The sequence below is a fragment of the Onychostoma macrolepis genome, chromosome 20, assembly GCF_012432095.1.
Source record: "Onychostoma macrolepis isolate SWU-2019 chromosome 20, ASM1243209v1, whole genome shotgun sequence".
Taxonomy (NCBI): domain Eukaryota; kingdom Metazoa; phylum Chordata; class Actinopteri; order Cypriniformes; family Cyprinidae; genus Onychostoma; species Onychostoma macrolepis.
Genome location: NC_081174.1, coordinates 7979151 through 8051239, shown reverse-complemented (window position 1 = coordinate 8051239; position 72089 = coordinate 7979151). Strand labels below are relative to the sequence as shown.

Sequence of the window (72089 nt, the reverse complement as noted above, 5' to 3'; positions counted from 1 at the left end):
TAGAAGCCAAATTAACTCAAATGGTTTGGAACTTTGAGCGAACTTAAACTAGGCCAACCAGTCGATAAGTGTTGCCCATTAGCCAATGAAAAATCACTTGCTCTGCTAAATGAATGGGAAGAAGTGAATGTGTTCAATCACTTCAGCCTTTTTTTTTTTTTTTTTGGAAATGTTTAGTGAGACTACTAATTATTCAAGGCTTTCTGGAGGGGAAAAATCACTCATCAAATAAAGTGCTGTAGATTAATCATCCATTAAAGAGGAGCAAGATAGACTGAGAGAGAGAAGAGAGAAATACTTTTAAATAAAAAAGGGTAAGGCTGTTAAATTCATGTCTACAACATTCAAGATTAAATTAAGTGCAAAGAAACAAAAAGCATACAAAATTAATCCAAACCACTTTAGTATTTTTTCTTTTTTTTTTTCTTTTTATATTCTTCTGTAAATAATGAAAAAGTTTCAATTATCTTAAACTATAGCATTGTGTTTTCCTGGCATGCTTAACTGAGTCATACTACTGCTATAATTTTTACTACATTAGCCATTATGTGAACGTGCTTTAGTTCAGTAAATTAATTTTCTAAATTCAGCAGCTTGATGCAATTAGGCCAATTTATCTTTGTGTGTGCTTGGTGAGAGTCTTCTGAGATTTATTGCTCAATTAATGTTATAACAAAAGCTTGAAATCTTAGGGAAAATAATGGGTGTTCTACTTTATTTTTGGTTTCTTCCAACTGAGACAAATGCAAATGACAACTATTTATGTTTGTTTCAAATGTTTCAATAAATATTTTGATTAAATCCTGCCTATTAGTTCAGCTGTCACAATGCAGGAAAGCATTTCAGGCTAATATACCAGTTATGTCCTATTCACTTTCTGTTTGTACTGGAGGTGGAAATCCCTGTAGTTTGAAATCTGTTCCATTTTATGTCTGTAATAAGAACCCTAATCTAAATTTAAGACTCTTTTATGATTGTTTAAGATTGCGGAGCCAATACTATTAGCGGACCAAACAGGTTGTAATATATATAACAAATAAATAGCACTTTGTAAAAGTATGTTAAGGTGGTTTATATTGTCCGATATATATATATATATATACACAGTATATAGGAATGCACGATATTGGATTTTTGTTGATATCCGATATGCCGATATTTTTCAACTCATTTTGTCCGATACTGATACCGATACCGATATATATCCTTTTGTTTGGAAACAACACCAAGTCTCTCCTGTGCAGAAATTATAAGCAAAAAAAAAAAAAAAAAAATTATATGTATATATATATGTATATACAGTGGGTACGGAAAGTATTCAGACCCCCTTAAATTTTTCACTCTTTGTTATATTGCAGCCATTTGCTAAAATCATTTAAGTTATTTTTTTTTCCTCATTAATGTACACACAGCACCCCATATTGAGAGAAAAACACAGAATTGTTGACATTTTTGCAGATTTATTAAAAAAGAAAAACTGAAATATCACATGGTCCTAAGTATTCAGACCCTTTGCTGTGACACTCATATATTTAACTCAGGTGCTGTCCATTTCTTCTGATCATCCTTGAGATGGTTCTACACCTTCATTTGAGTCCAGCTGTGTTTGATTATACTGATTGGACTTGATTAGGAAAGCCACACACCTGTCTATATAAGACCTTACAGCTCACAGTGCATGTCAGAGCAAATGAGAATCATGAGGTCAAAGGAACTGTCTGAAGAGCTCAGAGACAGAATTGTGACAAGGCACAGATCTGGCCAATTTTACAAAAAAATTTCTGCTGCACTTAAGGTTCCTAAGAGCACAGTGGCCTCCATAATCCTTAAATGGAAGACGTTTGGGACGACCAGAACCCTTCCTAGAGCTGGCCGTCCGGCCAAACTGAGCTATCGGGGGAGAAGAGCCTTGGTGAGAGAGGTAAAGAAGAACCCAAAGATCACTGTGGCTGAGCTCCAGAGATGCAGTCGGGAGATGGGAGAAAGTTGTACGTTTACCATCCACCCTGACAGAACTGGAGAGGATCTGCAAGGAGGAATGGCAGAGGATCCCCAAATCCAGGTGTGAAAAACTTGTTGCATCTTTTCCAAAAAGACTCATGGCTGTATTAGATCAAAAGGGTGCTTCTACTAAATACTGAGCAAAGGGTCTGAATACTTAGGACCATGTGATATGTCAGTTTTTCTTTTTTAATAAATCTGCAAAAATGTCAACAATTCTGTGTTTTTCTGTCAATATGGGGTGCTGTGTGTACATTAATGAGGAAAAAAAATGAACTTAAATGATTTTAGCAAATGGCTGCAATATAACAAAGAGTGAAAAATTTAAGGGGGTCTGAATACTTTCCGTACGTAAGTGATTTCTTGATTCAACAGGTCTGACATTAATCAGGCCTGGGTTTGGCTAGTGAAATTTAACTCAGCTTTCTAAAATAATGTGGTTAATCACAGTTCTTTCATGATTTAATAGGAGGGGGCAAGCACTTTTTCACACAGGGCCATGTGGGTTTGGATTTTGTTTTCCCTTCATAATAAAAAACTTCATTTAAAAACTGCATGTTGTGTTTACTTGTGTTATCTTTTATTAATATTTACATTTGTTTGATGATCTGAAACATTAAAGTGTGACAAACATGCAAAAAATGTAAAAATCCGGAAGGGGACCAACACTTTTTCACACCACTGTATAAACTTGCAGGTAATAATGATGACTGTTTCCTTATATGGTCATCTTCGTGTTCATGTCTTCATTATTAGTTCATTATTTCTGTCTGATTCATCTCCTTGTTTAGTTCTGATTATTTAAGCCCTGTGACTTCCCTTGTCCTATGTCAGGGATTGAACTTGTGTCTGCATATATTCCTTGCCTTTTGAGTCATTAAAAACTATTATATTTGAAGCTGATCTCCTCGTTCCATGCTCCTGAGTAACGTGACAGAATCTCGGACCCATACAGAAAGATGAGATGGTGGAGGTCCTTTATTTAAATGGTTCCGACTTCAAAGTTGAAGAAGTCAAGGAAATTTCTTAATTTCCACGTCCAGCCCCCACTGTAACATGCCGTGTCTCGCCAGCTCGCCTCACGCCAGGAACCTCCACATACCTCACCAACTGCTCCGACCACCTGCCCAAACCGAGGCATCCCGAAGTTCTCCAAAGTTCCACAATCGTCGTCCTCCCAGAAATGCTGACCGCTGCTCACTCAAGCCTGCCGGCGGTTCGTCACTCAAGCCCGCCGGCCGTTTCCCGGTCAAGCCAGCTGCCCACCGCTCTCACAGGCCCGCCGGCCGCTGCTCACTCCAGTTTGCTGGCCACTCCGAAGTCAAGCCCGCCGGCCGCTCCTGAGTCAAGTTCGCTGGCCACTTCAAAGTCAAGTCTGCCGGCCGTGGTTCCCACAAGTCCACCGGCCGCTCCGAAGACAAACCCGCCGACCACGGCTCCCACAAGTCCTCCAGCCGCTGCAACGTCAAGCCCACTGGCTGCAGCACATGTGCCCCTAGGAATACTGGTGGAGTATGATGGGATGTCTTGGATTCCAGTGTCGGCTCGAGCCCCAGAGCTCACTCCAGTGTCGGCTCCAGCCTCAGAGCTCGCTCCAGTGTTGGCTCCAGCCCCAGAGCTAGCTCCTGTGCCCGGACTTGGACTTGTTTTTCCATGTTTTACCCCTGTCCTTTTCCTGAGTTTCCTTATATGGTCATCTTCCTGTTCCTGTCTTCATTATTAGTTCATTAGTCTCTGTCTGTGTTTGATTCATCTCCTGGTTTAGTTCTGATTATTTAAGCCCTTTGTCTTCCCTTGTCTTACGTCTGGGATTGAATGTCATCCTTGTGTGTCTGCATATGTTCCTTGCCTTTTGGGTCATTAAAGACCATTATATTTGAAGCTAATCTCCGTGTCTCCTTGTTCCGTGCTCCTGAGTAACGTGCCAAAGACTATAGCCGTGATTCTAAAATTACATATAGAGATTTGGGTAACACTTTAGAATACTGTTCCATCATTAATGAATAACTACATAAGAACACATGAGTAACGCAATATTAGCACTCTAGAAACTACTAGAGTACTAGAAACTCTGATTAATTAATTAGTAAGTAATAGTGTTTAGTCGAATGTGGTAGTTCACTATTAGCTAATCAGTAACTATTGTTTTTTTCATACCTCCCTAATAACTACTAATAACTACTATATACAGGTTCATAATTAATATGAATAATACATAATGTATAATTAATTTTAAAGTAAAGGTCATGGTAACCCACTAGTAAAGACTCAAGCATTACCAAATTCTTCAGAAGGAATAACTAATTATTTGGATCAGTATTCTAAAGTGAAGATCATGATAACTCCCTAGTAATGACTGAAATCATTGTAAGCTTTTGAGGGTTTAGTAAAGTATTGGATAGTAGTTATACAGGTGTTACTACACCCTTCTAAAGGAATTACAATTTTTTGGATCAGTATTCTAAAGTGAAGATTACGATAACTCCCTAGTAATTACTGAAGTCATTGTAACCTTTTGAGGTTTTTGTAAGGTTTTGTTTATTAATTCATTTTGCTAGATTTGGTAACACTTAAATCATTACTACTGGGTTACCGTGATCTTCACTTTAGAATACTGATCCAAATAATTAGCAGTTTCTTCAGAAGGATGTAGTAACACTTGAGTCATTACTATCCAAATCCTTATATATATCTCAAAAGCTTACAATGACATCAGTAAATATTAGGGAGTTATCATGCTTTTCACTTTAGAATACTGATCCAAGTAATTAGTAGTTCCTTTAGAAGGATTTGATTATACTTGAGTCATTACTAGTGGGTTACCATGATCTTAATTTTAGAATTAATTATTCATTATGCATAATTAACATTAATTATGAATCTGTATACAGTAGTTCCTAGGAATTCTCCAGGATATATGAAAAAAAAAATGTAGTTATTGATTAGCTAATAGTGAACTACCAGTTTCAACTGAGTGCTATTACTTACTAAATCATTAATCAAATTTTCTTGTTAGGTAATGGTAGTTACTACAATGTTAATAGTGCATTAGTCATTTGTTCCTGTGTAGTTATTCATTAACGATGAAATAGTATTCTAAAGTGTTACCAAGATTTGAAGTCCTACTTAAAAGAATAAAGAAAGCACTGTTAAATTTAGCTACAGTAATTGCATTTAATGTAGTTCTGTCATGACAATTCTCAGAGAGTTTAGCATGGCAATGTAGATGGCAATGTTTGGTCTTGGCAGCATTAATCTGCTACACTGCTGCGAGAGAGAATTGATACTGCTAATACATCCACAGACATGCTGCTGTGAGCATGTAGGAAATATTGCTGCTGCACATATACCATATATGAAATAACCACTATATATAATGTACATGAAATTACACTGCAGCATATCTACAGGTGGAGCTGGGGAAGGTTTCTGAAGCACAATGGAACTGCTACAGTGAAATATGTAACCGCTGGTGTGAAAAGAAACTAATTAGCTGCACCATGTGAATAATGATGCCATTATATCAGATTGAGTTAGAACCTATCAGCCTGTGCCATCTAGAGTTTCATGACATAACTTTGGATATGTAAACTATAATACACTTTCATTAGTGCAATTAACATGCAATTAAGTGTCCAAAAACATTAATTCTGGTCAAGTATAATGTTTTACAGTATATTGCAAAAGTATTCTAAAGTGTAAATCTTTTTTTTTTTTTTTACTAGAAGCGAGAAGAGAAACTGTATCAACAATGGACAAATTGTGTCAGATATTGCACAAAACAAAAGAAAGCTGTCAAATCCATGGCCAAACCTACATGAAACATTCCCTGATCAGCTCTGCTGAATGTGAACAATAAACATAAAGGAAAAGAGAATTATTCACACAGGGAAAATACTGGTGAAGAAAAATTATTTCCTCTTCATTCATGGGGTGGTAAGGGATTGGCAAGGCTAACAATGATAGAAATAGACCTTTCCAACTGATTTGGGGCCAGTCCAAAATCAAAAATATGGGCAGGAAAGTAACCTCTGCAAATCTGAATGTATTACCTGGTCTACAGCCACTGGTTAAGTCTTAAGAAAAGATGCCACAGGGCTTAGTTAACACTGTGCATTAGCCTGGAGACATATGTTTCCCCTGGTTCATACGAAATTTGGCATAGCGTTCAGTGTCTCTACAGCAATTTATCTCTTGGTTCATGTTAATGCCCATTTTTCTTTTCTCAAAAAAAGATGGCAGAGAAAACCAAAGTTTAGATGTTTTTTTTTTTTTTAGTAATTCAGAATGACTAGGCTTGAATAATTATCCATGTTTTTCCTTGATTGTTTTCAGCATGTTCTTTTCTCTCTGCTCAGAGAATGTCTTGGGATGAGAAAAGAGGATGAGAAAAAAAAAATTCAAAAGAGTCTGATGCATGCACTTTCTGTTGAGTGTTGCATAATTTGCATTGCACCTTCATGTGTAACTCTTTTGGACAGTTTGACAAAGGATTAAATAAATTAAATGTACAGTTCATCCAAAAATGTAAATTTACTCACCCTCAGGCCATTCAAAATGTAGATGTTTTTGTTCCTTTGTCAGAACAGATTTGGAGAAATTTAGCATTACATCACTATGAGAATGAGAGTCCAAACAGCTGATAAAAGCATCATAATGACCCACTAGTAATCCACATGACTCCAGTCCATTAATTCACTTCTTGTGAAGCAAAAAGCTGTGTATCTGTAATAAACAATTCACAATATCATATAATTAATACGTAAAATATGGTGATTATTGTTTTATATTATTATACTGAAGCTTTTTCAATGCATATCGAATCCTATACTTCATTTGAGTATCAGTGCTTGCCTCCACTTTACAATACGTAAAGAGAAAATAAGCACTGTTTTCCATTTCCTCTCATAGATTCTGACAGCAGTGTGTATAAATTGTCTTTCAGAGCACCATAGATAAGACATGCTATGTGAGTGCTACTGCTGTGCTGTAACAGGGTTTTATATAGATGTCATGTTGTTATTGAAGTGGCGATTAAAGATCTGCGGTCTTTCATTATGGATTGATTTTGTTGTTATCGATATTGAATACATCAGTTTTTCTTTTTATGTAGTGTATCTTCTAGAGTCTCGACTCTCAAGAGTCTTAAGTATAATCAGGAATATGTTCAGTTTACTAAGCTTGTTCTGTGCTCTTTAGTAGTGATACATAACAGCAGCCTTAGAGTGCATGTGTCATGCAAATGTCAAAAGGTCAGTGATTCATACACCTCATGTACTCCTCTTACTTGGTTCTACTGCACCCGCTCTGAGCAGGACTCCAACCATATTTTCTAGCATAAGATGTAGGTGCACTATCAAGTATGCTAAAGACCGCAGCCAGTTGCTAGTGTGCCTCTTGAGATCAGATGAGTGATGTTTACCTGCACAGCTCTTACTAGCTGGCTTCCATTATATAAGCACACAATCTTCACTCGTTTACATCACTCATTACTTCATACTACGTGATTACAATTAGTTCTAATTAACTTCTAATCTTTTCTCATTACTTATGGTTAAGGTTAGGTTTAGGTGTAGGGATATAAAACAAAATAACTAACTCTAACATCTAACTCAGCAAAATCAGGATGTGCTTGCCCTTTACTTTTCATTGTTTTTTGTTCATTTTCATTCCTCCTGTCAGACTGAATCTGATCATGGATGGGAAATGGACATCGAGTCTATCATTGCCTGAGTACACAGAGAGGATGAGGAAATCTGTTCACACAACATCTGGTCCAGATGAGACAGATGAGGGCAGATGGAGTGATGGAGGATCTCATCCATGACACAGGACCATTTCTAGGGTGCTGCTGTGGACTTCTCCATCCTCAGTGCTCACTCTAGTCTGTGGACATTTCAGATCCTGCAAAAATGCACAAATATAATACAAAACCAGTCATTTTAACAGCACAATATCATTTGATTTCTGTATTAGAAGTAACAAAATGATCTTACTTTATATTTTTGTTTCAGGTTTTCTTTTTTTTTTTCTTTTTTCACAAATGCCGCCGTCACCTGCTCCACCACAAAAGCTCTGCAGCAAATGTATAGAAATCAAGAATCAGAAAAGTGCTGTAATAACTCTGTTTAAAATTACAGTAATTAAAATAAACTACAACTTAACATTTAAAAGATGTTTTATTCATTTCTGTAGTGTACTCATTCAAAGCCTTTGATGGCAGCATTCCTTCATCAGTCACTCTTCACCAGATAAACACACATGTGTCTCATCTGTCCCTGTAACATCCAGACAAGATTCAGTCACCTCTGTGGTTTATCTGCTCAATACTACATTTACATGTTGAGGTAGTTGCTGATTGTGTTTAGTTACTTTATGTAGGTTTATTTACATTCCATTCATCTAATATAAACAGTGTTGACAACAGTGAATTCTATGATAATAACACACATACCTCACTCAGATCATGTCTTATTCATGTTGTGATGTGCTCATATGCAATTATTTTCGAATATTGTCCTGTCACATATTAAATAGACATTTAGTAATTGTCTTTAAGATGTATATGGTTCATGTAAATTCACTTTGCAGACATACGTGTGTTTTCTGGAGCTCCCCTGTTCGCTATACATAATAACACATTTTTACAGAAAAATCACAAATATACTATACTGTCTAGCGTCTTACACCCTCAACAAGTTAACAGTTTACTCTACAGTAGCTCAACAAACGCGATTTAAACACAAGGAACCGTGTTTTTGATTTATAATACTCACATTTGTAAACACCCTCGTCGTTGTTCTCCTTCACGTTCGATGATGACGTATTCTCTTGCGTGGGCTTCTGGGATAGAAAAGTATCCCTCGATCGGCACTTCGGAGTCTGGGCGGGACCAGAGCCATAAAGAGAGACAACTCCGTTGACTCCAATGGACCGTTTTTTACAGCAATGGCGGATCGTGGAGCCGCTCAATAGTTCCCGGAAGTTAGCGCTCATACTATCAGCGCCATAGAGATGCAGCAGAAGAGACCGCTGTGATGAACTTTAAAAAGGTAAGACATTTATAGAACAAAATGGTATATTATCATAACAGCTAATCAAATTACCTTGTGCATTAAAACAGATTATTATTAGATTATTCCTCACTTAATTAGTAGATTTACGGGATGTTATTCATTCTCTTCAGGCAGTTTCATTCCTTGTGTAATTAAGGCTTTTAAACATGATTTCTGCTGCTGGGAAGTTATTTAATAGATTTAGATTTATTGCAAAGGATGCTGATGGACCTGATCGAGAATAAAAAGTTTAAAATGGACGAGTAGTTTTCATTTCAGAATCATGCTAGGCTAAATTTCCAAAAATGTATTATATAGGCCTACCACTACTATTTTACAGAAATAATCACAATAAACCTGTACTGTATTTTATACTTAAATGTCTCAGCTACTGTAGAAGCACTGTGTTGAAGGAGCAGATGCCACAGGACTGAAATGTGATGGAGCATCACTTAACCATTTCTCCTGTGTTTTTCTCCTTCTCTATCTGGATCAGAACAAGAACCACCTGAAGACTCCCTGTAATGAGGTATCACCCTCACAATGAGTCCCTTCACTGGGTTTGGCAAGTCTTTCCCTGTTCTTTGTGAAAAAGTGCCAGTTCCTATATGATTACATCACATTTTGTTGGTGTAATCTATAGATTGCACCTGCTGACTATATCCAGCCTCTTATGAAGACTTCAGATGACCAGCACCTGTGAAGAGATGACGCCAGCCCTTGAGAGGATTTCAGATAAAGCTGACTCTGACTCTGAATAAACATACAAAACTGCTAAATTTTCCTTGCATTGTAATCAACATGATCAAATCACGTAACCATTGCTAATTTATTCATTGTTTCTGAACTCATGACATTACTTAACTGCATGATTTGTATAGCCTAATTTTAGAACATTTCTGCCATATGAGCATTACTTTGACACAGTTACACCTGTTAACAGAACTCTTATTTGTAATGTAGAAACATTCATTTTCTGTAAAGCTGCTTTGAAACAATGTTTGTAATAAAAAGTGCTATACAAATAAATGTGAATTGAACAAAACTTTTTTTTTTCTCCTCTCCATGTCAGTAGGGAAACCATTCATTCACACTCCTTTCTGTGAGTGACTGGAGCACTCCCATGCAGCACAGCAAACTATAGTGGAGACTGTTCAAGGACAGCATGCTTTATAGTACGTAAATAAGTGCATAACAAAAGTTAACATACATAAAATATTAATAAATGGGTAAAAATGTTTTAAGTTATTTTAAATTTGAATATAGTCTACTACAAATATATATTAATGACGGAGGGGTGCACAAGAATCAAAAACATTAAAAGAGATTAATTCCCACTTAATCTTAAAATATCTTCACTTATTTGGAATGAATTTTCAAAGACAACAAACTTAACATTTACCATGAGATTAATAAAACGACAATGAACATTAAGATGTGATTGCACTTGACTAACATACAAGTTGTTAGAAAACACAAACACACATAATTATATTTATACAGAGAGGCTGAAGTTACCTTTGTAAAAGACCACGATGTCGTTTATATAGCAAACATGGACTTTTACCATGATAACATCAACCTAAAATATGTTAACATGGCAGGTAAGGATAGCTGACCACATGAATCCTCAAATATTAGCGGATTTTATCTTTTAAAAGCAACACTGATACAGCTACATAGACTATGTATACATTATTTTATAAATAATGTAAATAAAGTATTTTATTGTCTGCTAATTACCAAAAATCGCAGTTCTGTCTCTGACTCAATGCATTCCAATTGCCCGCTATTAACTTCCTGGAACTATTGAGGTCTACGTGAATCACGTGACGATCGAGCGTTTTGAACTTCCGTTGTCGCAACTCTGTCTCTCTATGGCTCTGGGCGGGACGCAGTAGGCCATGGCCGCCTGAGAACCCTGATCCGCCCTGGAGGCCTTCCTAAGCTCCTCCCTGTTCCTGCCCTACACCGGTCTCTAGAGAGCCAGCCCCCCTTCCCCGATAGAACTGTTACAGCGCGGGACGCGCCTACCGGGAGGGGGGAGATCTGTCACGTGTGTCCTGTTCCCTAGTTGTTTCCTTATGTCCTTATTTGGTCTTCCTGTCCTCGTTCCATCTTATGTTCCAGGTGTGTCTCCTTTTCCCCTTGTTAGTTCTGTCTATTTATAGTGTGTTCTGCCCAATGTTTCCTGTCTGCTGTTATGTCTATATGTCTTTACCCCGTTTGATGTTTCCTGGCACTTGATGAATAAAGACTGTTCGATTGGAAGATTCCCTTGTCTCCTCGCTCCTTCGTCCCCGCGTACCCCTGAAAAATACATTGTATGGGTCAAAATTATAAATTTTTCTTTTATGCCAAAAATCATTAGGACATTAAAGATCATGTTCCATGAAGATAGTTTGTAAATTTCCTACTGTAAATATATCAACTTTATTTTTGATTAGTAATATGCATTGCATAGAACTTCATTTGGACGACTTTATAGGCGATTTTCTCAGTATTTTGATAATTTTTATTTATTTTATTTTATTTTTTTTGCACCCTCAGATTCCATATTTTCAAATAGTTGTATCTCTGCCAAATATTGTCCTATCATAACAAATGGAATGGGACCAATGGAAAGCTTATTTATTCAGCTTTCAGATGATGTATAAATCTCAAAATTGAAGAAAAATTGACCCTTATGACTGGTTTTGTGGTCCAGGGTCACATATGTACTCTGTACTCCTCTACATTTGGGATGAGTAATGCAATTACTAGTTACATTTTGCATGGTAAATATTTCAGCAGTGGTTTTGTACAAGTAATATTGCCATCTACAGGGCAGTGAAGGTAATATATCTTGTGTGTTTTGCCCTTGCATACACAAACTTGTCAGCAAGGCTACTTTATATGAATGTGAGTGCATTAGCAGGCAGTTGTTTTATATATGAGATGAGGACATGACTGAGATCTTCTTAAAGGATGGTTTAATTATGCTCTTTTAAATATTTGAGCTTAACTGAGACTTCAGTGTTTGTAGACGTTTAGAAGGCTGTTGTGTCAACCTTGATTTATTGCAATTTTAAGGTTTTCAGTTTTATTTTGATGTTAGAAAATAAACATATTTCTCCTCACAAATCAGCTAAAGTTTCTTATTTTTGACCTGCATTTTTTCTTAGATGTTGAGGACTAGTGCATCTTTAAACCTACATTTAGTACGAGTAAAATACTTTAGTACTGTTTAAATCAGTTGTATTGGAATTGGTTACATGTAACTTGTAATAAAGTCATTTTCACTGTAAGGTTCTTTTGCTCAAGTATGGTTTCAGGTACTCTTTAAACCTCTGTATAATTTCTTAGTGATACGCTAATGTAGCTGTTAGATAAACATACGTTTCATGAACGATGTATAGGCTTAATCAACATTTTTTGAGCTAACCTTCTGAATGTTATCAAAAACCAGATAATGTTAATGTTTGTTCATTACTGAGAGAATCTTGTCACAACGTTAGTCATTATCCTGAGAACGTTCTCTGCTAGCTGGGTATCCATTAGTATTCCCATTCTGTCAGGATTGGACCTGTTTAGTCATATGTTTCAGTTCCTGTTTTGCCTTATTTGGTCTTGTTCGTGTCCTTGTTTAGTTTGATTATTAGTTGATTCCCCGCACCTGTCTGTTCCTCATTAGCCTGCGTTTTTAAGCCCCTGTCTGTTCAGTTAGTGTTTGTCAGGTCTACTTGTTTTCTATGTGTGTTACTCAAGCTCCTGTTGTGATTATTCCATGTTTCCTTGATCAAAGACTGTTAAACATTTCCTCGACTCCTGTGTTCTCCCTGCAGCAGTGCTATGTGACAGAAGACCCGACCAACAACAGTTACCTCTGTGTGTTCCCTTCATTCATTGTTTCCGTTGTGTCCATGGATCCCCTCCTTTGTCCAGAATACCTCCTCCTCCTGCTGGAGCAGGGGGAGAGATCGCTCGAGGGCCACACCAGACTGTTCCTGGTGCTCGCCAACCTCTCCAGCTACCCGGACGATGCGCTCTATGCGTTCAATGAAGGCAGTTTAAACTCCGTGTACAGAGCGCTGTCGTCCAAGGAAGGCATTTGAGCGAATTTCGCCGCCTTTGTGGAGTGGACACTGGCATGACCGTTCACCGTCTGTCCCGAGGGGGATCTCACCAGTGCCACTCCAGACCCAGTGCCCAGCCCACCATCTCTCCGCTGTGTGGAGCGCATGCCAGAGCCCACCGCGATCGACGAGCCATCGCAGCACGGAGCGAAAGAGCATCGGATCGCCGCGGAGCCGGAGCTGCAAGTGACGTCAGTCAAGGTGCGAGAGCCGGCTACAACACCCGCCACAAGGGAGAAAGCCGCATTCTCCCTGCAGCAGCATTACGTGACACATTCATCTCAATAGCAATTTCTCAGTTGGTGCAAGACCCCAGTGGCCATTTTTGCTTTCAGTTCTGGGCAAAAACCTTATCTGTTTTCAATTTTTATTTTTTTTTTTTTTTATTTTTTTTTATTATTATTTTATTTTTTTCAGTTTGTGAATGATATTATCCTTACCACCTCAACAGAGACTTAGTATTTGACTGAAGTTTTTGGGACAAGTTGGGACATATTACTCTTGAGCAAATAGAAGCAAAGCATCTAACAAAACTAAAAACAGCTACATTTGTTGTGCAAATAATTGGACATATGATCCACCAGTACATTTTTTATTTTTATTTTTTTTCACAGAAACTCCTCAGAGCTCTGAAAGGAAGGATGCCAAGTAACAGAATGGACAGAGTAGATGGATCATACAAAGATGTCTTCAGTGAGAAACATTGATGCTAACAAGCCTTTTCGTTTGTGCGTTCAGATTTGGTGTGTTAAGGCTGGAATACACTGCATGACTTCACAGACTCAATTTTTAGCCTCAAACTATGAATCCATCCAGCCTGAGGATATCAAACATGTTTCATGTTCTGAGATGATTTTAGAACACATATTGTTTTCATTTGCCATGTGTTTCCTGGCAATGAGGCGTATGTTTCTGCATGAGTTTGTTGTGTTTGGAATAATGTGAAAGTCTGGAAGTGTGTGATCTTCAGATGTTTACTGTATGATGCCTAGTTTTTCTCTTTAACCATCTACATAGACTGCAATTCACAGTAATATTATTGGAATCACATGGGTAGATATCAGTTAAAATTATAGTTCAAAATTGCAACAACTGTGCTGAGTGGGCAAAGGTAGAAATTGAAGTGTTGGCCCACCAAGATTTGACTGACTGAACATACTAAATTCAATACTTCTGCATGAGTTGCATGGGCAATGCGTCCTTTAAGGTAACCTCAGCCTTAAAGCTTCCTTCAGGGTCAAAGTCTCCAAGTAGTGGATACACATACTAATGATTGTACATTTGTTCTGACTTCCACTAAGAAGCTGTACAATGAAAGCTACAGCTGACACTTTCAGCAATAAAGTGTTCCCCATTGCAGCTTATATAGCTAGATTTAGAGCAGATGACTCTTTTTATTGGAAAAGTAATGAAAGTGATAGGAGTCAGAAAACATTTTCACATCGCTTTTAGACCACAAGTTGTTTCGAGAAGAGAAATTGCATCAACTACCATAAGCACCTCACAGCAGGCTTGGTGGGAATAAATGTTCAAGTTTATATGTGTACATATGTATGTTTAATAAGATGACTGATTATTATTGCAGTGGCAGGCAAGAAGTTATTATTGCAGATGTCTGTGATACTATTTACTGAACTTCTTCTTCTTCTTCTTCTTCTTCTGTCCATCATCAGTTGAGACATGCCTAAACTCTTCTGAATTATTATTATTTTTTTTTCATTTACAATTGTTGCTTGTCAGATTGTATGATATGAGCCTGGTGAATTGTTGTGTGAACCAAGGATGTATGATCTCAACTGTCATTCCTGTCAGACTGTACGATAGCCTATATACTATTTTGATATACAGTATTGACTGAATGATCAATTGTGTGACAAAGCTTCTTCACTGGAACAGGAAAATGAAATGGTGACACACAAATCTAGCAAGCCATTTTGTTAATATTATTTGGACATTAAGCAATGTTGTGTATAGAGTGACTTATATACAGTATTTAAAGTCACTCTATAAATAACATGCTCAATGTCCAAATTAAACCAATGACACTGCATGTAAGGCTTTGGATTTACAGTACCAAGGACATCTTTCTCAAAGACAGCACTGACACTCTGAGAGTCCAATGTCAGTGACATTGTCTTTTTAAAAAGCTCCACAGTCTTTAAAGCCTTCACAGTTTCTATGTATTTTAAATTCCAATCCTGCTTTGAATTGCCTGTTTTCTAGATGAAAGCGAGTCAGGCATGTTTAAATGACCAGTGGACGTAAGGTAAGTGAAGATTGCCATCCATAGCCTTGGCTGGATCTCTCAACCCCTCTAAAGTGTTCCTATTTACCTGAAGATATTCATCTCACTCTTCCTCCTCCTTCTTCCTCCAGCTGCTTGTGAAAGAGGCTTCAGAGACATGGCAAAGATGGACTAAGCCAAGCGTTAAATTGGCTTTTTAAGGGAAATGAATAAATAACTTTGAGGAACTGATCCCTTGGCAGTGCACATCTGTCGTGCTTGCATTTTTACAGAGAGGGCTGCCAGCTTGAATGGCCTGTTCTGACATGCAAACATGCTATTTGTGCTGTATTTTACTATAATTAATTACCATTATATCTTCCTTTGTTTTGAATTTGTTCTGTCAGTCGGCATATGATAGGTCTATGCTATCCAGATACCCAAATATTTACAGCCACATACACACTGCAAACTTATGAGAAGGAAATAATAATAATAATAATCAGGAGTCTTTATTTAATAGAATAAACAAATAAATAAATAAATACACTATTTTTTATACTCATTTTACAAACGTAAGCATTTATGTATAACACAAAATATTTATTTATTTATGTATTTATTTGTTTGTATGTTTGACCCCATTATCTTTCATTGTATGGACATTTGTTCAATATATTTTTATTTTATTTTATTTTATTTTATTTTATTTTATTTTATTTTATTTTATTTTATTTTATTTTATTTTATTTTATTTTATTTTATTTTATTATTTTATTTTAGTTTAGTTTTGTTTTGTTTCCCGCAAAAAGAAAAAGTTAGACAAGTTTAGAATTATTTGAAGGTAAAATAATGAGTATGATGATAAATAATGAGAGTAAGTAAAATTTTAATTTTTGTGTGAACTATTCCTTAGTTCACCTCAACTCAAAGCTAAGGTTAGTTAAAAGCTATAAGCCATTATTTATTGTCTGTCTGTTGAAATGTATAAAACAAAACTATAATGTAATATACACAAATATAAACTTCCAAATCAATAATTATGATGATTATAATGGCAATGTGGGTATAAAACATTACTAAACGTTCAGTCTGTTGCTCATACAAAGTCATATGAATGACATTTATGAAAGTTTTTTTTTTTTAGCTTGAAATTCTCAGAAACTCTAGCAATTACTCCAAGTAATTACTCCACATTTTGTGATTCACAGAAGAACGTAATTCATATGGCTTTGAAATGATAAGCGAGTGAGTAAATAATGCTTGAAGTTTTATTTTAGGATGAACTATCCCTTTAAGCATTTTTTAAGCCGTATTTTTAAAGCACATTGAATTTAGAGGCTCTTTCAATGGAGGAAACCATCTGTCCATGAGTCAAAATCCCAGAGCCGGTCTGGCTCAATCTTTCCTTGATTACAGCCTCATGAAAATTGACTGAACAAGCTGTTATAAACTGCACTTCCATTACAGACTCCATCCTGCAACCACGGCTGCTCTCGGTGTGGGTTTGGTAAAAGTTGTTTCGCATGCATTTGATTTAAAAGAGTTTCTGACAGTAATTTCAGAGTGAATTCTGGGTCATTTGTTATTTTTTGATGCTTATGAAAGCCTGTTTGGAAACACTTTTGAAATGTTAATATTATTATTTTAAGATACAGTTTTCTTATTTAAAATATTAATAAATGGTATTTTAATATTATTATTATTATTATTTATTTTTATTTTTTTAATAAACTGTTTATACAAAGGCAACAGAAGATTTTGATCACGATGATCAATTAGAGGCCTTAGAACAGTATATTAAATATAATACAGTCTTTATATGGTTAAAGGGTTACTCCACCTCAAAATGACAATTTTGTCATTAATCACTTACTTCCATGTCGTTCCAAACCCGTAAAATCTTTGTTCCCCTTTAGGAACCCGAGCTGCGTCTGAAAACGCTATGGGAACATCTTCAGCGTGACCACGCTCTGAATCACATATGTAATCAGTCCAAAGGATGGGCAAGACGTCACTGGCGGGGTGACGTAATGACCAGCTGGTATAAAAGCACGTGTGGTGGAACCGGCGTCAGCTTTCTGTCATTCAGCAAGCGCTCTGTGTGTCTATCAGTTTGATCGTGTTTTGTCAGTCTTATTTGGTGTTGTTTGTCTCACAAGCACAAGATAAAGAAAATATGTCTAAAGCACTAGATAAGACCAAACATAAGGGCGATAGCAGATCACGTTTCAGACTGTGTGTTACTCCCTGCCCTCGCTACATTACGAGTGGGGATTCACACAGTTTGTGCGTGGTCTGCTTGGGAGCGAAGCATGCGGAGTCGGCTCTCAAGGGAGCCGACTGCCCACACTGTGAGCAGCTTTCGCTATGCACGCTTCACTCTCGGAAGGCTCTCTTCGAGGAGGGAGTCTTCATGAGCGTTCCTCACGGTGCTGGCCCGCCTCTGCCTAGGCAGAGCAGCAGCTGCACTCATGGGGTTCGCAGGCTGATCTGGGAATGGAGACGGGCGAGTCCCTATCTTCTTCCTGTCTTGCCAGATCTGGTGCCCTCTCCCTGGGATCGAAAGCCCGCTCCGCGGTCACTTCTCCCCGGGGCGAGGGCTCGACGCTTCGCCTCTTCGCCTCTCTTCCTCCGAGGAGGTTGATGTGGTGAGCATGGACGAGGATTCGCCCCCTCAATCGCCCCAATATGAGGAGCTTTTGGAGGTGGTTACTCGCACAGTCGCCAAGTTAAACATCGATTGGCCCACCGAGAAACAGACTGAGCCGCAGAAAAGCAAGTTGGATGAACACTTTCTGCGAGCAAGGCCACCACCTCCGCACCGGAGCTTCCCGTTTTTTCCCGATCTCCACACTGAGGTGACGAGATCGTGGACTAAGCAATTCTCGGCCCGCCTCTTCGTCCCTGCGTCTGATTACAACGGTAATGTGGTGGGACTGAATAAGCGCGGCTACAGAGCGATGCCTCGGGTCAAACAGACGCTCGCGAGCTATCTGTCCCCCAGAGTAGCATCGTCTCTGAAGGCTCCAGCATCGCCCACCAAACCGCTGCGTACTACATCTGCGTTGGTGGGCAAAGGGTATGTGGCAGCAGGTCAGGCTGGTGCGTGTCTGCACACAATGGCTGTGTTACAGGCCTACCAAGCCGACCTGCAGAAAGAGTTGGATGAGGGCGAGGAGACAAAGTCAGATGATATCTCTGAGCTTCGGCGGACCGCTGATTTGTCTCTCCGCGCCACTAAGGAGACCGCCCATGCCATTGGGCGCTCCATGGCAGCTATGGTGGCAGTGGAGAGGCATTTATGGCTGAACCTCTCTGATATGAGAGACAAAGATTGGGTTTGCCTCATGGTCTGCTTGCGCCTTCTGGCCTGTTCGGCGACGCCGTCAATGCAGTCGTTTACAGGTACCAGGAGGCCCGTAAACAAGCGGAGGCGTTCCAGCGGTTCCTCCCTCGCCGCTCTCGAACTCTGGAGGCTGCTGGGCGGGAGCAGCCTCCTCCACATGGCAGCTCCTCATATAGAGGCACACAAAAACAGAGCGTTGCCTCTTGTGCACCCCCACAGAGAGGCAGAGATCGGCGGCGCTAGGGGCCATTCAGGCTAGAAAGTCCTCTGCAAAGAAGTCCTGACGTGTGTGGCTTAGGACTTCTGAGGGGGCGGCCCCTACTGGGGTGGAGCGGTGTACACCGCATTACACGGTGCCCGTCTCACCTCAGTGCCCTCAGGGGATTGGTCTGCTAACCCTGCCTTAGTTCCAGGGCGCAGCCATCCCCAGCAAGCATTATTCTCAGTTCTTTCGGCCCGAAGACATAGTGGAGCTGGGAAGCTCGCCACCTCGTGGAGACTACTGCCAAATGTGTCTCGTTGGGTCCTGCACACAGTAGAGAAAGGTTATCGTATTCAATTCGGCACTCCGTTGCCGCGATTAAGCGGGGTCATTCCTACTCTGGTTGGCCCCGAGCAGGCTCTGGTAATGGAACAAGAAGTGAACACTCTGTTGAGGAAGGAGGCCATCGAGGAGGTCCCTCCTCACAAGAGAGAGTCCGGGTTCTACAGGTTCTACTTCATAGTTCCGAAGAAGGATGGGGGGCTGCATCCTATTTTGGACCTGCATCAGTTGAACCGCTCAGTCATGCGACTGAAGTTCAAGATGTTCACACTTAAACAGGTCGTGTCTCAGATCAGGTCCGAGGACTGGTTTGTCACGATAGATCTAAAAGATGCATACTTCCATGTCTCCAACCTTCCCACTCACAGGAAGTTCCTGAGGTTTGCTTTCAGGGGTGAAGCATATCAATATCGGGTTCTTCCCTTCGGTCTAGCACTCTCACCCCGCACTTTCACGAAGTGTGTGGATGCTGCGCTGGGCCCGCTGCGGCTTCAGGGCATCCGCATACTGAATTATATCGACGATTGGTTGATTCTAGCTTGATCAGAGCAGACGGCGGCTCGACATCGAGATGTCGTTCTCGCCCACATGAAAGATCTGGGGTTAAGACTAAACGCCAAGAAAAGTGTGCTTTCTCCATTACAGAGAACCACTTATCTGGGTCTGGTGTGGGATTTGACCGCGATGTAGGCACGCCTGTCTCCTGCTCGTATCGAGTCGATCCTCACAGCAGTCAAGAGAGTGAGAGGAGGCCAGTCACTCACTGTCAAGCAGTTTCAAAGACTGCTGGGGCTGATGGCAGCTGCATCCAACGTGATACCTTTTGACTCCGCACTTTCAAGGTCACGAGGCGATGCATACGTGCCTTAGACATGTGGAGGAAACCTTGGTTCTTGTCTCAGGGCCCGGTGCTGGGAGCTCCTTGTCACCGTGTAACGGTAGTGACAGACGCATCCCTCACCGGTTGGGGAGCGGTCATGGATGGCCACCCTGCCCGTGGTCTGTGGAGCAGCCGCCATCTCACGTGACACATCAATTGGCTGGAGATGCTGGCCGTGTTTCGGGCACTGAAACACTTCCTCCCAGACCCAGGAGATCACCATGTGTTGGTGCGCACCGACAGCACATCGGTGGTCTCTTACATCAACCACCAGGGAGGTCTGCATTCGCGCCCCTTGTACAAGCTGGCGCACCAGATCCTTGTGTGGTCCCAGGACAAGCTCCTCTCGCTGAGGGCAGTTCATATTCCTGGGCATCTAAATGTGGGAGCAGACGTTCTGTCGAGACAGGGGCCGAGGCCCGGGGAATGGATGCTTCACCCACAAGTGGTGAAGCAGATCTGGAGAGTTTTTGGCCAGGCACAGGTGAACCTCTTTGCGACTCAGGAGACATCGCAACGTCCCCTCTGATTCTCTCTGACTCATCCAGCTCCACTGGGGCTGGATGCCATGGTACAGACATGGCCGAGGCTTCATCTGTACGCTTTTCCCCCGATCACTCTGCTCCTGGGAGTTCTGGCGAGAGTGCGCCGGGACGAGGTCAGTCTACTTCTGGTAGCACCGTTCTGGCCGGGGTGTGGGTGTGGCCCCTGAGGGGGGCTGTGGTGCTATAGGCTCTTTGCAAGGCTCCATTCAAGCCCATCGAGGAGATCTCTGACCGACTCCTCACCATCAAGACTGCTTTCCTTTTGGCTATTTCCTCTCTGAAGAGAGTTGGTGATCTTCAGGCCCTCTCAGTGGCCCCTGCCTATCTCGACTTTGCGCCCGGCATGTCCAAAGCGTTTCTCTACCCTCGAGCGGGGTATGTGCCAAAAGTTCCCTCTGTTACACCACAGCCCATCGTACTGCAGACCTTCTGTCCTCCTCCCTTTAGGGAGCCAGACCAGCTGAAGCTTAATTGTATGTGTCCAGTGCGAGCACTAGGCACGTACGTCCACAGAGCTGCCCTGTGGAGAAAGGCGGACCAGCTGCTTGTGTGCTATGGTCCCCCTAAGAGGGGTCTTCCTGCTACGAAGCAAACCCTCAGTAGGTGGATTGTGGATGCAATCAACACTGCCTATGAGTCCTCTCAGCTCCCCTCGCCGATGGGAGTCAGAGCTCACTCAACCCGGAGTGTGGCGGCCTCCAAGGCCTTCCTGGCAGGTGTGTCTATGCAGGACATCTGCAACGCTGCAGGATGATCCTAACGTTTGTAAGGTTTTACGGCCTTGACATGCGAGCTACTCCCGGCTCTTCTGTTCTCTCGTCCTAGTACACACTAGGCAGGGACTTGTCAGTCTGGCGGAGTGGGCATCTTGTTCCCATAGCATTTTCGGACACAGTGTCTCGTTCCTGAAGGGGAACATCTCAGGTTACGTATGTAACCATGGTTCCCCCGAAGGGAATGAGACGCTGCATCTCGTAGCCACACTTCCAACATCCCTGCCAGCACTTGCTTCATTCCTAGAAGCTGACGCCGGTTCCACCGCACGTGCTTTTATACCAGCTGGTCATTACGTCAACCCGCCCTTGACGTCTCGCCCATCCTTTGGACTGATTACACATGTGATTCAGAGTGTGGTCACGCTGAAGGCGTTCCCATAGCTTTTTCGGATGCAACGTCTCGTTCCCTTCAGGGAACCATGGTTACATACGTAACCTGAGATGTTCGTCTTTGGAACACAATTTAAGATATTTTAAATGAAAACCAGGAGGCTTGTGACTGTCCCATTGACTGCCAAGTAATTAACATTGTCAAGGCCCAGAAAAGTATGAAAAACATTGTCAGGATAGTCCATCTGCCATCAGTGGTTCAATCTGAATTTTATGAAGTAACGAGAATACTTTCTGTATGCAAAGAAAATAAAAATAACGACTTTTTTTCAACAATTCGTCTCCTCGACGAATGTCGAATGCCGTGTTGCGGCTGACACAGAAGAGTGTACGCAGTTTGCATTCAGTCGATAATCTCCAAAATGGCGCTACGGTGACACGGAGAGAGAGAGAGAGAGAAGAGAGACGAATTGTTGAAAAAAAGTTGTTATTTTTATTTTCTTTGAGTACAAAAAGTATTCTCGTCGCTTCATAAAATTCAGATTGAACCACTGATGATGGACTATCCTGACGATGCTTTTCATACTTTTCTGGGCCTTGACAGTGTTATTTACTTGGCAGTCAAGGGGACAGTCACAAGCCTCCTGGTTTTCATCCAAAATATCTTAAATTGTGTTCCGAAGACGAACAAAGCTTTTACGGGTTTGGAACGGCATGGGGATAAGTGATTAATGACAAAATTTTCATTTTGGGGTGGAGTAACCCTTTAACATTGTTGCATTTGCGATTTAAAAATGGCTATTTAAGACGTGCTAAAAGTGGAAAATCAAAGTATATTATGTAGGGGGATTATGCTCTGTGGGTTGTTTTGAGTTCCAGTCCATCCCTGGTGATGGAGTTTAAAACATGCATTCATTTCACACATATGCTCTCACACTGTGCGGATTGGACCAATTAATGCCTCCAGTCGCCAGCATCTTCATCCACACAGTGTGGTATTCTTTAGCTTTTGTCATATGAATAATCACCTCTGATTCATGGAGCTTTGAAATGACCAGAGACTTACGCACTCGCAAATCTCTGCCACAAATCTCTCATTTTAGGTGTAATTTGCTGCCTGTCACATAGCTGTGAAAAGGACCAATGCAAACTGTGAGAATACAAAACTACGTTATTAATTCAAAAACATATTATATACAGTACAACCCCATAAACACGTGCTCATTAAATTCATGGCCATGCTTTTTGCTTTTACCGAAAGCGGATTTTACCTGTCTCCAGGTTTGGAAAATATTTTGCATTAATTCAGGCGTGATGGATGGAAACTTTATAGGTTATACAGATTTGAAATTGCTGCCAATGAAGAAAGTGTTTAAACTGACAAGTGCTCTGTCTTTTAAAACAGTGATTTTATTTGCCTATATTAATAATCTAGAATAAAACTTAATTAGATGTCATTTTTACCATTAACTTCATTATCAAGCATCTATTCTGGTGTTCAGCTAAAGTGATTCATTTTCCAGCCTTGTTACTTAATGAGAACAATCCTAATGAATGAATATCTGGATGAAGCTAGACGGTCTGTCAATATATATATATATATATATATATATATATATATACAAAAAAAAAAAACTCCCAACACTACTTAAATTATTAACTTGTTTTCATTATCTAACATGCAAGTATTCATGTAACTGAATAGCTGAACCTGCTTAGAATTGCATGAAAATAATACTAAAGAAATATGTTGGTAAATGAGGGATGACGACAGAGGATGGACTTTTTGACTGTGGAAAGTGTTTTATGGATTACGTACTTCATATTTTGTCCAGAAATGAAGGTTTGAAGTTAAAACACTTTAATGATGGATTTGTTTCTTACAAATACACAGCTTTTCGCCTTCACAATACTTTGATTGATGGACTGGAGTGGTGTGGATTATTGTGATGTTGTTATCAGCTGTTTGGACTCTCATTCTGACGGCACCCATTCACTGCAGAGGATCCAATGGTGAGCAAGTGATGTAATGCTAAATTTCTCCAAATCAGTTCTGAAGAAGAAACAAACTCATCTACAGGTTCATCTAAAAAAAAAAAAAAAAAAGAATATCATTCATTTTTAGGTTTTTTTTTTTTTTTCCTGTAACTTATTTCAAAAAGTGAAAATTTCATATATTCTAAATTCATTACATGCAAAGTAAAACATTTCAAAAGTTTTTTTTAATTATTATTATTATTGAAGCTTAAAGCATAAAAGTCAATCTCAAAATATTAGAATATTTACATTAAATGACCATCCCTACAGTATAAATTCCAGGTATATCTAACCACAATAATGGAGAAGACTGCTGACTTGGCAATGGCAATCATTGACACCCTCCACAAAGTGTGTAAGTCACAGAAGGTCATTACTGAAAGGAGTGGCTGTTCACAGAGTGCTGTATCAAAGCATATTAAATGCAAAGTTGACTAGAAGGAAGAAACTGGGTATAGGAAAAGGTGCACAAGCAACAGGGATGACCGCAAGCTTCAGAATACTGTCAAGGAATGCTGATTCAAACACTTGGGAGAGCTTCACAAGGATTGGACTGAAACTGGAGTGCATCAAGAGTCACCACGCTCAAACGTCTTCAGGAAAAGGGCTACCAAGCCACTTCTGAAACAGAAACAACGTCAGAAGCATCTTACCTGGGCTAAAGAGAAAAATAATTGGACTGTTGCTCAGTGGTCCAAAGTCATCTTTTCAGATAAAAGTAAATTTTGAATTAATTTGGAAATCATGGTCTGAAGTCTGGAGGAAGAGTGGAGAGGCACAGAATCCAAGCTGCTTGAAGTCCAGTGTGAAGTTTCCGAATTCAGTGATGATTTGGGGTGCCGTGATGTCTACTGGTGTTGGTCCATTGTTTTATCAAGTCCAAAGTCAATGCAGCCGTCTACCAGGAGATTTTGGAGCACTTTATGCTTCCATCTGCTGACAAGCTTTAGATGTTGATTTCCTTTTCCAGCAGGACGTTAGCACCTGCCCACAGTGCCAAAACCACTTCCAAGTGGTTTGCTGACCATGATATTACTGTGCTTGATTTGTCAGCCAACATGCCTGACCTGAAAACCAAATGGAATCTATGGGATATTTTCAAGAGAAAGATGAGAAACAGTCGATCCAACAATACAGATGAGCTGAAGGCTCAATAGAGCCTCAGCAGAGCCACCGGCTGATCGCTTCCATGCCACACCTCACCGATGCTGGAGCCCCAACCAAGTACTGAGTGCATAAATGAACATACTTTAAAGAACTGTTCTGTTTTGCAAATCCTTTTTTTTTTTTTTGATTGATCTTAGGAAATATTCTAATATTTTGAGATACTTGATTTTTGACTTGTGTATACTCTAATCATCAAAATAAAAATAAAAAAATAAAAAAACTTTTTAAATGTTTTACTTTACATTTAATGAATCTAGAATATATACAGTTTCACTTTTTGAAATAACTTTTTCACGATATTCAATTTTTTTTTTTTTTTTTTTTAGATGCACCTGTACATTTTGGATGGCCTGAGGGAGCAAACTTTCAGCAAATTTTCATTTTTGGATGAACTATTCCTTTTAGAGCTCATTTAAATCATTACTGAGCCATCGGTATCTCAAAAAAAAATCTGAAATAAATATATAACCAATGTACGGCAGAAAGAATTTTGACTAGAAATGACCAATGGAATATATGTGTGATTACACTTCTTTAATGTAGTTATCTGTGAGAGGTGAGAACCTGGTTTTGGAGTTTTGTACAGACAAAGGTTATATAACACACATGAGAGAAAGTGTACAGCTGTGAATTGTATCCAAATAATTCCCTTGTGTTTACAAGCACACATGTGACAGTAGTAACTAAATCAGATACTTAGTTTCTCTTCAGTAGTAGTCTCAACAGAGGAGACTGTTAACTCTGTTTAAAACCTGTGAGGGCATCTTTTCTTTCTTGGAAAAAAAAAGAAAAAGAAAACTGAAAAATGTATTCCAGGATTTATTTTCTTGAATCGTCTTTTTGGAATTGGTTCTCAGTTCAGGTCACTGTATGACTTTTGGCCAAATACAAGGGTACACAAAAAAATATTCATGCGGTTTGCAGTCAATACTTGCTTATAAGGTTATTAAGGTTAAATAAAGTTATTTAAGATCATTTGGCATGTCTTTTTAAATTATTTTGATTGTGAGGATCATTGAACATGATAGAGTTGTCGTCAATGGATGCAATTGAGTGTTTTGCTTTACTCTTAGAATCAGTGAGTCTCATTCACTAATAATTGCATACAAATATTCCTATTTATTTGAGCAGAAATGAAATTAACAAGTAAGACTATTTGTAGCATGACTTAAAGAAATGGAAATTCTTCTTTGTTCTTTTGCCATTTTCCACCATCTACTGGAGTGTGAAGTGAAGGATGGCATACACAAGAGGATTTTTTATTTATTTATTTTTTAACTATCACTTAAACATGAAGTTGTTTTTCACCAAACTGGATTGGATCACTTTTTGGAATCACAGTGTACTGCTATTATATTGTATTATATTACATTCCTCAACCATATATTCGTAAAATGTTGTTCTTTCACAGAAAAGTCATACAGGTTTGGAAGGACATTAAATCTGTGTGCATAAGGAGCGCAGCAATAGATACTCAAAATAAATCTCAAACTCTGTTTATACCAATTTATATTTACACTTGCATATTCAATAGCCAACTTTCTGCTGAATGTACATTTTACAAAATACTGTCAATGTTTGAAGTAGGCATTGCATGAGAAAGGCATGGATCCTCATCGTAATGTTGATTTTAACCTCTCTGAATCTCAATGAAGTGTATAAGCACTTGCCTTTATATTTGAAAATCTGAAAGATTTTTCAGCTGGTGTGAACATTTGGTAAATGGACAACATAAAAGATTAAAAAATGTTTTTTGAAGTTCTATCATTTTTTATTGTTTTGTCAAGCATGTGGTGAGGGATAGACAGATTTTGGGCAGGCTGTGCCAGGAATAGCTCATACATCCCAATCAACACCAGCGTTTCTGTAAAACTCCCATCCTGAACTGATCCCAGCTGCCACTGAAAACCTGTTTCCTCTTTTAGAATCATTTAATGATAGACACTGTGCAATTAAGTACTTTTCAAGTTTCCCTTGAAGTATAGTTGCTATACTGCATTGCTTTAATTAGAACTGAACTCATATCAGCATATCTTAATAAAACTGGGACACAAACTCTTCGTTCTTGAACCCTTTATGTTCACCATCACAAAATAACAACCTCAAATATGATATAGGGTAAGATACCATTCATGTAATTCATGAAAATTGGGATGATTTGAGAGTAAATAATGAGAGAAATTGTATTTTTGGATAAAATATTTGAGCTTCTTCAAGAGAATCAGAATGAAGAAAGTGGGTCAGAATGAATAAGGTGGATATTATTTTTCTACTACTCGCCTTGTCTGTTTCCAGAAATGTTCAGTTGCTACGATGAATGAGGCAAAGTCTGAAACTAAAATATTTAAGAATCAGTTCATTCACCTGGATCTCATAAATAATTTCTTCAACACATCCCAGAATACTGCTGGCTTGAGTATAACAATCCATTCAAAATTAAACTCAAATCCAGAAGAATTACACTCATTTATCTCCACATTTCAACACAAGAACCTAAGCTTCAGTCCAAAAAAAGGCCAGTAAGACAAATGATAGGTTGAGATACTGCCAAAAGACAAATGCTCTCTCTGAAGGACTTCAGAAACTAAAGTTTCAAGGTTCTCACTGTCTTTTCTGAGATCTGTGACAGATTGGCATTGATGGAGAGATGAGGCATTGAAGGTTGCTTCTGAGTTAGAAGTGATTGCCTTTTGTCAGTCATTTGTAGGCTTAGTTGGATTTTGGTTTAGTTTGAGTCGATCAAGGCCCAAACTTCCACGCTGGAGTGGAGTGGGGAATCAGACATGAAGAAAGATGGATGCTTCTGTCTTCAGGTTTAATGAAACACAGCTGTATGCACTTAACTGGATTTTTCCACGCACACACAGCCAGGGCTGAAGCTGAATTGTGAGGCGATCAAACAAGGTTTGGGTGACACTGAAAAGAAAAGAAATTTGAGAGTCATTTTTTCAGCTCTCACATTAGACATGCATCATCATTAGCTCCAACATTAATCATCATGTTTGCACTCGTGCGAACTTCCCTTGCAAATGGATTCATCTTAGATGTTTAAATCTCAGAAGCAAATGTGTTCACGCAAATAAAGCATTTGTAATTTCTATAATATGTATAATTCCAAGTTACAAAGTTACCAGGGAAGATAATGGGGTCATATAGGGAAGAAATCTGGAAAATAATAATAATAATAACAATATAAGTGTTATATAAAAATATAAAAATCAATTTATAAAACATTAACATTACGGCATATTAACATACAATATGTAATACATGCATTTAAAGATTTTTTACATTTATTTATTTTTAATTAACTTACGGTATTACATTTTTAATATTCATTAATTCATTAATTTATGAATAATATTATCATCATTTCATCAACACAAGATAAGTCAAAAAAATAAAAAATAAAATGTTGGCCTGTCATGTGTATTTAATGGTCTCAAATTTAACTTGATTTGAACCCTTAACATTAACAATTTTTGTTAATAACTCCACAAAAGTTATATGTTCACCTGTGTTCAGCAATGATCACCTTTAGATTTGCTTTACCTCAGTGGTTACAAAGGCCTGATGAAAGGCACAGATGATCATCCAGACTGTAAAATGGGTGTATAATGTGACAGCAACCTCCTCTATGGTCACCCTACACAACTGCATTATAAATCAGTGCTGCACCTGCTTTGCAATCAGTCATTACACTCACACATGCAACCACATGAGGGAGGACAGGAGGAGGTTGATTGAAAGCTTGTGGGACAACGTAGGTTAATGGTGCTGTCTTTTGTGTCTCTGGTCACACACACCTCGGCTGCCCTCTGAGGCTCGCATGAAGGGACTTCTCTGCGCAGCCAGATTCAAACTGACGGGAATTGATTTTTGCTCTGATTGAAATGCCGTCTTCATGATGTGCTTGACTCAGCTTATTACTCAAAGCAGACACCAGCTATAGATCCACACAAAGCTGTCTTCATCTTAGCCACGCAGGCATTGAACCTCTTCCCCTTAACAACCCTCATAGCAGCATAAGAAAAATATTAAAATTGTAATATATTATCATTTTTAACAGATTCTATCAATGTATGAAAATCAGGAATGCATTTTAAATAAACAAATAAATAAAATAAAACAACAACACTGCCCATCAGGCACAGAGGATGCTACAATTATAATACATTTCCTAATAAACTTCCTTTAAAAGTGCCTTGGTTTGCAGTCTTTATGTTGTGCTTCCTTTGCCCCCATTAAACTTTGTACCTTCTCGAAATGTTGCTTACCCGATAGCTTAAAGTTGGTGTCAAATAGAAATTGCAATCCTATTTTCTTTCCTACTGTGATGTATATCTGAGAGAAGCAGCTTTAATGAAAAAAATGTAGGGGGTGGGACTTGATTTTGTCCATTGCGCATTGATTGGACTTTTAGATTGTCATTGTTTGTTAAATGCAGCAATAGTGTGGGTTAAAAAACACATTATGATGTGCATGGATAAATCATAAACATTGCAAAAAAAAAAAAAAAAAGATTGTATCATGACTTTAATATTCTTACACTGCATTCTAAATGAATTTGGAGGTAAGAATACTCAAATTTTTCAATTCTGACCTTAAAATGTCCCAGTCATACACTCTCAGAAATAAAGGTACAAAAGCTGTCACTGGGGCGGTACCTTTTCAAAAGGTACACTTTTGTACCTATTAGGTTCAATTATGTACACTTTAAGTACTAATATGTACCTTTAAGGTACCAAAATGGACCCTTTAGGTACAAACATGTACCTTTTGAAAAGGTACCGCCCCAGTGACAGCTTTTGTACCTTTATTTCTGAGAGTGTATTTTCCAGACCGCTTGAAATTCTCACACCCCACACCATTTGAAAATAACCAATGGAATGTCGTTTTAGACACTGCTATCATCAAAATTACATAAAGTGACACTTCTCACTAAATTCAAGGTTAATCAAGTTGTCTGTCCGACTGACTGTGCTGTTACAGTGATTATTTTCAAGTAGGAGGTGAGAGAATTTCTTCCGAGTCTTCTGGAAAGCACAATCAAATTTTACAAAAACATATTTTGTCAAGTGTTTTTGAAAAGCCCTGTATTATGAGACGGTGTCTGGGGTATGTAGGATGCAACATTGAAATAAATATTAATAATTGGATGGTTGAAAGAAACCCATGCTTAAATATGGTGCAAAGTATTAGGCAAATTCATTATAAACAACTAAAATAATAAGAAATAAATAGTAATATCAAAACCAAAGAAAACCACCAATGCTATGGAGCTCTGACAGAGCCAAGAATGATCAAATATTGTTAGGTTTGGGTGTTATTTAAAATGACTGACGTGTAAAATTGCTAAAATGATGACTGATTTATATCTAATGTGATAAAATTACTAGCATAACACTATGGTCAGGTCAAGGTCAAAAATGAGCAGGAAAAATAACTGAAAATGTATTGTAATTTCACATGCCGGCTGCTCTCTAACCTTTGCTCTAAGCTGTCACAGCAGTGAAGACTCCCAAACCCCTCACTAAAGACTGTCATGAGCCATCTTGCTAATCAGCCAAAACTTGACCCCTTGCAAAAGACAGTTTGGTCCTTATTAGTCCAGACTGATTAGTGCTGCTTTGGTGCCGGTCTACTTGGTGGTCTATCATAGCCATCTTGTTTATCAGCAAAAATAGCTGAATATGAGGGAAGTCAAAGGCCTGACTCACACATCCTGCATCTTCAGCACATGAATGTCACATATTCATTTTGAAATTTACTATTTTTGCCTTCGGCCACATACTGTGCTCAGCAGAAAAAAATGTGTTGAAAATGCATCGTCAACTATGAACAGTCTTTTGCAGTAAAAACTTTTATGAAGCAACATAAAATAATGAAATGAACTGCTCGCTCATTGTTTGAGAAAACGATCTCTGAAAGTTTCACACAACTTCCTATTCAGAAGATCACTGCCCATTCGGTAAATATGACTGAATCCATACTATTTAAAGCTTCATTTTGACGTTTATGTTCGATTTCATGTAGATTAATTAAAAGTAGTAGTATTAAAAAGATCAGTGAAAAGCTAAAGTTGAGTGTCTTCACTGTTGCCACACTAAGCTTTAACTCTTTCAAAATCTAGAAGTTGGAAAGTTTGAGTTTGAATCATTTTCAAGGGCATGAGTAACACTGTAATAGCATTTCAGGCATTTAACTGACTTTGAGATGATAGAAACAGAAGTGCAAGAATTCTAACTCATTTCTAGGTTTTAGGACTCATTCCTGCAGCCCTTTATTTAAAGGTACACTTTACTGAACTTTGGCCTCTATATCTGTGGTTGAAACATGAAGATGCAAGTTAAGCTTGTAGAGGTAAAGCAAGAAAGCTGAACACTGACTTGTTTTTCTTAATTTAGCCACTCAACAATTTGCTTTTGTTCATTTCTAAAAAAGGAAGGAAAAAAAAAAGGAAAACGTAGACAAATGTGCAATTTTTACCTTAGCTTCTGTTTATGAATGTATGATTATGATCTACTGTTTGATCTTGGACTACCTTCATTATCCTCTTCCAAAACTGCACTGCTGCTTGTTTCTGATTTGTGAACTAGATTATAGAATAAACCACCAGATTCAGATCCTACGCTCTGTTTGCCTGTGACATGAGCCCTATAATCCTCAGCAGACAAGCTGGGCTGTGTGTTTTATCCAGGGCTCATCACCTGCTCATGAGACTGCAATGCTGTTATCAGAGTTTCAGTTCCAGCGCCTTCATGTAGACACAGTAGTGACAGGAATCAGGAGATCTCATCTGATCCATTCTGTGAGAGTTACAAAACCTGACCGGAACGACAAAACCAGTCCATTCTCCTGTTCTACTATATACTATAGCCCTTTGGTGCTCCTCATTTGGGAGTCACACTTATAATCTTCAGTTACACCTAAAATTTAACTTTTTTTTCCTCCCAGTAATGGCAATGGTAACAGCAATGTAATGTTTTTGTTCTATAATATTTTTTTTTCTTTTTTCTTTTGTATTTTGAGATAATTTCATGGTACTAATTAATATGTATGCAATAATTATGATGAATTTCTTCCCATTGAAAATAATAATAATAATAATAAAAATATTATTATTTTAATATTAATATTAATTTTTTTTATATTACTGAAATTCTCAGAATTGTTGTGTTTTTGTCGATTTCCCATTCATTTCCTATCGTCGGTCATTTTTGACAGAAGACCACAAGTGTGACTATTTATTTATATTTTTTATGACCACTTAGCCTGCTCAAATCATGCCCTCAATTTGTTTTTGTGTGTGTGTTCACATTCCAAATACCATAAAAGTTACCAAAAGTGACTGAAGAGCACCACACTGTAAAAAAAAAAAAAAAAAAAGTTGAGCCAACTTAAAATTTTAAGGCAACCAACTTCAGCAGATTTTTGAGTTTGCTCAACTTGTTTTTGTGGGAGATTCTCAAATTTGTGTTGTATAAACTTAAAACGACAAGCTGAGAAAACTCAAAAATCTGCTGAAGCTGGTTTCCTTTTTTTTTTTTTTACAGTGCAGAGGGATAGTGAAAATGATAATTTTATTTATTTATTTTATTTTTTATATTTTTTTCTGTTCCTTAAGGTTGTAGGATCATTTTAAACTGCATGTTTAATGGGCTAGGATGAGTTGTGCAGGTAAACCTCACTCCTCTGCCCTATAAGGCAGACCCTTGTTAGTGTGCCCACCTCCCACGGCAATTTACGCTGGTTTCAATCCTACCCAGAGCGAGTAGGACCAGTTACATTGGTGCCATGACCCGGATGGGAGTGAGGTTTAGGGGGTGAGTATAACTGAGTCCAGCTAGGAGCAGTTGTTCAGTTAAACCTCACTCCTCTGCCCTCAAGAGGTACATTAGCGATTGGACTTTGGCACCCTAGTTAGTGCGCCCACCTCTCATGCCTATTAATGCTGGTTTGACTCCCACCCAGAGCAAGTAGGACCAGTTACGTTGGTGCCATGACCCGGATGAGAATGAGGTTTAGGGGGGGTGAGTATAATGGAGTCAAGCTAGGAGTAGTTGTGCAGGTAAACCTCACTCCCTGCCTTCAGAAGGCACATTATTGACTGGACTTTGGTACCCTAGTTGGTGTGCCCAACTCCCATGCTGATTGATGCTGGTTTGAATCCTGCCTAGAGCGAGTAGGACCAGTTACATTGGTGCCATTGACATGGGAGTGAAGGCCTTTGGTGCAAATGTTTCGTGCAATGACCCTTTTGAATCAAAACAATAGATCCCTATGGGGCTATTCACACCAGACATGATCATATGCGGTGCGAAAATGCAAGGATTTTTTTTCTCGTCCTATGTGTTGATTTTTTTCCCCGTAGCTCTGTGACAAAACGGGGTATCCAATTAAATTTGAAGTAACATCATGTGCCCGGAGCAGCTGCTCTTGTATAAAATGGCAAGAGTGGTAGTGCTGTTTCGAAAACCAGTGTAAACAAATACTGAAAAAGAGTATACTGAGAGAGAAGAGGATGTGTTCTTGTTATCATTGGTATCTGAGAACAGATTTATACTCACATGTTCTTTATACAGAATATAATTTCTATTAATTCACCACTGAATGTGATCTGAAGAGCACTGTCCGTTTTCTTCCATTTTTGCGAGTGTTATGAGTCAGAACACATTTACTCAAGATCGGTCAATCATGGGATAATATCTCCTGCCATTACATATGAGAAAATAAGAGAAACATTTTTCTATACAGGAAATATGAAGGCAAATATACAAATTATACATTTTCTGTATTTGTTTTACACAGCTCATGATATTTTTTTATAACAATAAAGGATGTTTATCACAAATGAAGCTGGTGTTGTGTTCAATCCATTATAAAACATACAAAGAGTGCATGTCTGCCTATTATAGAATAAAATCCACTTTAGATCTCAGTTGGAAGTTATTACAAGCACTCGACGATGGTTTAAAATAGGTTTTAAATAAAAACATAAATAATCACATACATTTTCAAATGTAGCTTGATGCTAATTGTACCTCTGTTTATATTTTAAGATGTATTCTTGTGAGCATTATAGATTGTTTCTGTTTCTGTTTATAGTTTGTGTTTCTGGTGTAGAATCAAACTTTATTTATCTTAATGTAATGCTTTATATTGAGCAGCAGACCATATGTAAGATTTATATCTGAGGAAAAATGCAGCGCTAGTCGGCGCCACCTAGCGTGCAGGCGTGAATTAGCAGAAGGCAATCAATCGTTTCACGCTCAGTGTGAAGGCACCGTTCGTCGCGATTTGCCTTGCTTTTTCACATCGCTCTCAGTGTGAAACAGCCTTGAGGCATAACAAGGTGAGTATAATAGAGCCATTATTAGCATGCCCTCCTCCCTTGATGGTTGACGATAGTTTGAATCCCAGAGCCGTGCAAGTGAAACTTGTTGCATTTGCAAGGAAACCAAAACTGATACAAACACTTAAGCTTAAACAAACTTTGACCAAAAATAAAAATGTAAAAAGATCAATTCTATAGGTTCAATTGCTATATCAGAACATACTGTATACTGCATACAGACAATCTTACAATGTAACAAATTGCAAATGACATGCAGCATCTGATGTGAGCAATGTGCAGTAAAAACTGTCAGTGTTTTTACTGAAAGACATAGAAAGTCATAGCACCATGGTGTCAAAGTCATCATCAGTCATTCTAAAGCAAGTTAGCACTCTTTCTTCACAGTCAGAGTAGCTGTGTATTCCTATATTCTCAGAGACCTCTATAAACTCCTTTATATAGGCCATGGCATCAATTTCATTTCTGAATTCAAGTTTTGTCCTCCAGGGCATCCTTCATGGGCCATATTCTCTCAGATTTCGCTGAACCAATTTCACACAGATGTACAGAAAAGCACAATATACAGCTTTTTCATTCTGTTCTGTTAAAAGATCAGTGCATCAAATACCCCAATCATTATTGCTTCAGGATTCTGCGATTGTATCTTACAAATCTCAGTCCAGTGATTTAATTGTTCACCTTTTCTACACATCTTTAATTGCTCTTAGACAAGATTAATTGGAATAAGTGTTGGGGATGAGCAGAGATTCTGCAATCGTTGTTTGAAAACAATCCCCACAAGTTAGCTAGTCACCAGTCTGTTGGCAGTGATCTTATTTTTTTTTTCCCTAATTATTATTTTTTTCTCCAGGAACATGGTTGGGAAGCACTGAGTTTTGCTAGTAAATCTTTTCTAACAGGAGTGTGGCTTTTCTGGAATTAACATGAAGACTTTTGAAAGAATAAACACCCTAAAAGAAACCTAACTGTAAGTGTATTGGGACTGTGCTATTGGGACTGTGCTTTATAACACCACTGTGCTTCAAAACTCTATTTGTTAGTATTTAACTATCTATCTGAGAGCACTTGCGCTACATGCAGCTGAATCACTCAAAGGCTTATGAAAACAAGATACTGAATTTGTATTGATATTCCTTCTGCCTTTGTTATTTGGCTTCAGGTGACTGACTGCTAACCTGATATTCTCTGGTTAAAAAATAAATAAATAAAATAAATAAATAATAAATATTGATAAAATTTATTTGAGCTTTCAAGCAGCCCAAATCATGGTCTCCCATCAACACCATGCTGTCTGATGCTGTGCTTGTTTGATCAAGTCTATCCTCATCTCATATTTTCTCAAAAGTATTGTTGGACATCAAGGTGGTTTCTTGCAAACTACAGAAGAGGTTGCTCTTTTTATAGCTCAAGAGACTTATGCTGCATTCACGTGCTATCGGAATTATCGTAAATACAAGCTTCTGGACTTGAAGAGAGCCTTATATGGCCAATTTCCGACTAGGAAACTCGTATTTACAATAATTCCAATAGCACATGAATGCAGCATTAAACACAAGTCTTGTCATTAAAATAAATAGGACGGTTAGCAGCTAGCTTTCTCTAGATCATGTCATGAATATAAAGGGATCACTCATTTTGTCCACCTGTGCATGTCTCATTATTACTGCCCCTATTTAAGTTCAAGCTTTTTTTTTTTTTTTCAAATATTTAAAGCATTAGTCTCAAACTCAATTCCTGGAGGGCCACAGCTCTGCACAGTTTAGCTCCAACCCTAATCAAACACACCTGATCCAGCTAATCAAGGTCTTCATGATCTCTAGAAACTTCCAAGCAGGTGTGATTTGGAGCTGGTTGGAACGAAACTCTGCAGAGCTGTGGCCCTCCAGGAATTGAGTTTGAGACCACCGATTTAAAGTAATCCAGGTTATTTCAAGAAGGGTTCATTTTAATTATCTATCAGCTTTATTTTGGATGAAAAAAAAGAGAAGAAAATGTTGCTCATTTTCTATGTGATAGATGAAAACAATCTACTTTTTTTTTTTTTTTAATTAATTTATTTATTTAGTCATCCAATATCATCACTCTAACGTTTCTTAAAAAACTAAATAAATAAACCATCTGTTTTTGCAAATGAACTCTTAATATATTCTAGCAATGACAATTTAGTAGCTGCCATATTTTTTCAATGTTATTTCCTGAATTCTTTGTAAGATAATATCAAACTCAGTAACATTCACCTCGATTGACATTGCGTTGCCCCCTCGGGGGGCCCCCTCCATCGTTGGGCCCTTGGAATCATCCAAACCCCCCACCCCTTACGGTGCCCCTGTTTGCAGCTTGTGTGAAGGCTGGGGAGATATATGAATATGTATAGTTCTGCTTCTCTGGATGGGTTTGATTGCTTTGATGATCAGATGTCTAAGAATTATGAATTATGAATTATCTCTTTCCAAAATGTAATTTGTGAACAAAACTATTGAACCGCTTCCGCTCCCTCTAAACCCCGCTCTCACCCTGCTAATAAGGTCTGATTACGCTTTGAAGTGGAAGAGCATCATTTCCATAGACCAACTTCGCATCTCCGATCCAGGAAGACTAAAGACCTTTGTGTTTTGCTATGTTTGTGTTTGATGTTTAATTTATGGCCCATTTCCAGGAACACATAATGGCAGGAAAGGGAATGGCCTTTGCTGTGTGTGTTTTGGTTTTGGTTTTTTTCCTCTCTCTTCCATTTTTATGAATTATTGATGATGGCTAGAGGTAAAATAAGCAGCTTCACTTTTATAACATTTCTATTCCTTGAATCAGAGCAGAAGTTCATATATAACAGTCCATCCAACAGCACTGGGTGTTTTCAGTGTTTGCGTCACGTACCTTGTCTTTGTTAGTGCATCCCAGACATATTGTCAGTCTGAGACTCTTTATGCAGTTATATCATTAAGCCAGTCTGCAGTGACAAGTGACTCTCTATGAATGAATTATTGAATCATTAATTTAACCAATTCATTCAAAAACACTAATTCTTTCTAATACTAACACTAATTAATACATAATTGTCTTTATGGGTGAGTAATTTAATTATTCACTCAACTGGTTAATTCCAAATTGCTGATTCATTTAGGAATGAAACAAGTAACTGTCTATACACTGTAAAAAGTGAAAGTTGACTTAACTTAAAAAAATTGAGGAAACCCATTGCCTTTAAATTATTAAGTACATAATAATAAAAAAAAAAAGTTAAGTGAACTTGACAATTCAATGAACTTATTTTTTTAATTATGATTTACTTAAAAAATTTAAGGCAACGGGTTTCCTCAATTTTTTTAAGTTAAGTCAACTCATCACTTTTTACAGTGTATTAATGAGTCATTGAATCGATCATTCAACCAGTTTGTTAAAAAATTGTTAATTTATCATTCACTCAGCTGAGTCATTCCAAAATGCTGATTCATTCAGGAATGTGCATTAATGTGCGTTAGCATCATTACGCCAGTCGGAGGCGGCAGGTGACTCCCTATGAGTGAGTCATTGAATCATTAATGTATTCGATTCATTCAAAAAAGTTGCTTCATTCCAGAACGAAGTAACTGTCTATTTGAATGAGTCATTGAACCTATCATTCAAGTAATTATAATAATAATAAAAAAATGTGTTCTATATAGTATGAAAGTGTGTACGAATGTAATCTGGCGTACTAGATTCGTCGTGTTGTTGTTATCATATAACTTAACTGCCTCATGGGATAGAAAAGTGTCCATTGACAAAAAGTCAATATCACACATTTTGTATATGAATTTATCTTAAAAATGTCTGACAAGCTTCTGTTTCCTTTGTTGTAACTGAGAATTTGTTGAATTGTTCTCAGTTAATCAGTTCATATGTTTTCTATTGATGCCTCTTCACAGAGGGAGCCTACAAACTCTTCCCAGCAGTAAGCTCAAGATGTAATTGTCCCTGTAACTAACATTTTTCTTCATTACAGTCTATTTGAATCCACTAAAATAAGCTTGCTGCTGTCTGTTCCTTAAGTTGCTTTTGTAGAGCCCACAGTGAATCTGACTTGCTTCATTCCAGCTGGTGTCATCACATCGGCTTGGACTGCAGGTTATACAACAAAAAAGATGCTTGGGCTTGAACGGTTTTTAGCAGAATAACAGAACAGCTTTTTGTCCACTATTATTATCAGTCTATGCAATGCAGGCCATGTTTACAGAAAGCAACAGGTTTGTTGGTTTAATAGGATATCTGTTCAAATGACTTAGCTGTCACACTTTGGAAATAATGTTGTACCTCCTTCATGGTAAAGTACTTGCTTACAAAAATACATTTCATTATAAACAGCTTCACGGAAGACAATAACTTATCATCTGTTTACAACCTCTCTTGCAAGGTCAGTGCAGTAGCTGCAGCATGAATTACCTGAAAAATACAGATGTGCTTTTATAAATAAAGCCTGGATCCTTCATGCTAACAAGCAGCGTAGTGTTAGAAACAGTAAATTGGGCATCAACAAACAATTTAATGTGCATAAATGTGGGCTCGGAGAGTAAAATTATAATGAATCCTCCTGAGGGGATTAATAAAGTCTATTTACATGTACTGTATAATAAAAAAAAAAGAATTTTTTTTTTAATCTCCAAAAATGTATTGTTTATTTGTCAAGGCACACATTTTTAAATAACCATTAATCCACATATACAAAAAAAATCAGTTTAATTGGATGTAATGCAACGTGAGCTCATGACTAATGAAGTTGCTCATCATTCAGTAAGCGCATGTCAAAAATAATTAAATAAACTAAACTAAGGGAGTTAATTGGTTAGCTGACATTCGGGAACAGAGCCACGCCCCAAACGATCACCTGACTTCCCAAAACCTCCATATATCGGGCCGCCTCATACCATACTGCTTGTTTCTTTCTCTCGAACCCACCCTTCCCTCCCTTTCTCATCCATTCAGCCAACCTTATCCCACATTCTCTTTCTTTTTTTTTTTCAGGTTGTATCGGGGGTCCTAATTGTCTGGCCTAAATATATGATCGAGACGGTACCCCCACCCTGATTCTCTCTTAGCCATCAATTCTAGATGCCCTGATCAACCTGACCATCATCCCATTCCCTCTACCTCTTCATCCTCTTTCTACTCTTCCCAACACTCTTTTCAACTAACTATGTCATAGCTCGTTTGTGGCCTGGTCCTAGTTAGTTAAAAAATACATACTTTTCTTATCATACTTATCAGAGTCAGGCTGATCTGATGTCATTAATGTGTACCTCTGTCATGCATGTTAACTGAATCATATCCTGAATGAGATGGAGTAGCACAAATGTTGCTTCAGGCTCTGTTCTGGATCAGTCCTGTATCCAGGAGTTGTTCATTTAAGTTGAAATTGAATTAATGCCATAATTTTTCAAGCTGAAATAGAGTCATTCAACACAAAAAAAAAAAAAAAAAGAGAGAGAGAATCATTTGTGCCCATAAGATTTGATGAAATGCACATCTATTGGTAAGTGTTTGATATATGAAATTCATTAATTCAACATTTATTATTATTATTATTAAAAACATTTTATGTGAGGGGATATAATAATAATAATAACAAAATATATATATGTGTGTGTGTGTGTGTGTGTGTAAATATATATACACTGATAAAAATGATTTTGTGGTGAAGTAAATACTACAGAAAAACAAATGTAATTTCTACATTAAATAATTTAATTCAGGCAAAAATTTTAATAAAAGGGTAAATTCAATATCAGTACTCAATTTAAGCTTGTAGAATTTAAAGTTTGAACTTATACGTATATTTTACTTGGAATTGTTTGTTATTTTTACAAATATTGTTTAAGTAAATATCAACGTCGTGATCAAGTTGTTTCCATTATGCACTTGGGCATGAATAATTAAGGTTTTTTTTTTTTTTTTTGCTGTTTTCAATATGTATTTACACTGTTTTGTGGTTGCTTTTGTTGTTAGGTTAAGTAACTTGCTGTTTTGCGACATCTGGAAATTGTTCATCAAACTCTACCTGGCCACGTTACATTTACTTATTTCCTTTACTACTTTTAGATAACTTAGTTAAGTAGATTTTACTTAATTCCGTATTTAAATTTTACTTAACAAATATGCCTGCAAAAACGTAAAATGTAACTTCTTATTTTTTCAGTGTATATATGTATGTATATATATATATATATATATATATATATATATATATATATATAATAGGAAATATTGTTTATTTTAAAAGTCGGTAACACTTTATTTTAAGGTCTCTTAATTAGTTGCATATTAGCATGCATATTACTAGAATATTAGCTATTTATTAGTAGTAATTAAGCACATATTAATGCCTTATTCTACATGACCTTATTCTACATCCCTAATCCTACCCAATACCTAAACTTAACGACTACCGCAGTAACTATTAATAAGCAGCAAATTAGGGATTTATTGAGGGAAAAGTCGTAGTTAATAGTGAATAAGTGTTCCCTATTCTAAAGTGTTACCTAAAAGTCAAATTGGGGGCAGCCATTTTAGTAGTGAAGTTTTCTTGGTCAAGTTCAGAATATTATTCAGCATATATTTTTATCATTAATATGGCTTGAAATAGTGGAATGCAATTTATTAGCATTTAAAAACATTTCTCATCTCTTTCAAATCCTACTTGAATATCACCTTTACAAAATGAGAAAGGCATGGACTGAATATAGCAGGGACTAGTAACCATTCAGGACATATTTTATTGTTTGGAAGTGTTTCTCGTTGATGTACTTGTCATAAATACAAGCATTTTGGGCTTAGTATTTTTGGTGTGTTGCTGGTGTCCTGCTGTGGCCATATGATGTCTATCATCACCTCTATCACCCGTCTGTGACTCTGCCTGCTGGTAGTTCATGCCGTGCCCTCAGAATCCATTTAGTTTCAATTAACTCTGCTACCATCCACCCCAGGGACACGACCCTCGCCTGTTCGTAGAGCTGCCAGAGCCGAGCGTTCACCTGCTTTGTCCTTAAACTCATGTCCCATTTTGTAGATTTAGTGGCGAGGGTCTGTCTCAAAATGAATGCCACAGTTTTGTGTGGCCTTACTGAGCATGAAAGTCATTAGTAGTGTTAAATGGTCAGTGAATTGGGAGGCTTGGCTGCTTTGCTTGGCGCTCAATAGCCAACTGAAAGAAAATTAACATCTGCTGTGCTGGGAGACTAGCGTGTTCTCTCGTTTTCTCTCTCTCTCTCTCTTTCCCTCACAGCGTTTCACTTAATATTCGGAGAGAGAATCAACAGTGCCACCTTGTGAATGGACAAAACTCGGATCAATGCAGAGCACTTCTGTTTAATTTAGCAGCTTTTAATGGGAGGGACGCATATAGCGCAGCATGCTAATGGCTAAAGGTCTTGGCTAGAGTTGTAGATGCAGTTAAACAAATATCAGTAGTGTGTGTCGGTGTTTGTAGTCATGCGGGTGGGGGTGTTTGTTGTCAGTGCACTTGTGCACATTGGAACACTAAATAAAGCAATGTTCATAGTCCAGCAAGTTGTGCTCAAAATAAAGCAGGACATGTATCATGTGCACATCATATAGGCTATGTCTTAATATATCAGATCAAATATTAAACTTGTACATTTTTATGAGCGAATGTTGTCATTTTTGCCACGGCAACTTTTGAAAAAAATAAATAAATAAGTAAATAAACAAAAAAAAAAAGGCAATTTATTAAGAAATATTCTAAGTGTTTCTTCATCCTCAAGTTGTTCCAAACCTATAAGAATGCAGGTAAGGGAACAGTCCTTATTGACTAACATAGTATTATTTTTTTGGGGACCTTCAACTGTTCACTTACCCACATTCTTCAAAATATCTTCTTCTGTGTTCAGAAGAAGAAAGAAAATCATTGGGAAACTCAATCTCTAGATGAATTGGTTGTTGTATTCCTCAATTTGAATAAAAGAGTTCTGGATAAAAGTGTCTCCTAAATGAATAATGTTGATAATTTCAGTTGTTAGCCATTTTTAAACCCCTTTAACTAAGTTCTTCAATGACAGAATCACACAAAAAGAGAAAACAGCACAAATATGTGCAAGTTTTAGCAATGGCTATGATGAATTGTGAAATTGTGTGATATTATTTTGTTTGACTCACTTAAAAAAAAAAAAAAAAAAAGCCAGAAATAAGTATGATATTATTACAATTTCAAATGATGGTTAAAAGTATCAAAATGAATGTTCAGTCCCTCAACATTTGCTCTCTATTTCCATCTCTGTTAGGTTCCATCCTGTTAATTGTTTTGCCATTTTGTAAATAATCAATTTATAATGAATAGAACGTATTGGTCTGAGCTTGACATAGCCTATACATACTTATATATATATATATATATATATATATATATATATATATATATATATATATATATATATTAATTTGGTACTTCTTAACAGGAATGAAGTAGCAAATGGACTATTAGAGCTTCATTTTATGTTCATTTATGTTTTGAATTATAATAATCGCTGCATAAAATGCAGTGTTAAATGATCTCTGAGAACACAAACTATTATTTGTTGCACATCAGAATTAGTTGAAAAGTTTTTTTTTTTTTTTTTTTAAATTAAATTATTTCCAATCATTTCCATAATATGTTCAGGTTTTTCATGAGTGTTAGATACATATTCATGTTTCTCTGATTAGGCCTGTTTAATTGCCATTGTGAGCATGCATGGATAAAACAAATCCAGCCTTATCCACAGTACCGCTCATGATTCTGCCCTCGAAAGAAGTCACAAGCACATGATGACATCAGGCTTGAGCAGAAACATGTGAGGAACTGCCATATGGTCAAGAGTCTTTGCCAGAGTTATCTTGGAATGAGTATCACTCTGATGTGATCTATTTCCTGACAGCATACCTCCCACAATAATGCTTTCATTTCATTTTCATTTATTTGCACTTTTGATCTCTTAGAAGAAACAGACATACCTCAGCCTGTTGTGTTGAATTTATAGAGGACATGGTATTGATTGAACACTATCCTGGAGCAGGAGCTCTATCATCAGGTTAAAGGTTAGAGAGGTGAGGGGAATGAACCAGAGGTTATCTCATCCTTCCCTCTGTTGTGCAACCCAAAACATAGCTGTATATTTTTATTTACTTTTTATGTAAACTGCTACCAGCCTCCTCATGTTTTTGTTTTCTGGGTTTTTATATTTTTGTTTTTCATTTTTTTTATTATTATTATTATCTTTATTTATGCACTTTTATTATTTTAAGATTTGAGATTCAGAAAGAAAAAGTTATTATTTTATGGTGTTGTTTTATCTCAATGCATTTGATCTAAAAAAAAACTTGACAACTGAGAGCCAACAAAGCTCTGTGTACAGTGGAGTCCAAAGTCTGAGACCACTATGAAAATCTGGGAACCAAAAACTAGGAATAAACAGTTTAAAAGTTGTAGGATTGTGCAAAAAATTAGAATAAAGGAAGGTTAAGTAATTTAGAACCATTCTTGCGATTGTGGTCTTAGAGTTTTGGACCCCAGTCACGGCATACTCCAGTATCTTCCAACTGTGTTCCAGTGAGGAATCCTAACAGGAAAAGATCAATGCTGCTAAACCAAAATATCTGTTATTGATTTGCAGGACTACTGAGAAATAGCATTGAGGCAACAACAGAAAGTGTTACAGAAGTTACTACCACCACCGAGACACTCAAACCTTTGTTATAAGAGTTGAAGTCTACTGTAAATTAATTTGTATTAAAATCCCTGCTAAATTAGGTAAATTTCTAAAAAAAAAAGAAGAAGAAGAAGAAGAAGAAGAAGATATTAATAAGCTGAAATTTGAAATTTTTCGAGACCGCATTATGTTGAAATCAGTATCAAAAAATCATATATTGTGCAGTTGTTTTTAATGATGACTCATTTAATTAGAATCAAATCAATTTATTGCAGTATACAGTGAATGAGATCTACATAAAGATTAGCAGCCTTATGCAGAGCAGCATCAAGTTCTGTTTGGAGTTGGACCTCACTCTGTAGGATTGGTGATCTTGCCCATGAAGAGTATGCTCTTGGTGCTGTCCTCCACAATCAGTACCAAGAAAGGTCGGTTGAGCATCACAGTATCTGGCAGGGACATGGGCATAATCTCTATAGTGGTTACAGCCGCTGCCTCTGTGCCCTTCTCATCCACACTGAGGACTGCCTGATGGACAACCTGGAGATTGGGTCCAAAAGGGTTAACATCAGTAGAGTTTTTAGAATCTTTAGGTCTAGCAACCATCGGTGGTGCTACAAGAGGTAGAAACAAGTCCACACGTACCCGTGACACCTTGACTTTGACCTCTTCTGTCATCCCAGAGAAATCTGCTGTGTCACTGAATGCATCAGTCACTCCCATGTCCGTCAGAATGTCATTCAGTTTGGATGTTGCAGAGATGGAGAACTTGGGCATGAACAGGTCCACAGAGCTGAAGGGCAGAAAAGTACAATTTGGTGTATCAGATACGATGGTACATGGGTCATTTTTAAGGTTCCCAAACTTCTGTGCAACTAAGCAACAATCAACCTTCAGGTCAGAGGTCAACTAATACATGGATTTAAATCTGAAGGTGTCTAGAAGGTACTACCTTCTGAAGAGTTTATCATGCCAGTTCTTAAGATGATGCCTGCACATGTATTCTTCAACCTCCTTCATCTTCCCATCATCAGGAAGAACGATCATCATGGATGTATTGCCTTTGTATGGCACCATCACGACCGTAGTTTGGTTGACAGGGTCTTGATAGATGTCATAGCGGCCGGTTCTTTTCATCATGTCAACTTGCACGGTGGTGTCCTTGTCCACTTTGAAGTCAGCTTTGTGGGTCAGTTGTGCATCAAATGGCTTATCCCACTTCCCTATCAGGACAAAATGCAAGAACCTCAGGTCAGCGTCAACCAAGACTTCTCTAATTTGTCATTACATGAATAATATCATTAAATGAAAGAGAAGTTTATTTAGTACCTCTGAAGTACATATAGTTAATCAGCATCATCACCATATCGGAGTCCAGGTCCTTCACCATGTTGGTTATCTTGTCATTGGTTTTCTTGGCGATGAACTTGTTAATCTCTTCTGCAGCAATTTCAGGCTTGGAGAAGTCAACGCTGAAGGCTTCGCTGTTGTAGTAGTGCTGAACATCCTTCAGGAACTGGTCAACCACTTTGAAGCCTTCTCTGATGGCCACACCAGCGCCTGCCTCCAGCTGCATGGCGTCCTGACTGTGGCCAAGCATGTGGATCAAGTGCTCATAACCCTCATTGACCTGCTGAGCCTGCAACTGGCTGTAACCCAGACTGCTATATATCTGTGAAAGAGTGCTGCCCTTGGCACCTACAGCCAGCATGCTCAAAGCCATTGAGACACCGACCGGGGAGAAGAAAATGTTCTTGCCCTGGGCATCGGGATGGAACGCAAGCTTCTTGTACAGGGAGAAGGCGAAGTCAGCATTGTGTGGAGCAAGCAGGTGGCAGGCATCGTTCCCATTGTGGCTGGGGTGGGGTTCGTCCTTCCCGTGGTGGAGATGGTGGTGGTGCTCAGCTGTGTGGCCGCCGTGGTCATGGCCTTCGTGGGGTGCGGCCCAGGCCGTTGCTACCAGAAGGGCAGCAATCGCACTGTAATACATCTTTCCCCACATTTTTTTCACCTGTGTTTTATGACCAGAGGGTACAGAATCTTGATACAAATCTTAGCTTTTGCATTTCACACAGCAGCTATTTCACTATTTCTAGGTCTGATTCAGTTACAATCACAGCACTTCTGGTGAAACAATTATTGTCACTTACCATCAAAGTCCTCTTGACAGGAGACTGTTTGGATGGAGTGGAGTCAATTTATAGTCCTTCAGACATCAGCTGAGTAAAATCTTTAAACATTAACCAGTTTCCACCTCCCGTTCTGTGGACACAATCGCTCATGATTAGCTGTTGCTCTACATTCAGTGATGCAACATAGTTTTGGACTTCAGTGTCATGGGTTTTCAATACTTAAATTGTGTGTCAACACTGGTTGATGGGATTTAGATACAAAAATCTTGTCAATCACCAATATATTGATATGACCGTCTACTTAAACAAAAGGTCTTCACATCTTAAGAGACTGTGGCAGTGCATTTCTTTTTCTTTCTTTCATGATCAAATAAATAACAACACACAAAATTAGCAGTCACATTTTTCACATTCACATAGTTTCCCCCCCTCTAATTAAATGTTTAATGTATATGCAAATAAATAAATAAAAAGTATGGCTGTGTTGCTAACAATAACAATTCTGCTGACTCAGTAAAAATTTATTTATTCATCTTTATTTATGTAGATGTCGACGCATTGTGCAAGATGCCTATTTTTGTAGTATGAATCATTTTTCCTTTCAAAACTACAAACCCTGTAAGTTTATAATATACAATCAAAATAAATAGATTATCAAAAAATAAAATAAAATAAAAACATTGGATTTCCCCTTCTTTTATATTGGGTTTCATCTACTATCTGTGAGAGACACAATCACTCAATCAGTGATATACTGTACTGTCAGAGAAGGGTGATTAAAATGAATACCCTCACATGAGACAACAGCAGATCATTCTCCTTCAAGGGATGTGTACAACTGGCTGATCTGGAGAACATATTGTGAACATAATGCCTCTCAAGCGGGTCTCTAAAGTATATATATATATATATATATTTATTTTATTTAATTTTTTTCCCAAAGCAAACTCTGGGAGTTGGATCTCTGCAAACCTGTCAAAGAGAGAAGAGAAATCAATGTTTTAGACAGTGCACAATGTCACTTTCTCTTCATTTTATTGGCATGTTTACAACAGTTGAATTCAGAATGAAGCTTCTTGAGCTTGTTGTTTACTGAGCTGCAATTGCCCACAAACAGAATGTCTGGTTTAAGACAGCTCCTTCTGTACTGGATTAGATTGAAATATACAGTTGGTTCCAAAAGTCTAAGACCACTTGTTTTAGAAAGTTTATTTTTCTTTCTTTACTTCCTTTCTTCCTTCCTTCCTTCCAACTTTCCAAATTTTATTATGATCATAACGCACTGTGAGAATTAATGGATTTCCTAGTATTTTATATAGGCTGTAAGAGGCAATGCTTTATCTTTTCCATCTTGTTTTTACAACTTTTTTCACATGAAAAATACTGTCACTCACCATTTCTCTGGTGAACAATTGCCACACAACTGCAAAAAATGCAGATGTTTCTGTCCCCCAAGTCGTATGGCAGTGTAAATGTCGAGGACTTGATCATGACTAAACAAACTTAAAGCTTCCATTCACTCATGCTGCATACACTTCCAACCCAACTCCTCAAGTTTGTTTAAAACCTGATGATCATGGAGATTATACAGCATGATTTGAGTTTGATCCAAACAGCATCTTGTGCTTCAATCGAAGCAAAGAAATCTGACCTTTTAGATGGAGTTCACATAATTGATGCGATCAGTTTCCTTATTTGTTAAATCGCCTATGAATAATGCTTATTCATTGATATCATAACATTTATTTGATGTAAATTTTGTCAAATCAAACGCTCAGTTTATTTTATTCTTCTTTATATAGGTTTATTGCAATCGGCAAACTATGGGGTTGTGGAATGCATATTGATGTGGTCTGACTGAATACGCTGTGAATGCACTACATAACATACAATATATAATAAAGTATAGATTATTCAACTAATTGACTTCTATGTTTGATAACTAATTTAGATATTTTACTCTACCCACAATCACATTTATGTATTTATTTATTTATTTTTGGTAAATTGTGTAGTGTCAGACCATTTATACGAATTTATCTTAGATTCTATTTTAATTCTGTCCTTTTAGGTATACTCTACAATTTACAAGACAAGTTAGTCTCATCATGCTCACATTACATACGTTTTCCTGGATCATATATGTTCTCAATATGTATGTCCAATGTTCTCAGTAATGTGTATGTGGAGTAATTATATCCTTTCTAATATTATCTTCTATTTATTTCCAGGCTTAAATCAAATGTTGAATAACAGATTTTCAATGTGGTTTTAGACTTTTAGACCCCACTGTACTGTATGCTTACACATACATACAGAGATAAGATCAAAGTACGCAGGTTTAGCTATGGAGAGGCACTTCAACATGCCTCGTGCCAGCAGAAATAGTCTGGCAAGCGTGTGTAAATCAACTTCATACAGTATCATAGTAGTGTCATACAACATCCTGATTGGAGCTCATATCCACAACCACCCCTTCACCCATCTGAAGCATCATTTTACTGTCTTTATACTGTTTGAATGACTCATTCTGTTTTCCTACAAATAGCAGGACAGTGACTTGGTTTTATTTGGCTGTACTTGTATTGATTTAAGTATGTGCAAAAAGCGGTTTTCAAAGTTTGTGCACAAAAAGTGGTGTAGATGCACCTTTAATTCATGTTCAAAATAACTGAACAATTTCTATTTGAACTGGAATGATTTACTGTACTTACAAAAATACACCGACCTAGGCTAGAAACATGCCTCTACCTACATTTTTTTTTTTTTTTTTTTACTTTTTTTCAAAAACATCCCTATACATACAATTCGCTGCGGTTTCTAATAAAAATGAACAATACCAAGGAACACAAATAAAAATATGACCTACAACACTTTTATCATAATGCATGATTTGTAAACAGTGACTTTTGCGTAACATAATCTGCTCCATATGTATGACTTTTCTTAGTAAACTTGCTTGATAGCTCACCTGGTTCAGCATTGCACTTGAGATATAAAGCACTTGAGTCCCGTGAAACATTGGCCTCAATAAAAGAGCTTGCAAAAGCAAGCGAAAGTGGCAGGTTAGCTTCATCAGATGTGTTTTAATCTCACATTTGCTTTTCTCAACATTATCTGCCACGATACATACAACAACAACCATAAAAAACAACCAGATTCACATTCATCTTTTTATTATTTATTTATTTTTTTTAATAAAACTGAAGGTGCTTTTAGTGTCACGCACTGGACATTTCACTTTGAAAGTGTCACAAAACATACAGGAAACTTTTTTTTTTTTTAAATAAATAATTTTTTTGAATAAAATACAGGGACATATTTCTAGAGAGCATAGGATGCAATCTGCTCTTTTACTGGTCCTTTGTGGTGTTGGGGTTGTTCTGTAAGCATCTTCTGTAGGTTATGGCTGATCAGGAAGGCATATGTTCCACAGAGGCCTCTGTGAATTTAAGCAGCTCCTCTGTCAAATCTTGTCAGAGCAGGTCTTGTGAGATCCTCACTATCTTCACTAGGGCAAAGGAGAGTCCAAATGAGGAGTAAAGAAGATTTTTCCTCTGGTTTGTTTGCTGCTTATAGCAGGGAGAAGCAAAGACAAGGTTATCGGAGAGCACTAGGGTTTCCATAGTAGCTTCCACAACATTTAGTGCCTGCTGTCTCTCAGGTTTTTCCATTTCTCCTGGAGGAATGAGGATAAGCAGCTTTGCTGCTAGCAAAATAATACTATACATAATCTTTTGCTAGCTCAATGCTGCACAAAAACCACAGCTAGGGGTACACATAACTGTCCAAACTCTGATCATTTTCCAAGGGAAATGTCGAAAGATACTGGCATTGATTAGTGGCCCTGACCTTGACGGCAAACAAATACATTCTCAGAAGCTGTTGGCTTGCTGTAGTGAGGGCACAAATCTCACCCAGCCCACGCTTAGTCGTACATATTTGAACAGTTTGGCCCGTTTTATCTCCCCCAGATCCACACGCACACTGTTTGATTTGCTGGGACGAACTGAAAGGCTCATTATTGATGCATGTAAGCATTTGTTATAAATTGTGATGCTTTTACATCTGATAAATTGTTAAGTTAAACTTATGTTCTGATGGCATTAATATTAATTATCCACAATATTAAGATTTAATAATACAGTATTCAACAGTTGAATGACACAATGGAATTAAACAGAATGACATTCTATTACCTGACTTTATGGTTAAAAAAGAGCGTCAAAATAAAACAGTATCAGTGCATAGATTCAGGCTAATTTATGTTTTTATAAAAGTTGTCATATCACGAAAAGTCCATTTTCACTTAAAATAAAAATAAATAAAATAAACACAAAGGGGAGGTATAAAATTGTATATTGACAAAAATAATACTGAAATAATAAAAGTTTGATAAAAGTATGCAGTGTACCATAGAGCTAACGTTTCGTTGCTGGAAACCAAAATAACTATCAGTGCCAAAATAACCATCTATAACTGAGTTGTAATGTGGTAACAGAGCAAATAATAAATAATAATATTTTTTTTTTTTTTTTTTTAAATCTGGAGGGAGGAAAAAAGAGAAATCTTGATTGTTAATATAATTCATTCAGTACCAAATACCATTGATGAAAACAAATATAAATAATAACATCAAAAAATGTTTTAATCATTTTATGTGTGTGCCATGCATTTTTTATGAATATTACAAGAAAGGTGCATGCTTTTTTATTTAGTTTAGCAGCATGCTAACTCTGTTGAAATTACTTTGTGTTGTGCATAGTTACTGCTTATATAGTCTTAAATCTGTCAGTTATAAGATTCCATATTTTAGGATATTACTGTCTTAGAAGGCAGTTGTCTATTTAGGCAGTGGGGCAGCTCATTGATTTTGGAACAGACTCTGTGTGTGCACATTTTACTACAGATTTTTTTTTTTTTTTTTTTGTGAAGCTTTTACAATGTAAAGCAATATTTGCAGGCTGTTATTGAAGGATGAGGCAACACCAACTACTGCACACTGAACCTTGTTTCTCATGCGAGGACAGTTATGTAGGCTACATAAATACCTTAAAGGTACAGCAACAAAAAAGGGAATATGTATTGAGTGCTGCAGAAATGAGTCCTAAAACCCAGAAACGAGTTAGTGTCCCAATGTCAAATGGATTTTTGGTTAAATGTCCGATAAGGTCTGAGAAGGAGATGAAGTAAGAGTTTGTGTGTGTGTGTGTGTGTGTGTGTGTGGACCCAGAGTATAGTACTTTGTACAACCTTGTAATTATATTTCTCATGTATTGCTATTTTGGGTTGAATAGACTGAAAGTATCCAGGTGAGGGTACATAAGTATGCAGTAGGCGATCATCCAGAAGAACAGAAGCACATGAACCTCATAACTAGTTAGGTCAAGACCCTTCTTCCTAAAACACACAAGAAGAAGGCAGAATGAGACATACTGATTATTTTTAAAAGCAACATAGGTTCATTTGAAAAAAAACAAAAAACAAAACATGCACTGTAAAAAAAATTACATTTTGAAAAATTGTGTAAACTGAAAAATAAACTGACTCAACAAATTGCTTCCCAAAAACTACCCCCAAACAAAACAACAACAACAACAACAACAAAATACATTGTACTAATTTTATCTGAAGGTCTGAAGTTAAAATTAAAAATATATATTCACCGAACATATTAAATTGTGCTTAGCCAATCTATCAAGCAGAAGTGAAAAATTTGTGTTGGCCCAACAAGCCTTGCACCAAAAAAAAAAAAAACGCGTGTACGCATGCGCCTGAGAGAAACCGTTGGTGTAGTGAATTCAAATGTCTGTGCGCGAGAGAGCGGAGCCGATGCTGAGGTACGACAAAACATCATTTCCAGACGGATTTTCCATCATTAAAATTATGGTGAGTACTAAACTTTGTCTTTATTAAGTCATGTTTAAGTTAAACAGAGTGCAGGTCTCAGTAATGTCAACGTAAAAAAGAAAAACGTGGGTACATTACATTACATTACATTACCGCCTCTGATAAGTTAACGTAAGTATTCGCTAAACGAATTAAACCGAGTTTCCGAATGTTTTACTTTAGGACACAATACATTTTATATAAATTGCATTGTATTTTGCAGAATAACGGTGAATTCACGCCTGTACTCATGTCATGTTGACATTATAATGACCTAGTTTAGCTCATACTGATCTCTCGGTAGGGCGATAGGCTATATGTTATATCATCTGCTATAATATCGTAATTGCTGTTTTAACAATGTGGGTTTTGACATTATGAGTAACGTTATATCGCAAAAACCAAACAACACACCTACAGACTGCACGCATACGCATACGTTATGTGATGAAGATTAGAGACTAGAGCGCGTGCGCATTAGAGTGTCTTTCACTGCACGATTCAGTCTATTATTAAAATGCATTTAGAATAATCACAAAATTCAATGTATGGGGGCAGAAAATGTATATATTTACATAATTTCAAATGGTTAATCAATATCACATGAAGAGTGACGTTTTTTCTTCCACAAAGCAACATTATTACAAATGTGATGTTGATTTTATGCAGCAGTTCAATAAACAATATGGTAATATTAAGGGACTTACATTTTAGACACAGTATTGGCTGTTTTTGCACTATTTCGCCAACAAATAATAATTACAATTTGTGTTAAAACATTATTATAATCTAACCGTTGTGAATCTACGGAGCCCTTTACAGGACATTGTGGTGGGAAAAATTCGGGGTGAATGAAAAAAATTCAGGGTGGGAGGGAAAATTTTTTTTCAAATGTTTTGCGTTCTCTCATAAAACTTTTGCGTTCTCTCAAAAACTTTTGCGTTCTCTCATAAAACTTTTGCGTTCTCTCAAAAACTTTTGCGTTCTCTCGCAAAACTTTTGCGTTCTCTCGCAAAGATATTTTCGCCCAGAATATGAATGCAACGGATTTGGTATTTTTAAATCACCGTTTTCATTATAGCCTACTAAGCTTTTATGGGGGAGAAAAAGCTTAGGCTACGTGCAGGGCGTTGCGTTCATATTCTGGGCTATTCTGCTTAGTAATATTATTAATAAGGTTATTAATATTAGCCTAATAATTGTATCAGCTTTTATTATTATCGAATTTGGTCCTCCAAGTCACTGTTTTAAAACATTAAGCCACATTAAGCGTTTTATTATGTCCCAAAACCGTGCCTTGAACTAAGCACTGACTTATTAATTTATTTGAGTCCAAGTTCAAAATAAAACTCTATGAACCGCTCATTGTGAACATACGAGCTATAACCACTGCAAGCTGCAAAGTAAACAGGAAGCGTTTGTCCGAACTCAAATTGTTTTGCGAGAGAACGCAAAAACTTTGCGAGGAGCATAAAAGTTTTGCGAGGAGCATAAATATCTTTGCGAGGGAACGCATAAAAGTTTTGCGAGAGAATGCAAATATCTTTGCGAGGGAACGCATAAAAGTTTCTCGAGGAACGCATAAAACATTTAAAAAATTCCCTCCCACCCTGAATTTTTTCCATTCACCCCGAATTTTTCCCACCACAATGTCCTGTAAAGGGCTCCGTATGAATCAGGCTAGAGTAAGGCATTGGTTTTGAATACTGGCTGGTTATGTACTTGCTCAAATATTAATTTCGGATCATTTTTAACCAAAAAAAAAAAAAATGTGAAGGACTGCAGCTTTACTGTTGTTGCTGTTTTACTGCCCCTGGTGTTCATTTCAGCTGAAAATTGCAGTGCAATGTATCTATAATGTGTGATGTATGTGTGTTTTTGGAGCTTTGCAAAAATGTAAATAGAGGCATGTATTTCCAATGAGCATAGCTTGTTTCAAAACTACTTTCAATTGAACAATGCAACAAAATGTATGTAGAATATAATCCAAACCTCTGTGAAACTGCAGTTTCTCCTGTTATTCTATCCAAAACTCTTCGATCCAAAACACTGTTTTGCTCATATTGGTCATTATCTGATAGACCATCCTTCACTGCACCGGGGGAACGGTCCTCTCTGATTTTATCCTTATCTAGACCATTTTTCACTGGTGGCACAAATGCATCATCAACACCATCACTGTGAGTCAGATTAAATGCATCTGAGTAAATACTCTCCTTCATTTTAAATGAACAGTCCAAGTCCAGATGTTCATTGGTAGATGATATTGGTATATTTTTACCAAATTGATTCATCAGCAAAGAGTCAGAAGCAGGTGAAGATTTTTCTAAGTCCCGGATGTCTGCACTTTTGTTATCACCTGACCTAATCAATACATCTGTGGGCTTTATCTGCCACCGTGTCTCATGAAAATCACACAATGAGTTTATTTCACTTCCTTGAGATTCAAATGTACTGGCAAACTCTTTTCTCTGTGCATCCATAATTGTATTTAATTTAAGGTCGACATGTGTCTCTAGTCCAGCTTCTTTATTGTCCAGCTCTAATATATAGCTATATGCATCCTCTTCATCTGAATCCAGCATTGGCATAGCATAAACAACCTCTTTTGAAACCTCTGAGTCTAAACAGTTCCCATCATTATCCAGACTTTCCAAATAGCCTTTCTTCCATGCTACAGAGTCACAACACTGCCCCCCAGTGGAGTCTGACAGGGATTGTCCATTTGACCAGCTGGAGCTCTTCATGGTGAGGAAATATTCAGACAGAGCAGCTAAACCCACAGGGTTGTCTGAAGGAAAGGCAGGCAGTGACCCTGTGCTGAGCTCTTGATCTCCTGTATGGTAAGTTTGTTCCCCTTGGCTGGTCTCAGAAGAGTTATGAAGTCCTCTCAAAGCTTCAGCAGAGTTAGATGGTAACACACAGTTAACTGAATCAGTCCAATGTCTGTCCAATCTTTCAATGAAATTTGGTGTGCCTCGAGAAGAATCTGTTGATGCACTGTCCTGTGAATGAGTCAGTGTCATGGGATTAACAATATTTTACTTAGACAGACCATTCATTCATTAGACATGACAATTTTTAAATATCTTTGTTGTCTATTGTGGTACATTAGGCTGTTTTAGTATGAAAGTCTGTTTCCACCCCAAAAATTAATAAATATATAAATAAATAAAAAGGCAATTTAAACTTTGTCACAATTGCTTGACTTGATCCATTTATATCTCACAACTCTGGCTTTATATGTTGCCAATGTGAATATATCTCTTAAATGTGACATTTATAAGAGTCCCATTTGTAACTTCATATCTTACAAAGTGGCTTTGTATGGTGACATTCATTTTTCATAAATGTGACATAATATCCACTGCGTGGTTTTATCTCTCATAATGCAATTTTATTTTAAACTTTACATCATAATTCACTTTTTTTATTTTTTTTTACTTAAGTCAAAAAAAGTTGAAAGTAAACTTGCATATTTTTAAGCACATTCATGTAGCCTATTGAAAATGCTTACTTTTCTGTTCGTAGATGCAATTAATTTATGAGGCCATCTCAAACCCGGAATGAAATCTGTGTGGGCAAATCTGTCACCCTCTCGCAAAATTCATTTGCATGGATTCCTATTAAAATGACTTTTTTTTATTAAGTATGCCAAACTATAGAAAACATTACAACACTTTTGAATTTTCACAGGCAAAATCCAGTCATTTCAATACAAATCCACACATGATTACATATCTCCCCATGCAGATTTCACAACAGGTTACACAATTTTGCTGCATTGTCCAAATAAAAGTTGCTTGGTTTAAAGTGACTTCTGTGTGAGTGGTGCTGCATTGCCCAAATAAAAGTGGGCAATTTTGCTGCATTGCCCCCCAAAAAATGTTGATTGGTTTAAAGTGACTTCTGTGTGAGTGGTGCATTTTTACGAATAGACAATGGACCTGTTTTGTCCTGTGAAATTTTGTTGAAATTCCACTAATGTGACCACACCTTTAGTCTTCTTGACATGTAGTCACAAAAATGCTATCGTTACAGATAAGAAAGCCTTAGTGTGCTTTAAACTTCTTCTCAATCATTCAAATAAAAGATAAATATATCCTCACCTCATCATGGCCTGGACAACATTCAAGAAACTGGGCTACATAAGTGATGACAGATTGCTCATCTGGTGAATGCACTGCAAGGTCTAGTGGGAGAAAAAAAAAAAAACATCAAGTTAAATAATCAAACACACCTGCTTGATGTTACAGCTGAGGTCCAGTCTGCTTTGAAGATAAATCCCACACACACACACACACACAAAAAAAAAAAAACAATTCTGCTGATATCACTAAGAGTTACAAAGCTAAAAAATAACAGCACTTTGCTATATAATTCTCAGGCAATATCACCGACAGTACAATAGTTCTGCAGTAAAATGCCGGGCCTGCTAATGCGTTTTCATTACGTGTTTATTTCTGAAGTGTGAAAGCAGGTCATACAGCAATTAAGTATGTTCCCCTAGAAGGCACAAACAATACACAGCTATTTTTCAAAGAAAAGCTAATGGTTTGTTTGTGTGTTACCATCTGGATCCAGCAGTGGAGGAATCCCCAGCCACTCATTCGCTGCTGCGAAGGCTGTCTCCATATTTAGTCGAGGCTCAGAAGACAAAGCATTCCTGATGTCCACAAACTGAGGACAGAAGAATTTAACCAGAGCCAGAAAGGCCAATCCACTCCTCCAGCTTTTACCAAAATCGTGAATTTCTACCCCATATCTGAAGGAAAAGATTGAAATGGTGAGGCTGAATAAATTATGGTTCATCATTCATCACAAATTAAGTTCATCCAATTCATAGATTACCCTAAAAATAAAAGTTATGTAATAATTTTATATCACATTTTGTTCCAAACCTATATTATTGCCATTCTTCTATGGAAGTTGTTTTTTTTCCCCATTAAATTAAATCTAATGGGGACAAAAAAATTTCAAAAACACCATCAAAGTATCCTAAAAGTGGTCCATGCAAAGTCTTCTGATAGCTTTGTGTGACTAGCTACAGACCAAAATTGAAGATATATTTACTGAACATCTCAACATCCAGCCAAGACAAAAAAAATAAATCAATAAATAGTTTGAGCTGGTTTACAAAACCACTATGAATGATTTGTTCATACTGATTTGGTTCTTGATTTCAACTTATCCATGATCATAAGTTACAGTTTGCTGCAGAAGGAGATTATAAATGAAAGTAGAAAGCTATTATCACGAGTCATATTATCAAGAGTAATATTGACAACTTTTATGATCCACAGCCATATCACCCTGCAGCCCAAGACCGGTTGCCCATGGAAGCTAAGCAGGGCTGAGCCTGGTCAGCAGTGATGGGAATAACGGCGTTATAAATAAACGGCGTTACTAACGGCGTTATTTTTTCAGTAACGAGTAATGAAACAAATTACTGTTTCCCCCGTTACAACGCCGTTACCGTTACTGACAATAAAATGTAGCGTTACTATATTATATTATTGGAGTTTAATTTTTCAGTTCATCGTAATGGATGCGCAGTGTAGCTGTATTTGACGTACCATAAACTCTAGTGTGAAGGCGCACACCTCGCCGTCGCTTTCTCTCACATACACGCGCGCACAGAAAGATACAGAGAAAGAGAGTCTTTCATAACATGCAGAATTGACGAGGTACATGTAAACGATATTCTTTGTTGTATTTTCCTGTCAAAATAACGGAGTTCCTTTGGAATTCTTCAGCTTTTAAAAACTGCCGGTTTCTCTGGTAGTGGGCGGAGCTAATGCGCAAACGACAATCTCATTGGACGGCGCTCACCTATTATCGTCCCTGTTTTGATTTCAGCAAATCAATTCAAGCGAACGCAGACAACGTGATTAATATTCATGAACCCAGCAGCTCATTAATCCTTAAAGCGTTTTGTATTGATGACAAATATGCATTCATACTTGGTTATTCTAATTACTAAAGTTCTATCATCATATAATATTAAATTATCATAATATTATATTATAATGCTTGACTGACGTTAAACCGAGGTCCTGACTCTCTGTGGTCATTAAAAATCCCATGACACTCATTGTAAAGAGTAGGGGTGTAGCCCTGGTGTCCTGGTCAAATTCCCTCCACTGGCCCTTGTCAATCATGGCTTCCCAATAATCCCCATCCACTTGATTGGCTCTATGACACTCTCTACTCTCCACCTGTAGCTGGTGTGTGGTGAGCGCACTGGCGCCGTTGTCCTGTGGCTGCCGTCGCATCATCCAAGTGGATGCTGCACACTGGTGGTGGTTGAGGAGAGACCCCCCCCACATGATTGTAAAGCGCTTTGGGTGTATTGCAATACACAATAAAGCGCTATATAAATGCCTCATTCATTATGATGCTTTTGTTGTGCTATGCATTTATTTATTTTTTAAGTTCGAAAGTTTCAGTCTCCATTGAAATGTTGTGGAAAAGAGCGATCGGGACATTCATCAAACTGTCTCCTTTTGTGTTCCACAGACACAAAAAAGATTTAAGTTACGAAAGTTTATTAGGGTGAGTATATGATGTCAGATATAAATTTTGGCTGAAAAAATAAATAAATACAAAATATTTCAAATTAACAATTTGATGTTTTGCACTGAGAAACACATTTCAAGACTTTATTGTGGCTCAGTAAATTAATTCACTTACTTTGCAATACAGTTCTGCGCCCAGCTAAGCAGAGTCTTCATGGCTGTACCGCGGTACTTGAGATTTTGAGATGACCTTTTCCCTTTTGAGGGTAGAGTGCCAAAACTGTCATCCCCAGGTGATGCTGGAGAACTACGACCTGAAGAATCACTGCCACAAGGTAATGACAGCAGACTGAAGGTGCATGGGAACTTCTCCAGGCTTCCTGTGACCTGTTTAATCTTAGAATGGGAAAATGTTGTAGCTCACAATAAGTCACATGATCAAACACCCACTCAAGAACAATGGAACCCTTTCATCACCATTATGCAATGATAGTCTGTTTTACCTGATAGTACACAATGATGTTCCAGATTAGCCTGAGAACAACTGAAGGATTGCCATCGGCAATATCATTAGCGTCAATGTTTATAAGGCTGACCTGTGTAAAAATAATATAAATGGTTACGTTTGAAGCCCTCCACATGACATCAGTAAACATAGTTTTTGACCATGTTTTACTAATTAAATCCCTTATTTTAGTTCAATCGTTCTGTTGTAATTAAGTAAATAGCACATAAGAAACATCAGGACTTACATTTCTGTCCTCGAGGAAATTCAATACCTTCGAAATATTGTTTAGTCTGAAGATCCAATGTGGAAATGGCCGGAATTTATCAAGCTGAAGAACATGAAAAACACTTCTAGAAAAAGCCACATATATGAATGATATAACTTTATCTTTTCAGGATATTATGTGATGACAAACCATATTACAGCCTGACAGTTCCTCTAGAAGAGCCATGAGAATCTTTCCATCCTGAATATCAGTGAATAAGTTATGAACCTGTAAAGGTGGGTCACGCTACAACACAGAGAAACACAACAACACGGTACTTTTTCAATACTTTTGTTGTAGTAATAGGCCTATAAGGTAAATGTCATGTGTGTATATATATATAAGTAACATGTTGAGACTCATATTGGTTTCATCTTGTGCTGTCTTATAAAAGTTGAAAACATTGAATGGCTTTGCAGTAGAAAGAAGACAATTCTCACTCTCGTCAAATGAACGTTTATCCACTTGGTAAACGTTCTCTCTTGGACTGCTTGCTTCTCATCTGTAGAAAAAGAAAACAAAAAACTTTTTCACAAGAGTATAAGAGCATACACAACAACAGATGTTTGGAGTTCAAGTTTGAAGTTCTGTAAGTGACATGCTGTCATTTCAGAACATTTTAACAGGTTTAGCACAGGTGAGAACAGGTATAAGCAGGTTCACTTTCATTTTAAGAGATATGCACGGAGTAAAATAAATGAGGAAGTTTGTCTTAAAAATGTTTACCTTGTTTTATTTGTATTTTTTCATTTACAAATGTTGCTTTCTCTATGCTTACACTTTACATTTCCATTTCATTTTGTTTGTAATATAATGTATAGAAGATATATATTTGAACTGTGCCAATACTGCAAATAATACATCTCTCGATTGTATTAAACATGCTGAATATTGTGTATCCTCAAAAATATCCATCCAAAATTGTTACAGTGTATAAAACATACATTATAGAAACTGTACATGTAAATTATGCATTTACAACATATGGATTCTCCTACCTTGGTTTTTTTGTACGCACTTCTTGAATTTACCAACATGTTCATCTCTCATACTCCGCATTGAGGACATCCTGAACAGGACCAAGAGAATTTCTAAAAGTCATGAGTACACTCCATGCATAGCTAGAGAGGAAGATTTGAGGAAGTCATGGGTTTGAGAAGTGTTTTTGAGCGTCAGCTCCTGCCAGCACACGCCCGCCTCCTCTATACAGCTGCATAAACCTAAGACAGCTCCTCCAAACACTTCACTGCCTCAAGCTAATATTTAGTATTCATCTGTAAGACATAGTTTAGCTTTTATGTGTTGACATTTTATCCATTCACTTTTAACAAATAAAACAAGTGGATACTTGAATGACTGTTTGTTCATAACATATATGACTCTTTTTTGCAAAAGCAAATCTTAATCCTCAAAGGATAGTTTTTATTCTGTAATGGTGTACTGCTGAAAGTCTGTGACTGTTTTTTTTTTTTTTTTTTGTTGCATTATAAATTGCATTATATACAGTGAGCCAATGCATTAATACATTTAAAAATGTTTAAACGAAAGGCATTTGTTAGGTTTTACATTATTAGGGTTCCTGCAGATTTTATGAAGGTAAATTAAAGAGTTTTTAAAAGACCTTTTTAAGACCAAGTGAAGAAGATTTAGTAAGTTAAACGTTCTCAAAATTGTTGCATTAGACACACTTAAATCTCCATTACTTTTTATTTTCTAAAAAAAAAAAAAACACTACAATATGGAAACTTTTATGTACCTCATGATCACAAAACATAAAAGGTAATGTTCTTATACAGCATTTTGGATTGTTTTAAAGTGCAAGTATCTAAAGATTCTTAAGTCAAGATACGTTGATTTTAAGTTTAAATATTTATATTGGAAAACAAGACAATAACACTGAGGAAGATAATTGTTTACAGTGCATGTAATATTTAAAGCCATGCTTTTATGAATTTAAAACTTTCTGCTCCAATTTAAGAACCATTCTGTGGCCTTAATTTGTGAAATGGCAAATTAAGATTTTTTAGACTCACAGAAAACCTAATACTAGACATAGTTAAAATATTAAACTAAGAGGACACTTTCTGAATGCCAAATGTTAGTTAAGGTAGTCAAAGTGATGAACAACACCTGTGTGAACTTGAGGAGAACTGACTACATAAGCCACCCTGAAGCAGTTGATTCACAGTAAAAATGGTTCATAGAAGTATTTAGTTTGTTCTAAATCACTCCTATCTGGTTGAGCTTGTTGTAGGCCCTGCAGTACAGATTGTTCAAAGTGGCTTATTTAGCTGAATGCAGCTTTCTTAATAAACCACAATGAAGATGACAATTATAGTTTTACTGAAGTAACAAACTATTTTGCTTGCCAATTAAATGCGTGTTGGTTAAATTTAGATACCTCAGAAATGTCTGAATGATTAATCTACGGTTCACGCAAAAATGACGCAAATCCACAAAAAGCCTTGCATAAACATTTATTAGGGAAAAAAAAAAAAAAAAAAAAAGGGTATAAAGAAAAGGCAAATGGATTAAAAACAAACACCTATTATTGAACTCGTGGTGAGCAACGGTGGATTCGGGCTTCCAATTGAATCCGGACAAACCTAGACAGAAAAACAAAACACAGATGTCAGTCTGAATCAGGGATGTACTGGCCATCGGGAGTACCGGGACCTCCCCCATATTAGGCGCTGTTTTTAAATTGCAGCGCATGCGAAACTGCAAAAAAGCAAATACTACAAAAGTGTACAGCAGCGCTACCCGATGCATCCGCCAGCAGCGCGTTAAAGCAGAGCGGATCAGTCTCCCGCACAGCGCTGAAGAGCGTGCGCTGCGCTTCCCACACAATGTAAAGTGATAAACAGCGCAAGTCGCTTGATCCATTCAGATGTGACGCAAAATTGTGTTATTCAGTCGTGTGATGCGAGAACATTAAAGGTTCTGTATGGATGCTGGCTGAAAACAGCCATGACCAGTCACGTGCAGAGGGGCAATTTTTTTTTTTTCCCCCTTTTTTTTTTTTTAAATTAAACGCCCTTTTGTGAAGGCCTGCCCAATCTAACTTTTAGTAAAATTAATTTATAATAATTTAGCCTTAAATAAAATTACCCACATGATGTCCATTCACCTGACGATCTCATCCGGGACGATCCCTCACCTTCAGACACCTTTAGTAATTTAGGGCACTACCAGGATGCCTTCAATAACGTCCGCGGCTGCCGGCAAGTGGAGTTCTCAGCGGAGCGGTGTGCTTGTAAGTTTATATTATTTAATTATTATTATTTTACAAGAACGGCACGAAGAGATGCACAGCTGTTGTTTATATTGCCATGTGTAGCCTGTGGAAGCAAGGTTAGCTGCTATAATATTTTTGTTCAATGTTTTCCTAATGACAATTTTATGATTGGTTTATAAAGGCTATTACAAACACCTTTTTCCCCATTTGTAAATCACAGAATTCAGGAAATATATTTGATAGTTTCTATACTAAATGAAATGTCAATCAGTACTGCATTTTTCCATATAGTTTATTTATTACCTGGAGAGAACTTGAAAAACACACAAACCATATATTTTCGCAATCGTGTGTTTATTGTCCTTTTATTTAGCTCAGCTACAGCGATAGCCGCCTGTGTTTGTCCATATTAGGGATTTCCTGCAGGTCATAAGTTTCTGCGCGAGAGCGCCCTCTGGCTTCGAGTATGAAATAAACATGCACTGCACGCGAGTGTTCAGCTCTCCTGATATTCACTTCTCATTTTGGATACATAAAACGTCAGGTCATGTCTCTTAATTTAAATGTAGAAAACTCTACACTCTTAAAAGTGCTGGGTTATTTCTGTAAACACATTAATGTGTAATGTGTAACAGTATAGCACCCATTCAAAAAAATGTTTAAAAAGAAATGTGAAAACTCATTAAATTGATATTTACAGTTGCATTTTTTTGTGTTGTGTAATTGTATTACAGAAAAATAATAATTTTACATTCCTTTGTGATTGTTATTTATTATTATTATTAGTAATATTGGTAAATATAAACGTAGCAAGGCAATGAGACAACAAATAACCCAATGTTTGGGTAATGTTTAACCCAGCAACACAGTTAACCTGACCCACTGGTTGGGTTAAATAAACAACCCAGCATTCTGGGTCAAATGGCTCAACCCAGCACTTGGGTCAAAACAACCCAGCACGTGTTCTGTCCCATAGGTACCCAGCGGCTGGGTTAAGGTTGGGTTATTTTTTAACCCAGCCTTTTTAGAGTGTATGTGAAAACACCTGCTCGAGCTCGATTAAAGTGTGGGGGACGAATTTACATTTTATTAAAATTAATATTAAATACTAAAAATGCAGCTAACAGTTCTACACACAACAATATAAACAAAGGTGCTTGTTCTCTTTCGTTCTTGCGGTTTAATTGGGAAAAATTTAAAGCGTGTCGAGGCGTCTTGTCTATGTTATCTGACTAAAAACTATTCATACTTTGAACTATTATTATTACAGTATTTCTTAAAAACATAGTGCCTTAAAATTAATTATCACAACACTGGTAAAACAGGCTTACACGGATTTTCTCGTCCTCCGAATTATACTTATCAATCCTGTTTTCATAATCATCATCATTCAAATAATGAATACATTCAGAACAGGATTAGAACAGAATTCTATTTTAAATAAGACAAGAATAATAATAATATAATTCCAGTGTAATCAAGTGGTGGAAAAATTGTCTTTAACATTTAAATTTAAAATGGTCTTTTCTGTTCTGAGTTTCTTTTTCAAACCTGCATCATGGCATTTGCTGCTGTATCAATACAGAAGCATCCATTTCGATACACATATCAGCAAGGAGCACAGCCCTATTAAAAGCCATGTTCCATGTGCCCCTTTTATACTTTGAGCACCTGCCCCTCCAAAGGTCTCTGCACGGCTCTGGCCATGACTATGTAAACTGACGAGGCAAATTGGAAAACGCCAATACATAAATGACTATGATGCTGAATTGACAAATAATTAACTTGCAGTTATTAACAACGTACAAATAGCCTATTGTGTTTTTTAGCTGTATATTTATTATAAATGTCAGCCTACTGTTATTACTTATTTTAAATATTGGGGAATTTGTTTTTGTAGTTTCTACATATTTATTTATTTATTTTTTAAATTACAAATTCCATAGTTTGTATTAGCTATTATTTATTTTAAAAACCATATGGTATATGAGGACCATGGTTTTACTTGTGACCACCATCTTACTAATACTAGTCAGTTAAACTAACTAACTAATCTAATTCTGTTCTTAAAAAAAAAAAATAATCTTTTGCATTTTATCTATTTTTTTTTTTTTCATTTTATTTATTACACAATTAACAAAAAAGACCTCAAACTAACTTGCTCTATTCTTTTATATAAAATTTATATTAAATTTCATTAGGGCAAAGTATAATTTAACAAAATAGTTTTAAATGTTTAGTTCTAATTAATGTTAATTGAAGTAAAATGTTAACTCAATTGGAGCCTGATTAAAGATAAATAGTGTCTTATATAAATTAGCTGTTAACTATTTACAAATGTTAAAGTTCTTAAAGGGATACTTCACCCCAAAATTAAAACGGTCATCATTTACTCACCATGATGTCATTCCAAATTTCAAGAACCTCCTGTAGTATACAAACAGTAAAATACAGTAGAAACCAAGAGTAACCAAAGTGGTTTGATAACATTCTACAACTTATCTTCTTTTGCGTTCCAGAGAAGAAAGCAAGTCATACATGTTTGGAAGGACATGAGAGTGTGGAAATGATAGCAGTAAATTGTCTGCATTCTAGCTCAAAATCATTGCTTTACTGTCAAGTTCCTTTCTATGTAAGTTCATTATTAGGAATTCAGTAATAACTATCATTATTTGTTTCTGTCCTGTTTTATTCATTTACTCCAATTTAAGGCCCTATAACCCAGCAAAACATTCACGAGGAACTCGTGAGCCGGATGGGCCGGATTTGTCCAGGGCCAAATTTTAACCCCAGTCCAGCACCTGGTCTGAATTGATCGATGGAGGGGTTTCCCTCCTCCCAGTCTTTTCTCAACGTACAACAACACGTTAAATTGTGGCAATACAAAGTGTCTGAAAGGCGCGCTTCTCCTGACAGACAATATCTGAATGCCGCCGCTTTACTCTGCCTGTTTTTGGATTGGTAACGGTACACAACAAACCATCACCGCCGTGGAAACAGGACGAGATTTGTTGAAAGAATATCGCACGTAAAGCTTCATAATCTAGCGAAGTCACGCCTTTTGCTCCTTCTATTTTATCTGTGCAGCCTCGTTGAGTCTCCAGCCACTGCAAACACAGGAGACAGGATCTCGAGACTGCATTGCTCATTAGACATTAGACGTGTAAAAACGTATCTTACCTCTTTCAAACCGTTTATACGCTGTAAGAAAATACACGTGGATTTCACCAACCCAAACACGAACTACAGCAACATTCACTTAAATACAGTTTCGTCAATGAATCACTGATTCGCTCGAACTGTTTCACTTAAACGGTCTAAACGATTCGTTTACGATTCCTATAGAATGCTTGTTATATTGGTTTTAACGTGACTATATTTTTATGAGCTGAATCAATGAAACATGCTAAACTGAAATTACATAAAATGGTGATATGGTGTAATTAGGAGATTTGACGTTGAGGAATCACCGAGTCGTTTATTTGAACCGGATCTTTAAAACGAGATGTTTGAAAGAACCGATTCGCGGAAATAAGTACGTGCCGGAAGAGAAAGAGCGCGTTGTAACCGGATGTAAACGCCTCCACTAATTAATTCTTACAAGAAAAATAAACAGACGTTTTTAAATTACAGTGGCGGAACATGTAACAGTAGATAAATTTAATAAAACACTTTACACTGCTAAAATTAAAGCTGTCAGAAATCAAGATAAAAAGCAAATTGTGTAACATTCATGACTGACGCAGTATTCGACCAATCAGAGAGGAGAAGACAAATCCGAGACCCAATAGCGTTAATCCTTTGAGTGTTTATATTTGAGGGGGCGGAGCTTGCGTCCAGTGAGTTACTTCGGTGAAGCTTTGTGGCGTTTGGTAGGCTAAGTGTCAAACGTATTTAAGCCTCTTTAAATCTTTAGCAAGCCCCCAGATTTGTACGATGAACAGCATTGTTAGAACCACAGCTCGGTGTCTTCGATCTGGCGCGTGGCAGTACAGAACAGCGCAGACTAATGGAGATCTGCTGACTGGCCGGGCCCGCCTCATGTGCTCCTCCTCAGCGGCCCAGAAGACTCTGGAGGAGATGGTGAAGAAGGACAAAGTGGTGGTTTTCATTAAAGGCACCCCCGCACAGCCTATGTGCGGCTTCAGCAACGCCGTCGTCCAGATCCTCAGAATGCACGGGGTCGACAGCTATGCTGCTTATAACGTGCTGGATGATCAGGATATCAGACAAGGTCAGATGGTGATTGTGGTGCGAAGAGCTTTGGGGGTTTAAATCTAACTCGAGTTTGATATTGGCTTGGATGACATTTGTATGATTAGTTATTAATCATTAAGAAACTCATAATTATTGCTTGGTATCTCATAATAATTATAAACTTTCTCCCAGTTCTCACTGTCTTAAAATTTAGAAAAAAACTCGGACAATTATGATTTTTAAAACTTTCTCATAATAATGACTTTCCAAGTTATTCCAAGAAAGTATCTCATTATTGAGACGTTTTCTCGTAATATTTACATAACATCTCACAATAATCAAAAACTCAAAGTCATTATGATGACAGTTACTCATTATGAAATGTTTCATATATTTATTGTTGTAATGATTTAACATTTCATTTAAGAAATGTTTAGTTACTATTGAGATATTAATGAGAACCTAAGTTTGTTATGATAAAGTACCTAGAAATTATTACAATAAGAATATAATATTAATATTAACATAATATTATGGGAAATTATATCATGATTATCAATTGATAAAAAATATATATATTGTAATGATGAGAAACATTCTTATAATAATTATCAATTGATAATCATTGGTATCTAGTAATAATGATTAAACATTTCTATAATAATGAGAAACTCATGTAATAATGCCTTGGTTTCTTCATAATAAGTTAGTTTCTTATTACTTTGAGATGTCAAATCATTGTCTTGTAACAATGAGAAGCTGTCTAATAATAATGAAAAAATATTATTATAATTAATCTAATTAACAGCGACTCATAATAATAGATCATCTCAAAATAATAGAGCAACTCATAATAGATTCTGATAATAATAGATGTCAAGTCATTATGAGAAAGTGTCATAATACTTAGAAACTGTCTGATAGTAATTAGAAACCTTATAATAATAACTTTATATTATCATTAATATCTCTTAATAGTGACTAAACCTTTCAGTGATAAGAAATGTTCATGCATTGATGTTCCTATGTTCCTCATAATGTCTTATAATAATGAAAAAATAATTTATTATTTTGAGGGTTTTTCTTTTTTTCATTATTACTAAAAATGTTCTCAATTATTATGAGATGTTGAATCATCATTTTGAGAAAGTTTAACTTTATTTCCTGATATTTTAGGTTTCAGATTTACAGAATTTGTACTCAACTGTGACTAAAGATGGGCTTCCGCAGTTTTTATAAATACAATGAAAGTCCATTTGGGTCTGAAACTTGTTAGTGTGGTCAGTACAGCACAAGTAGGTTAACGGCAGCAGTGGTCCTGTCGGCTCGGATTGCCTTTATCAGTCCTGTGCAGCAGGAAGAGAGGGGTGTTAACATTACATGACTGAGGTTAGTTTCCAAACAGTAAAGCCTAGACTCTGAGGTGCTTAAGTGGAATTAAGAAGTGAATAGTTGTGTTAAATAAAATGAATTCCAGAGATTTATTTCAGCCAAAAATGAAAATTCGATCATTAATTACTCGCCCTCATGTTGTTTCAAACATGTAAGACTTTCGTTCATCTTCGGAACACAAATGAAGATATTTCTGATGAATTCCAAGAGCTCTCTGACCCTCCCATAGACAGCAAGGATCAAGGCACAGAAACGTAACAATTATATCGTTAAAATAATCCATGTGACATCAGATGTTCATAATGTAGTAATTTTACTATTCACTTGCTTATCCCTTTAAGCATTCAGAAATCGTTAAATCCTGACATGTGACTTTGTTTCCCCTCAAAGGAATAAAGACTTTCTCCAACTGGCCGACGATTCCACAGGTGTTCTTCAACGGTGAGTTTGTTGGCGGCTGCGATATTCTTCTTCAGATGCATCAGAGTGGAGATCTGGTAGAGGAACTTCAGAAGCTGGGAATCAGATCGGCTCTCCTGGACCAAGAAAAAGAGTCCAAGTAGGAGTCCAGTCAGCAAAGACGAGTCTTTGGGATGATTGTCCATTGTAAACCTCCCAAAGGTTGACTTGTGAAGAGTGACTTGACCTGCTGAAGTCCAAACTGTCCTCAGACGACTGAAGGAAGTGATGTCAAACCTCCCAAATTCTGAAAAATCACTGTAAAGCACTTGACTTAGAACTACCGTATTACACATGAAGATTGCATTTCTATTGCAGTGTGCTTGTCTTTATTTCAGATACTCTAATGTTAGACCACTGCATATTTAAAATGTTGTATTTTCAAATATATTATTAAATGTATTTTAGATGTATATCATTCTTTGTCAATAAAATAATTTAAAACACGCATTGTTAGAAACTAAAGCTGCTGGGTGTGTCACAAGAGCTGCGTATCTTATGTCGTTACAAAGAACATGCTTGTTTTTTTTCGGTAGAAATTTCCCTCTTCCTCGTTCTGTAATGTGTCTGTCATGTTATTTCTTGTCGAAGATATGTTTAGAAGTTGCCCTACCAGAGAAAGAGAGAGAGAGAGGGTGATACTCGACGCCTTTGTGTCAGTTACTCATGTAAGATGCTCTAATCGTGTGGCGTAACAGTATTTACTTAACCTTAACAGCAAGACATTTTTAAAGATGTTTGCAGATGCAGTTTTCTGAGATCAAATGAATGAGCAGGTCATACTTGATACCTTATAAGTGAAGAGTTTCATCTTATTGAAGTTTTTTGTATATCAACATCTAACTTCTTACATATTCCCTGTAGTTATTAAAAAGCAGAATTTTGAATTTGATAATCATAAAAAGGGCAGTAAATTATATGTAGTGAAACGACGATATTCTAAGTATATTCTGTGTTGTGGGGGAGAAAAATGTTGTAGTTTTACATGTGCCCACTAGAGTATGCAATAGTATTTTAAAAATCTCTATTGCCCTCATAACTACAGGATATTTACAGGTGGTATTGACATATTCTGAAATGTTCATTAATTACAGAAATGCAAAATTGATGTCATTACAGATTCAAATCATGACTGATAAGAAAATTTTGTTAAGAAAATGACGCCATTTTATTATTTCAATTGTAAATTACTAAAATTCATTATCAATTCATGTTGGCGTAATTTGGTTTTAAAAACCAAGAAAAGTTTGTGAAATAGTTTTAAGGGTAAAATTATTCATTTTAAAATATTAAGTCTTTGTAGACTTACATTACGCAGCAACTAACTTTGCTTGTCATAAAAAAAAAAAAAAAAGTAGAAATATCTGATATATATATATATATATATATATATATATATATTGTAACACCTTTTTTTAAGATGTTACTCTGAGGGGTTCAACAGATTTTCAACATGTATATATACATAAAAGTAAGTATTATATATATATATATATATATATGTGTGTGTGTATATATATATATCATGAGAGTCTGCTGGGGACCTTAGGGTTCTAGGGTCATGGATTTTTTATTTTTTCCTATATGGCACCAAACTAATTACTTTTGTCATTTCAATATTTTATTTTATTTATTTATTTATTATTCCTTACACAACAAGTCACTGTATATGAATTGTTGATACATCCCCATTACATTGCAGCTGCACACTCGCCAGAGTATTCACACCGGAAGCGTTTGTTCAGCGGCTCCAAAGCGACATATTTCTTTACAAAGACAACTATAAATTTGTTTTTAGAAGTTGGTCAGTTATAAACTTGAAAGTTTTGAAGTCTTGGGGATTCGCTTGTAAATGGTAAACAACAAAAACAGCTTCTATTGTGTTGTTTCAGTCATACTCAAATATAGAAAGTGCTGTTTATTCTGTTTTTTAATTTTAATTTTAATTTTATTATTATTTTTTTTAATAATATATATTTTTACCCATAATCGCCATTTCTTATAGAAGCTGTCAATAATGAATGAATAATGAATTTCTTATGTAGGCCTACTGTATATACTCCATTGTAACTTAAGATCCTGAGCAAGATGAATTGTTCGTTGTGAGTTTGATAAAATTATTTAAGTTATAATTTTCGTATGGTGATTAAAAATGAAAAACAAGTTAAAATGGGTAAATCTTATATACATATTTTTGATTGTTCATTTTCTTTCCTGACATACTCCAATTCGTCTTAAAACACACTAGACATGCTTATTCTGTGCAGTAATAATTTAACGTTTTGTGTGAAATATTTATTTTGTCCATCAAAAGTGTGTCACTTTAATTGAGCGTGAGAGGCGCAGCTAAAATAAACTCGGCGCCGAAACCATCGCTGCAGCGCTGCTCACGCGACGCTCCTGCTTGACGCTCACGCGCTGCTCCTGCTCCCGGTGTGAATACACTCATTTGTTAACATGGGCGCCGAAAAAAATACGCGCTGCTCACGCGCCGCTCACGCTTGCGGTGTGAAACGGGCGTGAAACCGGCGTTATAGGTCTTAACACGAAGTCATGAGAGTCTGCTGAGGACCTTTCCAGGGTCAAGGGATTTTATTTTGTTTCTTTTTTATTTTTCTCTTATATGGCACCAAAATATTTACATTTATCATTTCAGTATTTTATTTTATTTCATTCCTTACACACCAAGTCACTGTATATGAATTGTTTTTTACATCTACATACTTTTTTTTTTTTTTTAAATGCCTGATTTGCCAGCTGCTACAATTTGCCCGCATGGTTCACCATCCTCTCAAAAGCCTTCATATACCAGCACTCCTTCGCATCCCTCTAATCTGGTTGCTAGGCAACACCAGTTTTTCTAATATAGGAGGCAGAGGGAGCAGGGAATGCCACTCTTCTCCATGTGGATTTGATGTTCCAACAGAATCGGGTCATTGGTGCCAGTGCCTGAAGTGTGTCTGACACCTCTGCTCTGAAGGAACATGTAGACAGCTGAGACTCAAGCAGGAAGAAGGCACTAAAGCAGCTGTCAGAGCTACATCTTCAAGAACACCCAGGACTGGAAAACTAAAAGTGTCAGTTCACTACGAATTCCCATGGCGTTAATAAAAACACTGGTGCCAGAACCTCCGATACTTTGTGACACACAATAGACTGTGCTCATCTGTTTTTAGGAAGACGATTTTCTGGAAGAAATCGAAAACTGGCCATAGTCAACACATACCGTGTGAAGATGGATTTAAATAATCTCTTGTCCACAGATGGGCTGAGAAGGACCAAACCTTGGAGTCCTGGAACATGGTAAAACGGAATTTTCCACAATCTTTCCCAGATAAGACAATTTAAGGCAAGGAACTTTTCCAGATGCTGTGTCAGGTAAGCACCTTGCATGAACATGATCATAGAAAGTTAAAGCAGTTGAGATAAAATGGGA

General features: G+C 37.1%; 3 protein-coding genes, 2 long non-coding RNA genes and 1 other non-coding gene across 10 annotated transcripts; 2 read left to right on the top strand and 4 right to left on the bottom strand.

Moving 5' to 3' along the window:
- Positions 1 to 5128: 5128 nt before the first annotated feature.
- Positions 5129 to 8969, bottom strand: LOC131526595 (uncharacterized). Of its 4 annotated transcripts, none has more exons than XR_009267504.1 (5): positions 8778 to 8969; positions 8456 to 8520; positions 8202 to 8279; positions 7998 to 8076; positions 5129 to 7905 (listed from the first exon to the last, which is right to left on the bottom strand). It is a non-coding gene; the product is annotated as an uncharacterized LOC131526595 (long non-coding RNA). The 4 variants fall into 4 exon arrangements; XR_009267502.1 differs by having other exon boundaries at positions 8167 to 8279; positions 8778 to 8964; XR_009267501.1 differs by having other exon boundaries at positions 7998 to 8279; positions 8778 to 8954.
- A 35331-nt stretch (positions 8970 to 44300) lies between these two features.
- On the bottom strand, positions 44301 to 46359 carry LOC131527130 (alpha-1-antitrypsin homolog). The gene is made up of 5 exons (XM_058755993.1): positions 46206 to 46359; positions 45385 to 46066; positions 45008 to 45278; positions 44701 to 44848; positions 44301 to 44595 (listed from the first exon to the last, which is right to left on the bottom strand). The coding sequence occupies exons 1-5, from the start codon at positions 46206 to 46208 to the stop codon at positions 44407 to 44409; spliced, it is 1293 nt and encodes a 430-aa protein (XP_058611976.1). The 5' UTR covers positions 46209 to 46359; the 3' UTR covers positions 44301 to 44406.
- A 2040-nt stretch (positions 46360 to 48399) lies between these two features.
- Positions 48400 to 66286, bottom strand: clmnb (calmin b). Of its 2 annotated transcripts, XM_058755905.1 has the most exons (10): positions 60366 to 66286; positions 59808 to 59869; positions 59518 to 59613; positions 59347 to 59430; positions 59098 to 59190; positions 58770 to 58990; positions 56648 to 56841; positions 56186 to 56268; positions 54069 to 55081; positions 48400 to 51587 (listed from the first exon to the last, which is right to left on the bottom strand). In XM_058755905.1, the coding sequence occupies exons 1-10, from the start codon at positions 60433 to 60435 to the stop codon at positions 51467 to 51469; spliced, it is 2037 nt and encodes a 678-aa protein (XP_058611888.1). In that variant the 5' UTR covers positions 60436 to 66286; the 3' UTR covers positions 48400 to 51466. The 2 variants fall into 2 exon arrangements, with proteins under 2 accessions (XP_058611888.1, XP_058611887.1); XM_058755904.1 differs by lacking the exon at positions 48400 to 51587 and having other exon boundaries at positions 53744 to 55081.
- On the top strand, positions 51861 to 59800 carry LOC131527069 (uncharacterized). The gene is made up of 4 exons (XR_009267601.1): positions 51861 to 52076; positions 56661 to 58631; positions 58782 to 58929; positions 59498 to 59800. It is a non-coding gene; the product is annotated as an uncharacterized LOC131527069 (long non-coding RNA).
- On the bottom strand, positions 65476 to 65748 carry LOC131527823 (small Cajal body-specific RNA 13). The gene has a single exon (XR_009267780.1). It is a non-coding gene; the product is annotated as a small Cajal body-specific RNA 13 (non-coding RNA).
- Positions 66287 to 66413: 127 nt separating the features above from the next.
- glrx5 (glutaredoxin 5 homolog (S. cerevisiae)) lies at positions 66414 to 69101 on the top strand. Its single transcript, XM_058755907.1, has 2 exons — positions 66414 to 66839; positions 68585 to 69101. Exons 1-2 carry the CDS (start codon positions 66542 to 66544, stop codon positions 68755 to 68757), a joined length of 471 nt encoding a protein of 156 aa, XP_058611890.1. The 5' UTR covers positions 66414 to 66541; the 3' UTR covers positions 68758 to 69101.
- Positions 69102 to 72089: the final 2988 nt, after the last annotated feature.

Coding starts and splice junctions, on each gene's coding strand:
- LOC131527130 (XM_058755993.1), bottom strand. Junction 45,279..45,384: donor TAACTATATGTACTTCAGAG/GTACTAAATAAA, acceptor TTGTCCTGATAG/GGAAGTGGGATAAGCCATTT. Junction 44,849..45,007: donor CATGATAAACTCTTCAGAAG/GTAGTACCTTCT, acceptor TCTGCCCTTCAG/CTCTGTGGACCTGTTCATGC.
- clmnb (XM_058755904.1), bottom strand. CDS start 60,435: ATGTCCTCAATGCGGAGTATGAGAGATGAACATGTTGGTAAATTCAAG. Junction 59,614..59,807: donor TAAACGTTCATTTGACGAGA/GTGAGAATTGTC, acceptor TCTGTGTTGTAG/CGTGACCCACCTTTACAGGT. Junction 55,082..56,185: donor GTTGTCCAGGCCATGATGAG/GTGAGGATATAT, acceptor ACTCATTCACAG/GACAGTGCATCAACAGATTC.
- glrx5 (XM_058755907.1), top strand. CDS start 66,542: ATGAACAGCATTGTTAGAACCACAGCTCGGTGTCTTCGATCTGGCGCG. Junction 66,840..68,584: donor TGATCAGGATATCAGACAAG/GTCAGATGGTGA, acceptor TTCCCCTCAAAG/GAATAAAGACTTTCTCCAAC.